We start from the raw sequence: 72,089 nt of genomic DNA, 5'->3' as shown, positions 1-72,089 counted from the left end.
TCATGTTACTTCTTTTTTTACTATTCCATTTATCCGTCTTCGTTGACGTTTATATTTTGTAAGTTTTTTTTGTGTGTTTCTTTTACCCCATTTTCGTGTTTTCTTGATGGTTGAGTATTATTTATATATGCAGAGTTAACAGATCTAAAATTGCACAGTTTTTGGTATTCAATATGCTGTGGCAGATAATAAATATCCACACTAAAATTGCGAGCCTTTTCCTCCTCCAAGATGTATTGATCCAAAATGATCATATAATCTAAATAAAGCACGGAAAGAACCCGGAGGAATTCAATACTTTCAGCTTTTAAGAACAAATTAGATTTTTTGAGTGGAAATAGTCGGAATATTAAACCAATTTTGAACTAGTTGTTACGTAGCCACGCCCGTACGCGGTATGCCTTGGTTAGCGAGTTCAAATCCGCCGTCACAACAAAAATTGATTAAATTAATAGTTGTGGTGGGTTGGTGAAGTGCATGGTATATGCATGAAGGCGGTATTAATCTTGGCCGTCGGTATGTCTGATGAAAAAAAACTCTATATAGTGAAATTTGTAGAAAGTTCTAGGTGTTTTCATTTTGAATATGGCGATTATTTACGACAACTTGACAGTTTTCTAGCAAAGTTCGCTTTTGAAATATTTGGGTTAATATTTTCAAATTAAATGATTTTTAAACCGTTTAAAAAAAATCGAAAAATTCCACAAATGTTTTTTGATTTAAATTTGGTAAAAAATTTTGTTTCAAGCTAATTATGACCAGGTGAAAACGATGCCATCGATTAAAATAGGCTCAGACACATAGGTTTCATGATATCAGTCCCATAGTTGTACAATTCCAAACCAGAAAAATTGGTTGCCGTTATTTTTTGAAACTCATAAGTCGCACATTCAAATGAGTACTATTTTTGTAATATTTGTAATATCTAGTCAATTTCGTACAAGTTTCCTGGAAATAAACTCTTGAAACAAATGATTTGAGCTAAGTCCTGAACCATTCGGTATCATATTTATAGAACGTGTTGGTGTATATGTATATGTATGTATCAGTATTTTGATGATGATGAGGTTGGTTTAACGCGGGTGACGGTGGAGGTGCTTCAAAAATGTAATTGCATGAAATTGTTTTGTATATGTAATTATTTTATGAAATTATGCTTCGTTTAATTTCTCCATTTTTATTATTTTCTCTCATTTTATACTAAAAAATATATGTTTTTTGTTAGTGTGGCTGTTGTGGTTTGTGGGTTGCTTGTTGATTTCATCTTTCATACGTAGCAAAATTTTATTATTTTGATTATTTTTATAAAATTGTATAATAGGGTAAAATTAGGGCAAAAAAATTTTCGACTGAATAGTATATTTTTGCTAAATTATGTGTTTAGGGTGCTGAATCTAAAAATTCATTTCTTTCTATCACGCCAGATCAATTAATTAGAGGAGTAAGAAGGAAACAAGCTCCTGAATTGGAAATAGATGATACTAGGTATGATACTAGCCCCTGATTTGTCCATTTATCATTTTTGTCTTTGAAATAAGTTTAATTCTTTGTCTTTGTAGCATTTTCTTCTACTTCTTGATGCCCAACGTTTTTGCTCAACTTTTGTTTATCGCATAGAGGTTCCCTATAGAGTCAGCATATCTCCTATTAGAAGTTCTTCCTATAATATGTTACTCAGCTGAAGGGGGTAAGAATTGAGAAGCAAATCATTAAGTGCTCATAATAATGGTGGGAGCGCAATGAAGGCATTAATAAACATATCTATTTGCAATAAAATTGAAAGAACCCTGCGTGTCCGCCTTAATTTATAAATTTTTTTGTTTAGTCAGTAGCGAATGAATGGTATTTTTTAAAAAACAGTCGATTATTTTCATTCCACTTTTTACCCTATACATGTGATAAAGACAAATTCAATTGTAATAATAATTATGAAAGATATGATTGTTCTGTATATATTTTGTAATAGTTATAACGCTTTTGTATTTTTCACTTCAATTTGTTGTTTTATAAAATGTATACATATATTCAACGTTGTTATTTTCTACAACCATTGTTTTCCGTTTTTTTTCTCTTTTGGTTTATTATAATATTGCATTAATAAACTTTTGTAAACAAGTAAGGGCAGTTATTTTAGAGCTCGTTTGGAATAAAATTCATATAAATAATGAAAATGCATTACCAAAAGTTACAAAGGCAATAGGGGACAATCGCCTCTGTCAATGACTCTGACCTACAATTATCGATAAACTTTAAGCGTATTTTCTTTCGAATAAATGCAATAATGAAATAATTTTAAGACGCATTTTTTCCGAAAAATAAAGTTTATCGAAAAAATGTTTTAATAAAATTGTTCGTTTTTTGATGATGATCAACTTTCTAATTTAAAGTGTATTTTATCTTCTAACGCTTAGGATATAAATTGGCTATTAATGAAACCCGAAGAACTAGGTCCAATCTGATGTCAGAACATGAGGTCCCCCATCAAACTCTAAATTATTATTTGAGTTATTTTTTGATTTGTTAACTACAAAACGAGCTATTAGTAGCCATTACATATTTTTTACTCTAGTAAAAGGTTTGTTTATATCAATATAAACTTTTGTATAAGTCTACAGTAATATTCTTCTATATATGTAGATTGTATAGGCTCTTATATATATCAAGAACATAAATGTAATGTAATATAAGAGAAAAAACAATTGATAAATGTGAATACGTTATACAGATTATTTTTCTATTCTTGAACAATTAAATTTTGTTTTCTATTTTCTTTTAATAATAAGAGCTATTTTTTGTTTCTATACATTACGGTTGATTTTTATATTTCTAGTATCCACGGATCTCTCTATACATATTTTTAACTTACCCTCTTCGCCTTAACTTTTATGATCTCCAAAAACAGAATAGAACGATCTTTATAGTTTACGGTTTCTTTAAACTACACTATTTGTGAATCAATAAGAGCAGCAAATTTCAATAATTGTTAATAGTTTTTACAACTCTTTAGGTTTATTTCTAAAAAAATTTGAAGTTTATTCTGCCATATGTATGTCTACTATTTGGGACAATAGGCATGTTAGTAACATATATATAATAATTATATATCATACTAGCTGGGAACTACCCGCTTTGCTGGGCAACATCCCCACTTGCACCCCTCCCTCCACATTTCCTTGCGTTGGATAACAGTTTTGTAATGTACACGTCATGCTCTTTTATTTGATACCCCACTTAGGTATATTTGTAAATATTCGATATTTCCTTCCCACTTTCTCGCTACACCTTTCTACCCTCCGAAGGTTAAAAAAATTTCTAAATTTAATTTAAAATTTAAATTCTGACCAAGTTTTGAACTATTAAAAGCCATAATTGAAAAATATGAATTTTTTATTCATGAACACACCCGCAACCCCCCTTGTGGGTGGAATTTCGTAAAATCCGTTCTTAGCTGACCTCTACTTGGCAAAAGGAATATTCCTGCCAAATTTCAAGTCTCTAGGTCTTATAGTTCCAGAGATATCGTGATGAGTGACTATCTATATCGATAGAAAGTCTCCTATATATTTATAGAAGATAGAAGATAGATGTATACATACACAAATTATACACACACAGTTGCAGATTTATAAATTGTTTTTTGTTTATCTTTTTAACAAGTTGGGCAAGAATTGTTTACTTAGTTCCAAATAATTCGCCATAAATTCAGGTATTCTTAAGTAGGTTTTGAACAAAATCTGTAATCGATTTTTGAAGATATGACTGTATCAGGTTTCTCAGTCAACTAGTGCATAAACCGATGCAAAAAGTTCCAACTTTGATAGCAAATAAATATCAATTTGTTATGTAGATTACAAGATAACGCCATTGTTTCCAATAGAAAATATATCGTACAATTTGGTATTTTCTTAAAATTATTTTTGAATTTACGATGACAAGTAAAAAGGATGGCTTCATGTGGAACCAAAATTATTTGGAGTGCTTTAAGAGTATAAGCTCTTTATAGTTATATGAATAATAAGTTGTATATTGAAGCAGTTTGAGTTAGTGAGCTGTTAAAATAATTCCACTTACCACATGCAGTTCTTACAAACTGAATTCATTCATTGAGGATCTGTTTTGTGCCTCTTTGTGTAGTAATTTAACAAAATTAATTTTGTATAAAAATTCGGCAAGTTTTGAAATAATTGGATGGAAATTTTGGATAAAATAATGATATCAAACAATTTTGTCGAAAACTCGAAATTTTTTATTTGCACATCTTCCTAACCAACTGAAATAACTAAAAAAATGTTCTAAGAAAATTTGTTTAATATTTCGAACTAATTTTTGATTATTGATTTCGGTCGAAAAAATTTTAACCACTGAAAGTTTCTTGGGTGGCTTGAAGGGCAGCCAAAATATTGTTACCAATGATATTTTGAAGATACAAAATATTCTTCTATCAAAGCCATCATAATTTGTAAGCATTAAATGAGTAGTAAGTGGTTATACTGACTGCTCTATTCGAAATATAAATGGAAGAAGTTCCGCTTACGATCAAAATTTGGCAGGCTTGGCTCTTTCATACAAAAGTCAAGCACGTGAATTAATTTTTTTTATTACACCTTTTAGTACTTAACAGAGTGGATACATGAAAAAAAAAAGAATAAAAAATCATTTTGGTAACGTTTTAAATCCGGTATGCGGAGCTCTAAAAATAGAACCGAAAAAAGTTACAAATTTAATAAAATATTTTGTTAAATAAAAATAATTGTTGTAAAAAGAAAAAAATAAAATGCCAAAAATAAATGAAGCACAAGAGAAAAAACAAAAAATTACAAAAATAAAAATATACCTATAAATAAATTTATAACTACAATGACAAAAAGATATGAAGAAAAAAAAAAGGTTTCGAGATAATTCCATGTATATACGATATTTATTATACATACACAGTTAGTAAATATTTATTCAGAAGACTGATTTAATCCCCCAAGCAGGATCAACTCCTGGTGCTTATATTCCAGGAAATTAAACCTGGACAATACATTCACTACCCGTAATATTATTTATTTTTTGTATGATGATATATATATACCAACCAACTTTATTTTATAATATGCAAAACCTTATAAATTTTTATCACAAAATAATATTAAATAAAGATAACAATATATATTGTATTATGTAAATATTATATCATATTATCCTTTTCTACGTTTTTTTTTATAAATATTATATAATTATTATTTTTGTACGGAATGAGGACCAAATAAAATTTTAACAATCTTGAAATTTGAAAGAATTCTACCTTGTGGCTTTTCTTGGAATCATGTGTGACAGAACAGTTTGATTTGAGAGCGCTATTGAATAGAATTTACATACGTCTCTTTTAAAAAGTTTTAAGATAATTTAGGTCGAAATAGTCATCCTAGTACTCATCAAAATATCTGATTCTTTTGTAAGCAACGCTTTTGTTAGCAAAAAATTGATTTGTATGCTAACTGGAGTTTTGTATTTTGGACTTATAATAGACTGTCAAGAAGCGTCCTGAGTTTTCATTGACTGCAAATGTAATAACTGTAACCTTTAAGAAGTCATAGTGATTATTTGTTAAGGTTAACGCAGACTTTATTTCTTCTTCGGTTAGAGTAAACATGGATACGGAAAGCTTATCTTTTCTTATCTCGATGGTACTGATATCATAAGCAAGATTTCAAAGGACCTCATTGAAAGCTCTATTTTTTTTAGTTCTGTTTGTGTTGCTGCGTGTTAAGAAGATAAATGTTTTATTTTTATTAATTTGGTAAAACTTTCTCAGAGTATTTAAAAGTAGAGGGTGGACAGCTTTAGGGGTGCTTGGCTACGCAAGAATGATTGTGATGCAAAATCATTAAAACTTGGAAGACTCGTGCAAAGAATTGGCATTAGTTCAGTTTAATTCAGTATAAAGACTGCCTCCAATAAACTACGGTAGTTTGCATTGTTTTTTCTAGAACATTTTTAGATATTATACATGCGCATACACCTAAGTGTCCATCCATACCATTTCAATCAATGGTGGTAACACCAAGATACACCAAGAGTGTAAGATAGACAAGTTAATCTTGTTTTTTCTTGATGCTCAATTGGAATTATTCACAGTGGTCGATTTTCTTGTACAAACTTTTCAAAACACATTTAATTAAGGTAGTACCTACACGAAAGTGATATTTCAAGAATTTCTCAAAACTCAGAATATAAAATATTTAATTCATAATACACATGCTGTTAAAATTAGAAGATGATTTACCATGCCATACATGAGATATTAGCAATTAAAAGTGGCGCAATTTGTACGTGTACATGGGAGAAGCATATAAAAATACACAAATTTACAAATATTATATTTATTTATCAATGAATGACGTTCACCATCTCTATGAAAAACTAATATAATGTAGAATACTATATTTAGAAAATATATAAAAAAAAATAAAAATTATTTACCATATAGTTTCGATAAAAAACTTAAATAAATAACTCGTTTTAGCGATGTTTTTTGTGGAGAGGATATAGAAACTAATGGTAAACGTATATATCATAGTGTGTGTCTGTATACGTATAGGAGATAAATTAGTGTGTAACTACAGTCTTGTGAAAATAATATATGGTATATGTATAATAGTCATAGCACAGTTAATGGATTGAATGATAGTATTAGTCCAAAACTTTTTGACTGGACTGTCGCGGAGGAACTACCTTAAACATGTTTCTATATTTGGAGGATAGCTGTTTGTCATCTATCGGTCAGTTACAGTATATTAAAAATTTTATTTGGTACACAAATTTTTACAAAAAATCTATTCTATTGTAAATTTAGAGTGAATAGAAAATATGATAATTCAAATGTTATAAACAGAGATGAATAATAAGTATAATATTTTTTATTTTGTGTATATATTTTCGTAAGTGGAGAGCTTAACTCCATGGGCGGTTTCGATTTTATAAACGTGATGAATTTGTTAAAAGGAGCGTAAGTTTTAATTTAATTCCAGCAAAATTGTTTACGTATTTTATATACATGTAGTATTTATTGCTATTGTTTCGTTAATAATAAAAACGTTATAAATAAAATTTTTATAAATATATTTTTCATTGATACGTTTAACAGGGAAATATTATTTGTTATATTTACTTCCTGGCGTAAAATCATTGATTTTGTTTATTATTTTATTCATTCATGATTTTGTTTAGTCCCACTTATTGATTTGATTTGGTTTTACATTAAACGTTTGAATCAAATTTTGAATTACAAAAAGAATATCTGGTCGAAAGATCTATTGATTTTGCACACTGGCATAACATTTGCGACCACATGCAGTCAGCATGTGTTTAACCTGATATATAGAAAAACTCTGGTCAAACTGACCTATCCTTTAAAAATAATTTCAATATTAAATAATCATTTTTATTCAAATCTCAGCAAACCTCGGTATATTTTTTTTCGATATTTATGAAAAATAATTTGAAAACGTTCGGTAAACTTCTTTAAATAGCCTCTTTTATTTTTATTAAATTTTAAGGATTTTTCAAAATTACCCAGGTTTGTTGCAAATATTTCTTTTATTCAGACGTTATAAAAGAAGTGTTACACGTGTTTTCACGTGTCTCAAATATCTACCCTTAATTATTTAACATATTTTCAATGAAAAGCTTTCAATAAGAATTACTAAAGCTCACAGTTAAAATATCAAAATTAAAATTTATACAAAAGCTGTAGTAGATATGACCTATAGATAACAGATCAATCACTAAATATCAAGTAAAATATCCTATTGATTATTTATTAACAAATTGTTTTGAAGTAAAATTCATTTTCTATAACTTTGATTACAATATTTGTAATTCCTAATACCAAAAAACATTTCTATTTTCTAATTCTTACTTCAAAATTCTAATGTTTTTGAATATTATATATCGTAAATTTCTTAATAAAACTTTTTGTTAGTGGTCTGATGAAGCATGCAGTTGTAGCTGGAAAATTACTTAGAATAAGACAATGCTGAGAGAGAAATTAAAAAAATTAACTAAGAAATCACTTTTTGTATTAAAATATCTCTGAAAATAAAGTATAAGATAATTTTTCACATACATCTAAGACTGTGATTCCGAAAGTGGTTCATATAAACTCCAAGTGGTCCACGATGACCTACAAGGAGTCCATGTGAGCGAAAATTAGAGTTCTGTGAGAGCAAACGGGGGCCACAATAATCGATCTCATTTTATCTATTATTTTGGTTTACAAAAACAGAAATTTTATACCTCACTACAGTTAGAAATGAGTTGAAACTCATATTTTGATGTGAAGTAATTTTCAAAAAAGTAATATTAGCTAACCAGTGGGTTCATACAGAATAGTAATACTGCACTTGCTCCATGAAAATTTTAGCATACATATTTTTATTATTATAATTGGTATCCAATTATTTTGGTATTGTCAACAGTATTACATATATATTTTCAAAGTTTCAAATCGATAATCGATTACATCAAATCGATAAATTAAAAGTAGAGATGAATAATTAAGAATTTAGGGGATTTAAAAATATGAAGTGTTCTTATAATATATGTACAATTGTATCTATATTAATGATACTTATTATTACACAAAGATGAATGTATAATATAAAATGACAATTTTTTGAAGGATTTTAGTGTCAAAATTAAAGTACACATATGAATAATAAATAATATGTATTTGTTATAAATTTATTAATGCTTGTAGTGTATGAAGTACCCACTTTAAAATGTTTTTTATACCCATAGATTGTATTTTTTATAGAGATGTATTTTACATATTATAATTATTTCATGCTATATAATTCACTTTGCAAGTTTAAAATTTTTGAAAAATTTGTTTATGTTCTACAAATTTTAAAATGAAATAATAAAACATTGCGTTTTGAAGAATACGTTTTGATACATTATTATATATTTTCCAATAAAATCCAGCTAAACTTTTTGATTGAATTGGACATGATCAAAATACACTTGATTGGGTTTCAATTAAACAAGGATGTAAATTTAATATAAATACTTTTATCACTTGTGATAAAATATTTATTTATCTTGATATGAAATCTTGCTATTTTGATTCCTTCAATATTCTCTGACCGATGTACTAGTAGAGTAAATATTATCTTAAAAAAATACATAATATTTTTTGAATGGCCAGTGTTATGAGAAATTGGGTTGAAATTCGAGTATATTAATGAAAATCTATGAGTGGGTAGGTTTTAGTCGATGTTGGTATTTTTAGATATTTAGATAATTTTAGATTTGGATGATACTAAATTAAATTTTTCTGAAACAAGTGACAACAAACAGTTGACTGAGTTAATTATTGAAATATCATGTAAAGATAGTGTTGATTATGGAATCGTTGGTTATTTTACGTCATCTAGAATAGCCTTTAGAATATTGCAAAAAAATTTTTTTGCCTTCGATATCTATAAAATACATTATATAAGGTAATTTTGACCCAATAAATCCAAAAATCGGTTTTATTTAATGATTGGATGCGTGGCTTTTGATATATATTCCAAAATTGGACACAAAGAGCGATTTGCTTAGAAACTATGCATCTAATCGTTACATAAATCCGATTTTTGTATTTTTTGGGTCAAAATTACCTTATATGTAGAGTTTTATCGAAATCGGAAACAAAAAATTTTTCCTGATTTTTTCGATTTTTTCTAAGGGGTACCCCCTTAAAAAAATTTCATAAAATCGAAAAAATTTTTTGCCTTCGATATTGATAAAATACATTATATAAGGTAATTTTGACCCAATAAATCCAAAAATCGGATTCATTTAATGATTGGATGCGTGGCTTTTGATATATATTCCAAAATTGGACACAATAACGGATTTGCTCAGAAACTATGCATCTAATCGTTACATAAATCCGATTTTTGTATTTTTTGGGTCAAAATTACCTTATATGTAGAGTTTTATCGAAATCGGAAACAAAAAATTTTTCCTGATTTTTTCGATTTTTTCTAAGGGGTACCCCTTAAAAAAATTTCAAAAAATCGAAACAATTTTTTTGCCTTCGATATTGATAAAATACATTATATAAGGTAATTTTGACCCAATAAATCCAAAAATCGGGTTCATTTAATGATTGGATGCGTGGCTTTTGATATATATTCCAAAATTGGACACAATAACGGATTTGCTCAGAAACTATGCATCTAATCGTTACATAAATCCGATTTTTGTATTTTTTGGGTCAAAATTACCTTATATGTAGAGTTTTATCGAAATCGGAAACAAAAAATTTTTCCTGATTTTTTCGATTTTTTCTAAGGGGTACCCCTTAAAAAAATTTCAAAAAATTGAAAAACCTTTTTTTGCTTTCGATATCTATAAAATATATTATATAAGGTAATTTTGACCCAATAAATCCAAAAATCGGGTTTATTTCATGATTGGATGCGTGGCTTTTGATATATATTCCAAAATTGGACACAATAACGGATTTGCTCAGAAACTATGCATCTAATCGTTACATAAATCCGATTTTTGTATTTTTTGGGTCAAAATTACCTTATATGTAGAGTTTTATCGAAATCGGAAACAAAAAATTTTTCCTGATTTTTTCGATTTTTTCTAAGGGGTACCCCTTAAAAAAATTTCAAAAAATCGAAACAATTTTTTTGCCTTCGATATTGATAAAATACATTATATAAGGTAATTTTGACCCAATAAATCCAAAAATCGGGTTCATTTAATGATTGGATGCGTGGCTTTTGATATATATTCCAAAATTGGACACAATAACGGATTTGCTCAGAAACTATGCATCTAATCGTTACATAAATCCGATTTTTGTATTTTTTGGGTCAAAATTACCTTATATGTAGAGTTTTATCGAAATCGGAAACAAAAAATTTTTCCTGATTTTTTCGATTTTTTCTAAGGGGTACCCCTTAAAAAAATTTCAAAAAATTGAAAAACCTTTTTTTGCTTTCGATATCTATAAAATATATTATATAAGGTAATTTTGACCCAATAAATCCAAAAATCGGGTTTATTTCATGATTGGATGCGTGGCTTTTGATATATATTCCAAAATTGGACACAATAACGGATTTGCTCAGAAACTATGCATCTAATCGTTACATAAATCCGATTTTTGTATTTTTTGGGTCAAAATTACCTTATATGTAGAGTTTTATCGAAATCGGAAACAAAAAATTTTTCCTGATTTTTTCGATTTTTTCTAAGGGGTACCCCTTAAAAAAATTTCAAAAAATTGAAAAACCTTTTTTTGCTTTCGATATCTATAAAATATATTATATAAGGTAATTTTGACCCAATAAATCCAAAAATCGGGTTTATTTCATGATTGGATGCGTGGCTTTTGAGATATATTCCAAAATTGGACACAAAGAGCGGTTTTCTCAGAAACTATGCATCTAATCGTTACATAAAATAATAATGGGGTTTAACCTCCGTGACGCATGCCTAATCACAGAGGCCACCCACATCATTATTTGTTAATCTTTATTTAATCAATTACAAACATATACAATTACATTTTTGATGTGGGTGGAGTCGGTTACTTCGTTCTTATCCAAGCGACGACAATGTGATCAAATCTGCACTCCCATTAATTATAAATTGTTCACACTGCCGCTGCCTGGTTTCGAACCCGCAACCTAAGTCTAAATAATCCTACGTTCTAAAACTAGCGCTTTAAACCGCACGGCCATTTAGACTCGTTACATAAACCCGATTTTTGAATTTTTTGGGTCAAAATTACCTTATATACAGATAGTTTTATCGAAATCGAAATTAAAAATTGCAAAAAATCGAGACCCAGTTGACTTATATTGCTCATTTACGAACTCTCTACTTTTTTCGTTTTTGAATTCGTATTGACAGACAGGCGGACAGACAATCGAAAATGGACTTATTAGATGATTCTATGAACAGAAAGTTTGGATATTAAAATTTTTACATATCAAAAGCATTTGTAAACGAAAATTCATTGAACAAACAACTGTTTTAGTTTCTTCATGTTTCTTCAAAGTGGTGTTTCTTAAAATTTGATTCTAGGATAATTGGGATTCGATGGCAAACTATTTCTATAACATCTTCTTTTCTATAAGTTGTTAAAAAATGGTTATTTTCACGAATGTTATATTTTGTCAACAGGCTTCCCTATCTTGTTTTTATTAATAAAAACATACATGAATTTCTCGAACATAATAGAAAACACGAAAACCATTATGTTTTTAGTTATAAATACATGTACAAGACCGATTCCGATGTCGTTATAGTGCTAAATATAGGAGTATGTGCGCTATGTCTAGTGCGATATAAGTAGTGTTTGATGCGTGTTCAACACCACCTCCAGCCTTCCTATATTATTATATATACATATAAGTTAATAACAATTCGGGTTGTGTTGCGATGACACGTGTCTGAGGAATGTAATACAATGTTTGATATGTTTGTCACCCATGTGATCATCAACATCATATCTGCCCACTCATCTATCTATATTGTTTATTCCTCATCAAGGATTTATGGGATGATTTTATCAAGTTGATAAAATTTCTGTACCCGATAATTCGGACCAGATCAGAATTGACAATACTGTATCAAAATCCATCGCTGATGAATCAAAACAGAATGACTTGGATGATACTTCGAAAGAGATTCCATCATAAAAAACGGAATATTAACGCCCATTTATCAACTCACAACTAAATCTAGAATTGGATAGAACTGTTGCGCTTTAAAAAGTTTTTATCTACGAATATAAATTTTGCGTGCAAAAAGATTTTGGTTTTACTGTTTATTTATTTTAATGTAATCATTGTGTTTTAGTTTTAAAACATATTCTACTAAAATCAGTGTTTCTTGGCGAAAAATTTATCTGCTCATACAATGCTAGGTTTGAACGCTCATGCAATGTGCACCAATAGGGGATCGGACAATTTTTTTTAACACTTCAAATGAATAATTCTCTCTTTACGAATAGAAATTCCTAATTAAACAAAGAGGAAGATACCCAATAATGACTTCATACGTGGGTATCGCTATAGAGATTACGTATAAAACTTTTACTAAAAGGAGATGGGCAACCTTTGAATACAATCTTTGATTGCTTATAACTTCTTCGTTTAATCAATTTTAATTTTACTTTAAAATCTTGTCATGGTATCAAGTCTAGTTTTACATTTTTATGGGTAATATGGAAAATTCGACATCAAGATTATCTCCTATTACAAACTAATTTCCATTACGGAAACATAACAATGAGAATTTCCTTAGTAACAATTTCATTATAGCATACATTGATCTATATTTGTCTATAAAATTATTTACATGGAATTTCCAAATACCAACTATCATCTCGTTTTTCACCACTTTACAGTTTATATATTAGATAAATACAGCTTTTTTGACAGCTTAAATTCTCAAAAAATTAAATAATGTGTCGGAAAAATGATGCCATAAAGGGAGACAAATTCCATTGTAATATCTATTTTAAAATATTGCTTTACAAGAAGTATAAATGCAAATAAATATCCAAGAGACATAAGTCTTATACTTTATGTTTTAGTCTTCTACGATTGTTGTAATCCCATGAAATACTAGGAAAAGAAAAGCATCTTTTACACACAAAAAAACCAAGAGTTTTTCATCATGAATTATGCCATAATAGATATGTAAAACTTATTTATACTACACGATGATTCATGTCTTCAAGAAGCTCTGCAGTCTGCACTAACTTTAATATTACTCGTCACATAAATAAATCACACATTATTATCAATTTTAATATATATACTTGACAAGATATATACACAAACACACATGAATTTAGCTATAATATGATGGATGTTGAACCTTAATATGAAAACAACCCTCTTGAATGTGAATATATGTGAATAATATAAACTCTTATCATAATCATGATCTCACGCCTGTTTGGCCTAAAGCACCAAACAATATTGTTCAATTTATTAACGATTAATATTATAAACGATTGTAACGTGTACAGTGTACTGTACATTGTTATTATTATTATTATTATTATTACAAACTGTACTACAATTTATTACTACTAATATAATATAATATCCCTTTTATTTGACTGGGATATACTCCAGACGCTAGCAAAGACTCTGGGGTCATGAAAAATTAAACCTGAGATTTAAATCATTTCCTATGTTTTTTGAACGGTTTAATCGATTTTTGATCGTTTCAGTCTCGCTTCCTTTGTCATTTCCTCCCTACCCCTTTTTATAGGTTGTAAAAAAATCTATAATCCGAGATGATCTAAGGAAGCGTCTGGATTCCTAAAATCGATTACATAGGTCAAAAAATATTATAATCTATATTTCGATTTAACCTCCTGTTGGACACGTTTTCTTATTGCTGCGGGTTTTCCTGATATATCTGCTATTCAAATAGCCCAAGAGAAAAATTTGTACGTTCCAAAACTAGAAGAATTAAAGTTTTACTTAATTACAAGACTGTCAAGGAGTGGTTTAGTTTTTCGGTCGTATCTAGTATGAAAATTACTTTATTATCAATATATTTCAACATTTAAGGTATCATTCATTATATTTGTTACAAAAACTCAAGTGTTTTTAGATAGATAGGTGCTTGAAAAAACAAAACAAAATGGCGGATTTTTGGAGCAAAATAGTTATACGTTTATAAAAAAAAATGAAACAACTTTATCGAGTATAGCACCAAATGGATACGAAATAAGTAATTATATAGCGAGTAGGTACCATAATAACTAAGAGCGAGTGGATTTAATCTAGAAAACACTAACAAAAGAAAGTTCTTTTATATCGCAAAGTAAGATAATGCACATGCTCACACATAAAATAATTATTTCCAAGAGCATTAGTTTCAGACATTTGATACAATAGTTTCCGACATTTGCCAAAAATAAAAAGATGGCAATTGCGATTGATGACTTTTTTGCATGATGGTTAAAATAATATAAATAAATAGCTAACGTGATAGTTATAAGTAACAGTGGAAAACAACTTCCGTCAGATTTTTTTTACTAACGTAAGAACGAAAATCGAATTTAAATCGATAGCCTCTTCATAAAAACACGTATAACCCACTGTATCATATATTATTTTATCACATACAATTTTCACATAATAACATGTTCTATACAAAATAAATAAAAAAAAAGTCATATATTCCAACGCAAAAATACAACCGGTAGGCTGGGAAGCTTTGTGGGGATACGAGATGAGAGAAAACAAAAGAGCTACAATAAAATTGTTTGTTGTTATATACACGTTTACTAAAATATAAAAATTGCAATATAATACGAAAAAATAAATATTAAAAAAAAAAAAAAAAATTGAAGTTGATGATAATGTCACATATATTATATGATTCTAGCAACATAGAAGTGTGGGAGAGTTGTAAATATAACATAATAAATATAGAAATAGACGTGAATAACAAACAGATTGTGTACCTAGAAAGTACACAGGGGAAATGTAAAAGTTATATCAAATGAATATATAACAACTCAAACATATATTTTACAATCAGAATAATCATACACGTACGGAGTGTTACATGAAATCAGAAAACAAAATCTTCGACAGCTTGAATCTCGCAAGGAAATACAAAAAAAAAACCGAGTTATATAGTTTTTCTTGTTCGATTGTTCGATTTATCGAGGCTCATGACATCGAGGTCCAAAATAATAAACATCGAATAAAATAGATTAAAAGATATTTCCACTATTTATCATCATACTTGAGAACAAGCGCTCACTCTTCCGATGTTTATTCAGGTAGGTAAAATTTCAATTGTCAAGTATTCCGCCACTTATTAAGTCAAAAACATCGCTTAAAAACAGGGTTTGTCCGATTATTTAAATAAAGAAACGACTTCAAAAGTAGGCATATTTATTGGTTTTATGGTAAAACGGTATATGGATGATATGTTTTCATAGATTTCTTGAAATTTTTTACTAAGTTTTTTTACCACTCCTCAACAGAGGCTGGTATTGACGTACCACTTCTTAAAATTTACTTTCGGGGGCAAATTGTGAGCAAAAGCCCATTTCAGCAAAATAAAGCGTATACTAAATCAAATTGACTTTAACACGACAGTAAATTAGTCGAATATTCTGATTGTGATATATAAATTTTTTGGCTGTGGAAAGTTTGACGTAATGTAACATGGCAGCATGTGTATGCTTATTTTTTACAGTTTCGCTATGAATATTTCAATGTATTATCAAAAAATGGAAACGAGTAGTTAAAATGTATTCAAATCAAAATGTTATCTCTCTTAACATTATAGTTAGTATACGATTAAGATTTAAGTTATATTCAATTAATGTAAAAACGAAGTTTCCACTCTCTGAAGTATATCTACAATAAGCATAAAATGATCATAAGGGAAAATTATTTGTTATACTAAAACATATCGATTCAATTTTCAGTGCGAATTTTTATATACATACGCCCCTTTGTGATAAATTCAACATATATACGGGTTGTAAGTTTTGAAACTGTATATAGAAAATAAGTTAGGGTCCATCCATTTCAATACATAATAGATGTAAATATATCTTTCAGCACATTTGTATCTTAAATACAGACGCAATAAATATTTCTCAATGATTAATTGCTCACTTCATTTAAAAGAATGAGATTTAGATTAAGAATGGAAAAACATTTTCATTAAATAATTGCCTCGGCTGGATATGCAGCAATCCATTCCGATAAACCCCTTTAAAAAGTATTTAACCACATTTTTAAAGGGGTTTTAATTGTTTATTATATTTAATATAAATGAATTCAATGTGAACTTTATCTGATTTGTATGTTCAGTAATCATAAATACATTCCGTATGTCACGTATACTGATGTTAAAATAGGTAGATTTTTTTGATGTTAGATGATACACTATTATCGTTAAATTGAAAAGTGGATTTCGTTGTAAATATTTGGAATATACACCTATATATGTGAATATATGTTTGTACGAATGTATATAGATAATATAGAAAATTGTTCAAATACGAAAATGCAGTATTTGAGTGAATAATATATACGTTGATAGCGTACATGAAAGTTGAAAATTTTTGTTATGACTGCTAGTCCTAAAAATATATTCAGACAACAAGGGCATTGATACGAAAAAATGCATTGCAGACAGTAAACATTGTTATACAAAAGCAATGAAACTATTTATTTATTAAAAATTTTTCAATAAATTCAATATTATTGTTCCTTCATCAAGACAGGAAGTTTTGCACATTTGTTTTTTATGATTTCTCGTTCATTTTCTTATGAATGTAACCCATTAAAATTTGCGTTTTCGACTTATTACTTTCGCAAATTATTTAAAAAAGATATCCCGCAATTTTGGATCTTTCTTCATTTTTTATAACAATTCAACTTGGAACCAAATACAAATAATTATCAAATAATTACCAAAATACAAATTTTCAAAATTTATTGTTTTTTTCGCGCTCTAAGTAGTATTTTCTTGTTATTCCAAAAAAGCAGTCAAGGGGCCACCCAAAAGGTCCACACGACTAGCTTCCCAGTGGAAAGGATAAAAAATATCATATGTTTTAATATTAATATTTTTTTTTTTCTTTTCCGTGGACCCCCCAGTGGTGGCTTTGCCCCCTGAACCCCCCATGAAGTTAAAACTATATAAATGATAAGTGATAATAGTGAAAATTATACAATTTTTTATTCGGTACAAAAATGGCTTGACCGATTTTGCTCAAAATCAGGTCTAAGTTACATAATTATGCATTGAATGTCAATATCATCAATGGATATGGTCCCATGTCAATATCATCATTTGTTCTCGAGATATGCGAGACGAAAATTGAATCCGAACATAACTACATACATACATACATGTGCACATACGGGCATCCTTTTAAAAACCATACTATTCGACTCTAAAGGCCTTGAAACGTGGAGATATGTCTAAATTTTCAATTTGCAAAATTGGACCCATTACAATAACTATCCCACTGGGAAGTTAATAAAGGGAAGAAGGCATAGTTTAAAATAAGATATCAAATTAGCTCAGAAAACGGTGGCCTATTTTTTTCGGTTATAGAATGAAATTACTGGAGGTACCTACGTCGAAGAAGTATCAAATTCCAGTTGTTGAATAGGGGGCGATCGTTTTAGAACTTTCTATTGGAATCTTGGATTCTATCATCTGATTAGATATTTTATGCTTGGGAAATTCATTACTTGACTGAATTGGCACCATCGATTTCAATATGTACATTATAAATGGAACCCAGACTGATCCAAAATATAACATGTCAATTTATATTGAATATGGAAGATATACGAATGCAATTGATATTATTAAATTTGATAGTTTAATGTAAATATGAATTCCAGTTTAAAATAACATCGAAATATTAAACTACGCTGAGGGTAATTTGTTTTGAAAATTAACAATAAAAAATAAAATTTTTTGTAAATTAACTCTAAAATAAATAATAATCACATATAAATCAAAAATTGACACGTTAAGTATTGTGCAAATAATAGGATTAATATTAATAGTGACGACGTCTCAAAGTCTTGAGGCTTAAAGACAATTACAAACTAAAAAAAAATGTTTTGGAAAACAGTAAAAAATACATTGAACGCCATATTCTGAAGTAGTTTTGAGATATTGATATGTAATATGTATTAAAGTTTACCTGACTTTGAATTAAAGCTTATTTATGTTATTTGGATATTATTTAAGCCTAAAGTTATTCGCTCCGTGCGTGAGTTTCGTTTCCATGGTAACGATACACTACTTTAATTATAGAATTGTATGGATGCATATATAATTGTATGGATTGCATTTAAGACTTACATTGAAAATTTAATATTATTGTCTCACAAATTTAAATAAATAATTATGATAATTTTTATTTGAAAAATAATATTTGTGCAATTTGATTTCTTATTTTCACAATTTTTAATGCATTAAGTTTAATAATTAATTCGTGTTTTACAATAATTTTAATTTGACATTTCTATAACATTAACATGTAAAGAACTGCAAATTAGTAATAACAGCCCCCTTTAACGCCAAAATTTTTCTCTGAAAGCGCTGGCATCGATTTTATTGTCCCTACCATGACTACGCACACAACGAATAACGAATAAAGAAAATGACTATTATACAAAATTGGTACAAGTACAGGTGTGACCAGTCAAAGACTTTATTCGCACCAAAAAATGTATTTATACCACTTCAGTATTAACACTACAGTCTTTTTTCGTTTAAGTGTGTTGAGCACTTCATCTGTTGAGTAAAATCATGATGGTACACTCTGTATTTACTTTATCATGTTATGTGAGAATCACTGGATATCATTGTCATATGTTTTTACTGCTTTATAAATAATTTATATTTTACGGTTTTACTAGTACATTCAAATATGCCGTTACATAGAAAAGGATTCACAGAGAGCATTCATTGCAAATGTACGATATATAGATATCTATAGGTATACTATCAATAAAAATATATATGAAAAAAGATACTGTTAAATTTAAATAAAAAATATTTTTTAAAAGACCAGCTTTTAATGTCCTAAAAAGTAGAGTATAATTTTGTAGGAGTCACTCATACATGAATACATTTAAAAACTTTGAGGTGCTCAATATAAAAATTGAGTTGCAAGATTCCACCCCGAACAAACATACATACATTGTTGATATTTTATATAGAACACCTCAAGCTTTTACAAATAATCATGTATGAGTGATTCCTTTAAAAAATTTGGTTTTTTAAGACAATAAAGTTTTCCCTTAAAAAGTATTTTTATTTTAAGTTTGAATTTAAGACTAAAAAAGGTATATAAATAATGGTGGAAGAGGCGAGAAAATTTGGACGTCACTTTACCATGTATTGTCATCCAAACTAAACGTGGATGGAAAATTTCAGCTTAATAGGTTGAGAATAACTTCATCAAAATATAAATAACTGCTAAATAAAAGCACTTATAACATTCGGACAAGAAATTTCGTGGCGGTTTTTTTTTATCAAAATGTAAACTTTTAAATGATTTTTAAAACTTTTATGCTTCAAAAACCTGTCGAATTACAATTGTATTTCCATCTTCCCTGTATACCTATAGTTAGCTTTACCCTTCCGAAGGACTCGCAAAGAAGGAATTTTTTTTATCAAATTGGATCGGAGAAAAAGAAGCTTAAAACGAATTTGGTACAGTAATTATCACAAATCGCATACATAACGTAGGTATTTCCTAATATTTTGGCTTGCATTATCATTTTTACCTGAATTTTTGCTACTTGCATTTCAATAAAAAATGTGGTAGATGATGCTATGATTTTGTTTTTGCGTTGTCTCCGAACCTTGTTGCACCTAAAATAATCGTCATCTGTACTTTTCTACTTTTGAATAATCGTCATCCGTAATTTTTCACTTCGAATGATTCTAGCCCATATAATATCTCTATTTCAATAAAAATTGCAAAATTTTTATCACGTTTACCGGATCGATCTGTGCAAAAGCCACGAAGTTCTGTCATATCTACCTTGCATTATGTTGGAATAATCTCATCTTCAGTCCTTTTTAAAGCGCCGATCAGCTGTCTCCAGGAACCCAGCAAGGACTGACTGTGGTTTAAAAGTCATTTCCCTACAGCTAACAACTACCTTTAATTAAGTTGTTTTAAATATATTGGCTTTGAGTGTTGCCTGACTATTCGTACCATTTTTGTACATTTATCGTTAGCTTGAAGCTTTCTAGCTAATGAGAAAGCTTTATTACTGAAAGAAGCTTGGGTACTGGTTGACAGAATTTCAGAGAGTTAAAGTTAAGAAGAAGTTTAATGCTAAGTGTGGTTACTAATATGTTTTTAAATTCTGCAAACGCCACCTTTAAATTTTAATGAGTACATTTCCCTTAAATTTTTATTCTTTTTGCTATAATTTTATTATAAACAAGGAAATATTAAAAAATAAAACTATAAAATTATTAATTACTAATAAGTGTTAAACATATTAACCGAACAATTAAAAAAAATTAATTATCTTGAAAAATAATTAAAAAAATTATCACATAAAAAATGACATAACTTTATTTTTGTAAAAGGATAAAATGAAAAAATATTATAAAAATTTATTCAACAAACTTAAGTGTATCTACAATTTAATTATTCTTACTAATTGATCGTAAGCCCATAATAAAGTAAAATTTCAATTCTTTTTGTATATTCTTTAAAGGATTGACAAAATTATGTATGGTTGTATAGAAAAATTAAAAAAAAAAGAAGAACGTTTAATCGTTTCTAGAATTATAGAAATCGAATTTTCCAATCTTCTTGTTTGGATTATCGAATTGAAAGGCTTTTTTGGCCTGCCGCTTATATTAAAATAAAGTTATCGACAAGAAAGTACGCAAGCACAAATGTCATGGCGATTGCAACATTTTAAGCGGTTCAAAAACGAAATGCAATTTTTTGTAACGCTTTTAATCCCTATTATTATTTTTTCAATATCTTTTAACATAAACGGTATAGTACCATCAAATTATATTTGAAATCATTATATTTTGTTAACGAAATTTAGGTTATAGCTCCTATTTATTTAGCTATTTAAGAATCCGATAAGTGCATAACAAAAGCGGTTAAATTTGAGAAAAATTAGTTATTATTTTCAATTATGATACTAATTTTATTATTATTAATTATAATAATAACAGGTACTAATTTTTCTAAATTTTACAACTTTTGTACCCGTACAAAAAAAAAGAATTGACACCTGCGTATGGGACTCGAATTTGTAAATAATCTACCGTAAGAGTAGTGCTTGTACCCAGAAAAATACATTTAAGTTGATACCACACAGTTCAGTTTTTGAAAAAGCTAAGTGTTAATTTTTATGCCCCTAAAAAACTTATTTCAACCCCCGCAATCGTAAGGAACTGTATTATGAATAGCATCTATAACCAAAATTTCGAAAAAAATTTTATGTTTATTTCGTTGGTTTGGGCAAATTTTTCTACAGTAGCAGGAAAAAACATCATCTTCAAAATACGAAAATCGAACAACTAAATTTGCCCAAGCTGAAGCTATATTTTTCTCTATTATCAAACTTAACTTTAACCGGTCATCCAAGTAGCAAACAATAAGAATCATAAAAATTGTATTTTATTATGAGCTCTCGATCTGTTATAATTAATGTCGTAGTAAAAGTCTCTAAAATAGATAAGATGAAAAAATTATCTTTTTTTGTTTGTTTGTTAAAAATCTATCTACTTGGAGGCTAAGCTTTCGAGCTAACAGTTAGCTAAATTAAATACAGTAACAGACTATACGTATATCTATCTATCTAGCTGTATTTATATACATAAGGGTGGTTCACCCCTGTGGCTATCTGTTAAGCACTTATTCGTGTCGGTCCGTGTGAATCTGAACAAGTGGATACAGGCAATATATATTAGATGATACAGTGTATATACACGGCACTGCACTATAATGTACAGACTATAGGTAGTTACATAGAGAATAGATGTATACTATTATAAATAGTAATTTTGTATCAATATACCGGAGTGGTTAATGTAAATTGGGAAAATTCACTTTTGATAAGCTGTAGACTATGGAATAAACTGTGATGATGAGCAAATTTCGGTGATGATTGCCAAAGTAAATCGGTTGTTGTCTTTGTATCTAATTATTTTGTCAGCTATTAGTCTCTAAATCTTTCAGAGGAGTTTGGGAGGAGTTTTAACAAGCAGAACACATATTTCTACCGAAATCCTCTGAAAGACTTCCAGAATTTACGTCCAGAATGATGCTCCTTTATGAAAATAATATGCTCTTTTCCTTGACAGCTCATCATTTTCTGTCTAACTTACCTTTTGATGATGTAATTTTCCGTTATTCTTCATTTTCATTTCTTAGCTAGCTGATTGATTTTGATAAATGCACCCTTATCAATACAATAGGATACATTCATTTAAGTTGGATCACATTCTAGTTAGATTCGTTGCATCATTTTAGTTTTTCTATTTACTGTCTCGGAATGTTACTATAGTTATTTTCCCTAGTAGTAATGGCAACTATTCCGTACCAAAAGAAATTAAAAATAGATTCATTTGTAATCAATTCGTGTTTGTAAGTGAAATAGACATACGAAAACATCGTGGTAAGTATTAAGAATGTTTGGTGGATTTAATGTTTGAAAATATACCAAATAAGCCAAGGGGCAATTTCATCTCATAAAGTGTTGGATTGTGGTGAGAGATAAGAGAGTTAAAGAGCCATTTTTTGTAATTTTATTCTTTTATCGATAAATTTTGGAAACGGAAAAGGAGTCGTAAGGATCGTATCAGATATCAGACTAAGAACAAGGTAAGAGAAAGATCAATGTCATAAAACTTACCATTTTATTAACTACTTTAGGGTAGTATTAAACAAAGTTTCATTGGAATAGGTATATATTTGTTACCCAGTTTCCAATAATTTCTATTATTTTGACGCTTTTAATCCATGCGCCAACGTATCAACTATCTTTTTTTCCATGCCTTTGCATAACGTTGGATTTTTCAAGTTCATTTTGGGAAAAATATTGGAAATCTTGCTTGACATTATTGTGAAACACACGGTATAAATCTAAATATTACACTATAGATATAAATTTTGTAAAATAATAAACAAAATCAGTGTCATTTGCTGCTTGAACGCCATCTAAGCACATTTATAAACACAACATTAAAGCAAACATTCAAATAAGTATTATATAATGTAATGTGTAAGTAAGGTATATAATAATATAATATTATATTGATGTAATCAGTGTTAGGAGGACGTGTGTGTATGATTCAGGCGTTCATCAACTAGTAAACCCTGTCGAATAACATTAGTTTTTTTTTTTTTTTAATTTGTAGTATTTAATTTTCTTTGAAAGTATGATCGGTACTAAATGTCCAAGCGAAACGTTCAAGTTCGTAATTTCTAAATCCTAAAATTTCCACTAACTTTCTCGCTAAGCTCCAAGTCATTTTATCTCCTTGTTAATTTTTCTCTCTTTGAGTCGAGTTAACAGGAGTTATATTAGAAGTGTGACTATAGAGAGCAATAGTACAGTTAGTTTGTGGACTTTTTGTCTCATGAATGGTTGATGTTCTCAAATATCTTGATGACTGATATTATTTTAGTAAACTTATTAGTTATGAAAATGGCGAAATAAAATCAAGAATGCTTTTAACAAAAGGCCTGCAGTCATGGTTTTATTTTGTATCAAGTTTCTATTTAAAAAGTACGTTATATTTATATATCAAATTTTAATTATGTTATATATCAAATAAATAAATAAATTAATTATTACGTTATAAAATTTGTCGCAAAACTGTCGTTCCGACTTTTGCTCTCATATAGACTGTGTAAAACATTTCGATACTCAAAATACTGTAAAGTTTAGGAAAATACAATGTAAGGCAAACAATTGGTTTTATGACGCTTTGTGTAACAGCATTTTAAATATAGGTACACTGAAAAACATAATGTTTGGTAACACATAATATTTAAACAGGGTTGAAAAAAGATTTTTAACAGAACGTTCTGATTTTGATTTTGAACAAAACTATTTGTTTTACAACGTTTTGTGTTTTGTCAGCAAATTGTTCCTTGAACAGTTTGTGACGATTAATGAAAATAAAAATTTTCTCTGACAGTGTATGTTGGGCTTAAGTGATGTGAGGCAGGGCTTACTACGATCAACTCTCCTACTAATATATGTTGTTATACACAACACAGCCAACATACGCTTCTCATATCAAGTATTTTAATTATATAAGTATATAAATATATACACATATAATACAATATATATTATATGTTTATATTATATTATTGTATTTTATATTTAACTTAAAGATTATTAAAAAACTTGAATCACATTGATATATATTTTATACAATAATCTGTTTTTGTAGTTATAGCTTCATTTGTGTGTATTTATACAAATATTTACTTTAAACTCATTATTATTATGAGAAAATCATTTATTTATTTCTATTTGTGTCTCGTTTTTATTTTTCAAATGTTTTCATGGTTTACTTATCGTCTTTGTAATTATTATATTTACTTTGTTTTTGTGTCAATGATAACCATTTTCCCACATACTTCAAACAAAGAAAATAGTTAAATCAGCCACCCCCCCCCTAACGTTAAGAACAATAAACTAACCAGCTCTGGTGAAATAATGTATTTGAATCTTCCAAAAAGTTATTTCAGTTATGAATAGAAAAGAATTAGAAAATACTTTGAAGAAAAAAAAAATTTTCTTCCCTGCGACCATCAACACGCATTGTGACTATACAATTTCATAGAAATGTAAATCTTGTTCTATGGTAATCTTATTCCACCTAAAATTATTGATGTAAGACAAAGATAGATGAAAAAGCTTTGTACATTTTTAAACCTAGACCAATATGTAAGATCATAATACAAATGGACAAAGCATAGATATTTTTGGTCTTGTATTTGTTCATCACTAGCTATACTGTGATCTAATCAAGAAACAATAAATTTGACTCTTCCGAAACAAATATCAATCATAATTAAATAAACTTAGTGTCTAAAATTTTCATAAAAACTTTATTTTAAGTTAATTTGCAGACATAGGGAAAGTGATATCGTCTAAAATTGATAAAATTTATGACTGTCTAGATATCCACTTTAAATTAGTTTTTTAGTAGTAGCAAGAATGAAATAACTTTCTACTGATTTAATACGTTACCGCTTATCTTTGTATTTGTAGGAAAACAACACATAAATAGTAGTGATGAAAAATATGCCGAACTATAGTACTTCTTCTCTGAAAAGGCCCAATTCTCCATGGTCATGATGTTCTATAAATAAATACAATTTATAGTTATAATGTAAGCTCGGAAGACTTCAAATTACAAATCTAAGGAATTGACAATGTAATATCTTTATATATGTTGGTCATAATATCAATCAATTGAATCTGTTTTGATTAAAAAAAATTCAGAGAGAGGATAAAAATGTTTATTTTTGTTGAATAAGCAATATGTACGTAAATGGCTACGTTAATATATTGAATTTGAGCAACAAAATAATAAAAATAATTAAAGTATCTACAGTTTAGATTAGTTAAATTTAGTTTCTTCTTGAGATGAAAGTATATATATAATTTTTAAAATACAGAGTGGTTTTAACATATGGTCAAATATATGAGCCCTATTTGGCTCATTATTATCGTTTACTCGAGCTCAATCTACGGAAAAGTCATTTAATTTTACGATTTTTATGCTACTATAAAAAAAAAAAACAATTCACCAAATAACAATCGCCTACTTCAAAGAATGCCTTAAGACAAAGCTGATTTTAATACCTACAAGCTTTGAGAAGGACGCAAAATATAAGTTCAAAACGGATTTAAATAGCCTAATTAGAAATATTCCAACACAAATTCTCAATACACAGACTTTTGTACGTTTATAGAGAAAGAAGATGCTTACAAAACATTTATCGTATTTTTGCAGAACAACTTGTACTTCAATCAATAATGGGTTTCGATTCTATAGATAACTTTTGTTAGCGGTAATGTAGTTTAATAAACACAAAAGGATCACATGCAAAGATAATTATAATAAAACTGTTTGGACCATTCGTGAATTAGGGTTTTATACAGAAGGCTTATAGACAAAGACTTTCGATATATTGATACATAAGTTTTTGTTACCAAATTATGGCATTCGTCTTACCAAATTAAAAATTTTGTAAGCTTTGCTATTTTTTTATACACTAAGCAAAAATAAAAACGCTACACTTTTTCTTTCGTTAAGAATACCCAGTATTGGCAGGCATTTAACTTTTTCATTCTTGTTTCTTTTGAACTCTATTAAGGATCATTTTAAGGGTAAATAAAATGAGCTTAAAGATCCGCTACTTCAACATACTCTAAGGCTCGAAGTATTGTCAAAAGAGTCCAATTGTCATGTCAACAATTTGAGTCTTAAAGTTTGTTAGAGTAACACGCCTTCAAGTTTACTGCTTTTCCCTTAAAAACAGGCATGGTAGAGCCCAAAAGAACAATGGTTAACAAAACTACTTGCCTGAAACTATTGTGTATTTATAACGAAACAAAACGTGACGCGTTTTTACTTTTGTTTAGTGCAGATCCCTTTCACAAAGTTTGTATTATTTAGTGGTGGAAACGCAATTAAATCAAACAAAATATCTATTCTTTCTATGTAATATAAATTTATTTGCACTTCCACCATATTAACAAAAAATTATTTTTTATTTGTTTTTTCTGGATGGTTCCTATGGTTTTCAACACCTCGTCAATGAATTCAGTTTCTGATATAAATTATGTATTAAACGTTTCTGGTTCTCTTTGATAAATCTCCCAAAAAGTAATCCTGCTAGCCCACAAGATCTCAGGGACTCGAAGCAGGTATCATATCCATGTCCTGGGTTCCCCGATTTTAAGACTTTGTTTATAGTAAGCCAACATTGGGCAAATTTTAGTGAATAGTTCTAGAATAAATCACGGCTTTTTATTAAAATTGAAATCCTACCAAGGTTTTTTTTTATATTTTTACAATTTTAAAGTGGAAACTGCGATTTATTAAAACTAAAATATTAAAACAATTTTCATGATATATTTATTATTATATCATAATTATTATAAATTAAGTTTATAAACAAAAGATTTAAATAATAAAATAATAAAAAAATTTCTTATCTAAATCCTTAAAAATAAACATTAAACTAATTGTTCCGAAAACATGGAATTATTATTTAGAAAATATTTACTTAGAAAATAAAATGTTAAAAAATATCTTTTTGATCAAACATAATAATTTTAATTAGAGTAAAATATTAAGTTTTTACATGAAATCGAAACAAGGTATTTTTTTCGTTGTCGCAGTTGTCAACGCCTTATTTTTTAGATGTTCTTAGGTACTCTAGTTTCAATTCCAAACGTCAAAAGTCAATAACTATTTATAAAGATTTGTAAATTAGAAAGACAAAACTATAGGGATCGTGCACTAACTGTAGAGGCAGCACTTTAGCCGAAGCTCGCGCGCTCTAGTGTGAAAAGTATGAACAAAATGGGCAAAAATTTAGTAATAATAAATGAAGTAAAATGAAAAAAAATGGAAAAAATAATTAAGTACGGTTTTTTGCCAATAAACAACAATCATAATATTCGTGGTCAGAATGATTTGAAAGGACAGATGTTATTTCAATCAGGACATGTTTTGAATGTTATAGAAAAAAGGCATTCAAATCATCCAGTTGTCATAACTGCAAATGTGGTTGCTCAAACGAAAGTATCCAAAGTTTATAATGTCAAACTAACAGTATGTATGAATTTATTTATTATTTTTACTATTTATTGATTTAATAAAATATTTTGTTAAATACATTAAGAAATTGATCTTAACAAGTTTATTAAATTTTCTTTTGTTTAGTTGGATGATGATCGTTGAGTAACTGTCAACTGGGTCTTGCTCCATTCTTATGTCACTTGTATTATTATTATTATTATTTTTATTATTATTATTGTTGTTTCCAGCTAAATTTTTGTTTTCTTGATTTTCATTTACATTGTCAATCATCACTAACTCCACATTATTATTTTTCTTTGACTGACGTTTTTTCAAACGTTCAAAACGTTGCAAAGATTGAATTGAATTTTTAGTATTTTTTTTTCCGGAAAAATGGAAGGAACATAGAATGGATGAAGTGGATGCTCAGATTTATTATTATTTATAAAGTGAGCACTACAAATTCTTGTACTTTTATTCGGCTTCCAGTCTTTCGGATTTTTACTGAAATTAAAAAAAAAAAATTGTAGGTTATATTTTTATTATTTAATTTTTATCTATTTCATGATTGCTAACTAATTTCTAAATATCAAGGAATTTTTTTTTTGTATGAACTTAAAATATATTTTTATTTATTGTAATAATTGTTAATTACTTACACATATTTTTCGACTGCATTTATCCATTTTAAACGCTTACTCTCCTTCCACGAAAAAATACTAGTATTTTTTGGAAAAGCTTAAAATTTCACCGGCAAATTTATGAACAACCTTTTATACAACACGACTTTATTGATGAAGACATTGTAAATTATTAAAAAATTTATCTCAATAAAAAACAAATCAATCGAAAATCACATGTTACTGAGGAATAGTATTATTATTATTGCCCAAAAGGTTCACCTTTTAGTTACTAGTTGGCGTGACATTCTAGATGCACGGTCCCTATACATAGTTAAAGAATCTGAAAACTTATCGAATTATTATTGTTTTCTAACGATGTTTCCAAAAATTAGAACAAAATAAAAGACTAAGCCTGGCGTAAATAAGGCAAACATGGTTCGAATCGAATAACAAATGAGGTTAGTTTTAAGTTGTTATATGGTTAAAGAAATAATGAATTATTACTTTCCAAGATTTTATCAAATATGTGAAGCTTGTATTTCTATTACTAATATCTTGAATCAAAAATTATACAAAAAGATTACTTCGACTTAAAAAATAAAAGTCTACACAGAACCATAAAAGCTTTGAAAAAATTGAAATATCATAAAAAATACTAATTTTTCCAACTTCATTATTGTACAGGCGTTGAATCCATTTCAAACAACATCCAGTTAACTCATTTAGAACCAGAATGACTAGAATGCTGAGAAAAACGATACTTACTTTTACCAAGTGAAAGTCGAAAGTGTTGACAAAACTTCCATCTTCATAATTGACAAACTTTGATAACTTGTTCGATGAAGTTTGATAGCTATGGGTAGCTGAGTAAGAAAAGCGTCTAAGTAGGCACTACTTTTATCTATTTGGTATCGTTCAGGGAAAGCAGAAAAAAAATTATGTCAATGTTTGTATTTGCTGTTTATGTTGAAAAGAAATGACTAAAAAAATTAATTGAATAATAAGGAGCCAATTATGTACAATTTTTTCAACTTAATTATTTGGAATTCTACATCATATTCTTATATTTAGACGAAAATATCAGTTGCAAAAAAGTTTTTTGTAACTATTTTTTCGTGGCTCTCGTAGTCTCTGGTGAAACAACCAAATTTGATGGACCAATCAACGCTATACTACGCTTATTCCGAAATTTAACATTGAAACGAATAAAAAGAAACGTATAGGTGAGTTTTATTTAAAATATTTTCTACTTTTATAGCATTGAGATTACTATTACGATTATTATTTCATGTTTTCTTTCTCTCATATAAAACGGATTGAATACTTTTTAAAAATTATTTCTTAAATTAAAATGCCATTTATCGCAAAATAAAGTCTAGATAATTAAAAATTGCAGTAGAATGAGCTAGACACCGGGTCTCCCTAGCCACCTTTCTCTTACTTTTTTTGGCATAACAGGGAATATCGATGGTTTTTTCTCATTTCTTAACAAAATATGAAAATACCGTAAAAGTCATTATAAAAAGTGAAATTATAATTTAAATCGACCTAGAAATAAACATGATATAAGCATTTAAACGACTAATTATAGAGATATTAGAGGGATTGGATATAGTACTTGACGTTAAATACTATGCTTGCCTTTAAATACCAAATATTTTGTTAATATTCGAAAAACAATTTTTTCCAGCTGTTTATTACACTAACGAGCTTTTATTAAAGCGAAAAAAAAACATAATCGATTTGCCTGTTCGGTTTACAGATTAAATTGTAATTATTATAGTTAATTTTTCAATGGGTTTCATCTAATAACTATATAATATGTTATACAAATGTAAATTAAACACAAAAGTTACCAAAAATACCAAAAAATACAAACTTATCATATGTGTTTCAATATTTGTGTATCTATTTTCCCTGTTTTATGTGTATTTAATGTGGTAATTAGTACTAATGTTTACATATTCAATTTACACCTGTTTTTGTATTGTTTATACAAAATGTATACACTATATATATATATATTATATTTATCATAATATATTTTAACACAAATATTTCGGCCAGCTATGTACACAAAACTTCATTCATAGGTATAGGTATAGGTATATATGTATAATATTAATTAGTATAACATAAATACAGTGTATCGCACAATATGAGCAGTTGTCTAGAAAATGTCTAGAAAATTTCCTCACGATGCTAAATTTGTATCGTGTTCGTGTACAACACAAAAATGTAATACTTACTATATCATTGTAGGTAGTATTACAGTAATATTATACAAAATACTATTCTACATTTTCATTTTTTCAAATATGTATAACAAATAAATCTTATCAAATCCTGTTATCAAATCAAGCCCAATTTGACGCATCGATTTTGAAAGTCTTTGTAAGAAATATTGCGGTAAGAAAGAAAACATCTCAAAACGTCGATCTCTTTAGAAATTCGTACAGACTTACCGATCGTCAGGTTTTACCATTTTATTCTTCGCGAGCGACAAAGTTCTTCTTAACTCTAACGATCGAAGAGATGAACACAACTGGGGTAATGCAAAGTAGATATGATCAGAATACATTCGAAGGCGTGCAACATTCTTGCCAAGGCCTTGGGGCACTATCAAGGAAATAGGGATCTACACGGCTTAGCTTAGCTACTTTTTAGAATGTCACTTAGAACGAATTACAATGAAGAGATCTCGCATGAAAGGAAGGGGAGGTAATAAACGAAAATTTATCTCCTCTAACAGCGCCCAACACTTGCTTTTTAAACAATGATTTACTTCTATTCAGTCATTTGATTTGACAATTCCCTGTTAGCCACAAATAATGCCTTTTTTCAGAATTTACAAAAAATTCCACCTTCGTATAAAAATATCCAGAAACTCGGCTTCTGTCCTTTTTGCGACTGGTAGTTTTGAGAATATGACTATCGAAACTAAAATTTTTTAAACTTTTATTAACTTTAACCGAAATAGCTTGGCACTAATAATGTTTGGGATGGTTTTTTTTCTCATGTAACAGAATCACAAATATATTTCACGTCATTTTTATTATCATAAAAAAAGGACATTCTGTATTTCGTTTACCTATTTTAACTTCTATTATTTAACTATTTGCCATTTAGTTACATGTCATAATATTGGTTAAACAATTTTGTTGAAGACTGAGTATATTTTAAGCATGTTAAGGTCCATATGGAAACGTTTTTCTGTTCTGTATACCGACAAAACTTGATAATAATATTTATATCTAATAAATTAATATTTTTTTATTATCATTTTAAATGTTTACTAAATTTGTAAATAAAGAATTTATTATTTTGTTAAAAATTTCCTCCAAAATTTTTATAGTTGTTTGAAGAACAAAACTTCGTCTAAATAGTCTTCATCTCATTTAAACAACAGGCATTTGCTATAATAAAAATGTATTTTAATGTTACAGTAACCAAATTCGTAAATTATTTTCAGAAAATTTGAAATATTTTAAATTTTGAACAAAAGTCAACTTCCACAAAGCTCCAAAGCTCTTTGTTTTTGAGATATTTTATTAACAAAAAATATTGATGTTTGTGTATATTAATTGTATGGAAACTTAAAGGCAGCTTTCTTTGTAGTTAGTTTACATATTATATACATACTTACTACTATTTTCATATGATGTACTCTTATTGTATATTAGATCATATATGAATGAAGAATGGCAAAAGAGTGAACAAATGCGAACGAAAAATTTAAAAGAAACATGGCTATCGTCCATTCCCTTCATGTACTGTTAGCCGAAAACATAATCTATCTAAATAGAAAGATGGATTTATAGCGGTTTAATGGTAGCGGTTTGAGGAATGTTTTAAATTCAGCTAGTTTTTGAATGTTTTCTATGGTTCTGGAGGACTAAAAACTTAGTTTGTTCAAAACGAAATGAGACTGTCCGAGGAAGAGTGTAAATTTCTAAGTATTTATGTGCGCATACACGCATATAAAGCTACACTCTCTCTTATTCGGCTTCATTTCGTTTTGAACGATCTATAGCTCTGAGTGAAGAAAATATGGCACACATTTTTCTCAATTTCAAATCAAAGCCTCAAAAACTAAGAATTTTAGATTAAAGGCCTTTCATACTTTTGGTCTACTCATTCAAGAACTAACATTTCCTAAATTAGAAAATTTGTATGCTGAATGTAAAATTGTCGACGATACTCTAAGTGTTTGTTAAAAATATTTCTAATCAACCCTATATAGACAAATTTTTAGTATCAAGATGAATATCTGTGTACCTTTTTGGTAATTGCCCGCTTGTAATACATTGAATACAATAAATATTCATTTTTAATAATTCGCCGATCAAAAACTAACGCTCTTACTTACTCGGTCTGTATGAAATTTTTGATTTAGCAAAAACTGTTCACTCTCTGCCGAGACCTTGTTTTAAAATTATGCAGTGGTCTTAAGCCTCGATGAATATATAAGTTTATGGTGCCATTTAATTGATAGTGATATTATAAAATAAGTTTTGTGTGTAAAAAAACGTTAGACAAAAAGAAAATCAACGAAAAACACGAAAATCTAAAATTTGACTTTCCGTAATGGTGAATGTACTATCTTGCTACATCTAAATTTATTTATCTCTTTTCCACAGTTAACTTGGAATAATAAAGCGTATTTTTTAAGTTTATTAAAACTCTATTTTTTCTAATATCTGACACCTCTTGTCGAAAATGGCACTGTTTCGATATCTTGAAAGTTGTCTGAGTTTAGTGGAAAACAATTGCGTAATATTACGTAATTGAATTCTTTATAATGGATTTCCACAACGTAAAGTTTTCTACAATAAATTACAAATAAAACAATTGTTTCTTTTCATAATTTTTTTTATTAATTTGCATTATTTTGATTTTTCATAATTTTTGTAAACTATATTATTATCTATATTTTCTTGTTGTAAAGGTTACATATAGAAAATACAATTACATTTATAATTATTATAATAATACTTTATACAATTGATTTTATAATACATAGGTTGTTATATAAGATGGCTATCTGTTGTTAAGTTTTTAATTGGAAATAAAACACTTTTTTATTAAATAAAATCAGAAATCCCTATTGAAGAATGAAAGGTTCTATGCAAATTGTGGATCAAACATATCGTCCAATCACGATTTCTATTACAATTCTTCAGTTGAAAGATAAACCAAGTATCGGCTATGACATTTAAACGAAGTTGCTTTGATACATAAATCGTTTCATTTTCAATAAAGAATTTCTTTTGACTTTGATAAAAATTATATTTTATTTCCAATTAAAAAACTTAATAATTTAGATTGTCCACCCTATAATTGGCTAAAACTACGATTTAGTTTTTATTTTAGTTTCTTTTATTTTAGAAAATTTATACAGTTTTGTTTGCATTTAAATTTATATACTATATGGACTAGATATTACACAAAAATCAATTAAAATAAAATCCTTCATGAAATTGCAAAAACTTTATAATTTTTTAAAAAGTAAATTGGTTTTAATTTTGTAAAAATTTATTATAATCAATATCATAAAATTAATTTTTGACTTCTTAAAATGAAACAAATATTTTAGTTTTCGTAAAAATTTGATTGTTTCTGAAGTATGCCTTAACTGTTCTTGTTTGTTTCGGAAACACAATTCTTGCTACCACATAATTATAATTTTGTCGTTATTTTTCTGATATAAAATCAGGAAATAAATAATACAAACTAATTTCATAAACGGTATAGAAAATTACATCTTTTTGAATCCCGAACCACGAATCCATAGCTCATCAGTATTAAATTATTTAATCAAAATAATTTTTTTTCGAAAATCTCAAAAATTTGTTTCGTTGAAATGTTTTGTAAAATTTTGATATTTATATCGTTGATACATTTAGATGGATAAGTTTGCCAAAATTAACTAAATTATTTATTTATACAAGATTGTGCTCAATTACAAGAAATTTGAATTTCAAGCATTATATGAAAAATAATATTAAAATGTTGTAAAAATCAAAACTAATTTTACGAAAACCGTCGCGTCGACTCTTGGTATTTGTTTCATTATTTTAGACCATACATTCAAAAGTTTCAGACGGCGCAATCTTACCATGCATTGTCATCCAAACTAAATGTGCATGCAAAATTGAAGCTCAATTTGTTGAAGATATCTAATTCAAAATTGAGTTCAAAGAATCCACCGCAACATCCTTATACATTCATTGCAAGTTTTAAATAAAAGCTTTTAATTAATTAAATTCATTTTATTTAAAAAATTTGTTTGCACCGAATTCACAGAAATAGTATTTTTACATTTCGTATGATTTTTAAAATTGTATAAAACGATTATCACTTAATTTGTTAAACATCTATCTACAAATCTGTTATATTTACAAAAAAATATTTACAAATTTTTATACAAAACTTTTTAGCGTTTTTATAGGTGTATGCAAGACTGATTATTAACTGAGTTCGAAAAATATCTCTCAAGTATTTTCATACAAAAGTCTTAATCGGAATGCTTATGGGTTTTAAAAGCTCTGATAAAATTTTTGTGGAAGATGGGACCATAACAGATGAATTTTTACATAAATAATTTTAAAAAGTTTTTCCTTGCGCTTCCACAATTAAAATTATTAGCATAGGTAATATTTTTATGGTTATTAAAAAAAGTATAAAAATTAAATTATGAATTACTATCCCACAAATAGAGTTTTTTGCTGTTTACAAAAAAAATTATCAGTTTTTTTCTGAAGACTAACATAATATTCTTGTAGTCTTTTCTTGTACAAGTTCTATTATTTTAATTGTGTTATTTCAATTAAAAGCTGATCAACTGGATGCTCAGATTACATACACCCATTTTTAGCAAGAACTACGATTTTTTTAAATGTATGTATTCAAATGTTTAATTAAAATGTTTTGTACTAAAATTCCAACATGAGACTTACAAGATTTCCAAGTTTATAAAAAAAAAGTCCAAATTTTTTTAAGAACAAAATTCATTTGGCCAACGTATAATTTTGTAGTATATTAAGTCAACTCTCTCGCCGGCTAAAAATATAAGACAAAAAGTAAAAATATATAAAATTCGAATATGAAATGAATTATTTTAAAATTAATTATTCTTTAGTGGTGTTAAATGCTTGTTATTGAAAATAATTTCGTACCCCTGATGCAAAAAAGTAACTATTTTTGAAATTGATATTTCAACAATTTTGGTTTTAGTGACAAAAATAGCAAATATTTTTTAGCAGAAGGTGTTTTTTATTGAGAGACTCAGAAAATAAAAGATTATTCTTCAAAATGATATAAAGAAATAAAATTTTTAAAACTTTAATTATGTTGGAGAAAATATATGAATATTTTCTTCTATTTAAAAAATTTTTACAAATTGCATTCGACAATAATTCCCTGATTAATTAAAAATATTCATGGCTTGCTAGAGGAAAATTACTCCAAAAATAAGGGTTTTGAAAATGTTTCTAATGTTATTTTTATTTTTTGGAATCTCAATAAAAAACATTTTATCCCTACTGGGCGGAAAGTGACACCTTTCGTAAGTAGTTAAAGCAATATTACTGCAAATTTTGGTTGGTAGATTTACATATTAACATAATCAATTTTCGGATATTTATATGTTAGTTTTGATCAGATCATCTTAATTTTAAAAAAAAGTCTACATTATACCTATTATTAATTATAAAAAATCTTTTCATCTTGTCCATTCATCTGAACCGGATAATGGTGAAAATGCTGAACTTGGATTATGTATACCACCAATTTTACCCGCCGAATTAAGATTTCCCGTCGTGGATGATGATGTATTCTCATCGTTGACTGAAGACGGTGTTGTATCAACTTTTATTTTAACTAATTGTAATGGTTTTTGTGGCAAAACATTTTCACCAATGATTGATTCAATTGAAAAACCAGTTTTCATTTTTTTTCGACCACTTACACCTGAATTTAATAATTGTTCAGTGTCAGCACTCAAAGATTGTTGAGATGTTTGTGCTGATACTGGAACCGGTTTACATATTGACGCAGCCTGCGACGCCGCTGATGATGATTGTGGTAAAATTCCTAGGCCTAATCGTGATAAATCCATGGGTGGTATTAACGGAATATTTGCTGGTAAATAAGCAGAATATGCAGATGGTAAATGTTGTAAACTTGGATGGGGGAAAAATCCATGTTGATAACTTTCTTGACTTAAAAACGATGCTACCATGGCTGAAGCATGATGATCACGTAACATCATATTCGGTGATGGACGTTTATAACGTTTTCGCCGGCGTAAAAATGACCCATTATCAAACATATCCTCAGCTAATGGATCCAATGTCCAATAATTTCCCTTACCTGGATTCCCTGGTTCTCGTGGTATTTTTATAAAACAATCATTTAATGATAAATTATGCCGTATTGAATTTTGCCATGCCGGGAATTTTTCACGATAATATGGGAATCGGGTCATAATAAATTCACAAATTCCACTTAGGGTTAATTTTTTATGCGGTGATTGTAATATTGCCATTGTGATTAGTGCAATATATGAATAAGGAGGTTTAATTAACTGATGATTGTTACCATTTGATGATTTTGATGATTTCGTGGGTGTTGGTGTATCTGATGAATTTGGTGAATAAGGTGGAGGTGACGGTGAATTATTATTATACATATCATGTTGATTTGTTGATTGATTTGATGTATGATTATTAATATCAATAATTCCACCACGTAAATCTAACGGTGATTCTGAACGTCCAACTAATAATCCACCTCCGGATGTTTGATGATGATTTGTTGGTAAAAACCCACGATTCACAGTTAATAGCATATCTTCATGTGTTAAATGATGATGTAAATCGTTTGCATTTAGATTTAATCGTACATCATCAACCATTGCTAAACACATTTGTCTATTTTTTTTACTTCACTAAATTCACAATTCACTATTTTCCACTCACACTATTTTATATGTTCGTTATTCATTTGTTATTTTTTTTAATATTTAACTTTTGTTCAAAAAAATTGATTTAATTTTTAACAAAACAAAAGAGCGATCAAAAAATAAATTTAATAAACAAAAGAATCTCGATTTTTTTTTACATTAGTTAAATCACAATTAATTAAAAAATAAAATTTAAAACACTGAGTTAAAGTTAGTTGTGTTTATTTGTTGTTGGTTTGTTCTTTGTTTAAAAAGTAGATAGTAGGTAGGTAGTTAGGGAAAGTGTTTTTCGACTTGTTTAATATATAAAGTACAATGTTATAATAATATTTTTAGAAAACAAGTTTCATCAACGGATTTTCGATTGTATAAAAAAAGGTTTTTCCGTTATTTAGTTAGCGCGCGCATTTATTTGTATTTCTTTTCTTTTCATAGTTCCACACAAAATATCACCACTGCACATATACATTCATACTACCATATATATTGGTTGTTATGCTTGATAAATTTCGAGTTAGTGGCGGTGGCGCGTGTTACGAGATAGAATCAAATGAAGAAAGTACAACAATGTGTATTTGTGTATATATGTTTTTGTTGTGATGTTATTGTGACCGACCGCATTAGCATTAGAGAGGCATGCTGGACCACAACATATTCCTATAATCGTAGAGAGCGCCCCCTTAACAAAATACTCATCCCTTACAATACGGAGGGGTTGAATAATATTTATCTATGTATTGTAGGCGGTCGTTATCGTAGTTTAGTATCCGCCCTAAATCAGCACCACCGTGTAAACCTACCACCGTGTATAAACCTTACAGTTTTTGAGTCTCAATGCTTTGCAAGGTTTTCATCTATCTATGTGTGTATGTATGTGTTTTTCTATGTTCGTTTGAGTTCAAACCTTTTCTGCTATCATAAATAATATCTTTTCTCTTTTGTCATTCTTATATAAATAGGATAATAGATGTCTGTTATTAAAATTACTACTACTTGTTATTTTAGCGACTGAAAATATTATTTTTGTTAACGCCTTTTTAACATACTTTATATATATCTAGATAAATATGTATATGTATATAATATATTTTTTTTTAAATAAATTTTAATTTTTTTTTTTATTCATTCCTTTCTGGGATAGTTTATTTATTTATTTTGTGTTTTAATTTTGATTTTTTAATTTTTTTTTTTTTTTGGTGGAGGGTCTGTGAAGCTTTTATTTATTCTTTAAAGTCTTTACACGTTATAACGTTCGTTATAAGTACTAGACTATGTTTTATTTATTATTTTATGAAATTTTTCCTTGTACAAAATAATTATTCACGCCTTCATTAATAAATTAAAGAAATACATATTCTTTATTGCTTGATTGCGTTGAAATTATTTAATAAAGAAGACGTTACTTGAATTATTTAACTATCACACTGAGGAAAAAAAGATTATTTATTATATAATGTCATTGAAAAGATTCTTATGTTCTCATTCGCAATTAAAAGCTGCGGTTTTAAAATTCAAAACTAGCGCAATTTTACATCTAGCTTCGCTAGTTTTAAAGAAAATGAATACTGCAAACACTTCTAAATTACTATCAACTCCCCAATCTACTCAAATTTTCATTTAATCTTTCTTAATCAGTTAAATTTAAGAAGATTGCTGAATTGGATAATGTACTACATTAGGTACATAGGCTTTCCCCATATTGAATACTAGGAAATGTTTTCTTTATCTAACTATTACTATTAGAAATTAATGTATCATGTTCAAATAGAAATTATTACGATACCGGTGTTAACATATATGAATATAAATCTAATAAACATTCCTAAAAACACAAGGAACTTTCCGATGTTTCATATTTATTGAAATTTTTTACTGTCTTCCATTAGAATGAGAATTAAAATAGAACAATATCTATTTATCTACCTTTATTCTTAGTATGATAACTAAAAAACTTTTCGGGAGCGTGGAATACCCTCAAAAACCATCCTTAAAAATAAAAACCTGAATAACTGAACTTAACTTCGTATCTATACACATAACTCGGCTAATGTTTTTTTATTCCTTTTTTTTTTGTCATTTCTTGCAAAATATACTTACATATTTTTTTCATTGTAATTTGAATTTTTTTGGGCACAAGTACTAGTATTTACAAGAAAAACGAAGATAAATTTTCCTATTATTGGGTTGTTGCTTGTGTATATCGTCATTTTCAGCATCTTTGGTTAGAGCATTTTTTTCATTTCACACCTGTTGAGATATTTTCTTTTTCTCTAGAGTTCAACTCCCCGAGAAAATTTTGACATAGTAAATTTTGTAATAAGTGTGAGATTTTCCATATTATTCATATTTTGTCCATAGTTAAATGTTTTTACCATCCGTTTTAACTTTTCAAAAATATTTATTTAAAAAACCAGGCGATTAAAATATTAAAGTTGTATCATTTCAACAAATATTTGTAAATTTTCAGATAAATTTTAATGCCTGTGCGGTTTTGCAATTATATATAGAAAATTTTGAAAAAATGGAAAAACATAGACACCTTTAAGCTCGTTTTAAAATTTAATTTTAGCTTTTCAAGTACAACATCTTGTAAGAAATGAATAATTTATTGTATTATTTCATACAATTTTTAATTAAACTTGACAGATTTAATTTAAACGATATTAATTTTATGCAACTTTACAGTTTAAAGTTCGTTTATAAACTTTTTTAAACATTAAAAGTATGAACCTATTCTCAATTCTAACAATTCTAACAATAATATGAGTCCGTCGGTATTTCTATTTAAAGAATAGTATTAAATGAATATTTTTTTTATATTAATGTAGAAAATTTTTCGAAATATTGATCAATGAAGAATATTTTACTTTTATTTACCGAAAGAAAATATGTATATTACATATATAAGGAGAAAATCGTTGTTAACAGATTATTTTACCCATTTTAGACACATTCTGCGTTCTAACAATTATGAAAATAACGAGTAGCAAGGGCTATTAAATTTAACTAAATCAATACATTATTTTTCCTTCGCTTTGTTTTTCCGTCGGCGGTATTCATTTTAATTTTATTTATATACTTGTTTCTTAAAATATTACAATCATGATATTATCCAGATTATATTAAAATGAGTTAAATTTGGATTCACATGTGAATATAAATTTATACACGTTAATTTTTTGGGAGAATAATCTTTAGTGCAACAGGTAGTATGTAAATAGCTATGCTTTACGCTTTGGAATCAATGGAAAATTATTCGTCATTTCATTATACGATCTTATATTCCAGAATTGTATTCGGTATTCCAAACTACCTAGACTATCATTATGTTTGAAAAAACGGAATAAATTTGGTGTATAGACGTAATGAAATCTTCGAATAATATTTAAAGATTTCTTATTTAAATATTTCTATCCATAGAGAAAGACAGCCAACTCAATCGACTAGAATTTTCTCAGTTTAGAATGTGAAAATTGGTTTAGATTTAGATAATAATTAGATTTTTCTTTTATAAGTTTTGACATTACATATTTACATTTCTTTTTCTTCATTCGTAAAGTTTTCTAGTTGTTATTATTAAAAACAATAAAATTGTACGAGTAAGAGAAAATTAATTTTCTTTTTCAAAAGAGACATATTATCAATTTTACTACATTATACAATAGTGGCTATTTCACACATTTATTTTACATGAAAGTGATTTTTCATTTTACATATTTTCAGGCATTATATCCATATTATCTTTGCGTTTGATTATTACTATAAGCTTACCGAGAATAATAACAATACAATTCATAACAGACACTATATTCAAAACAAAGATAATATTTAATATATCTTTTAATGCTATAATATATCTCTTCTTCAGTAGTATTTAGTGAATAAAATAAATTAAACACTAATTGTACTTCCCGTCACCTCCACCACATTCCAATCGGCTATCAGAACTGTATGGACAAATTCCAAAAATTATCTAGTAAAAATAATAGTGACTAGCCATGAAATATTTTTAATGAATGATTCATTTAAAGTTTTATTCTTGAAATATACTTGATCTGCGAACTTCAGATCTAAAAATTTTAATGAAAATCGTTTTCTAAGGCGCCAGTGAATCATCTAATAGGGACAACTACATGTGTGTTGATCATTTCAGATAAAGAATTTCTATTTCATGTTCCGGAACGTGAACTTGGTTTTTGAAAATCTTTAGAAATACGCAAAATATGAACATTTATAGATTCTACATTCATAAAGCTATAACAAAATTCATTATAAAAGTTGAGAATAAGATAAAAATAATTTCAACCCTAAATCTACCCTGCTCTTACATCCCTTATAGGGATGTAGACACTTGGTTTTCTTCTATTTCCTTACCATTGCTTATATGTTTACTTTCTTTTAAAAAGTTATTTTTTAATTTGTTTTCATTCATTCCAAGTGAAAATTATCAAAAACTTTCAAAATATGGTCGTTTTTGAGAAGCCTCCATAAGAGCCAATGTATTTTATATCGATTGTCAATGATTTTTTTCTTAAAAACTTGCTTGGATATCTATGCAGAAATTTTAAACACATATTCCTTGAGTAAAAGTACACCTATAAAAAAAATATTGAGCCTTTAAATCAAACATTGTTGTCATTCTCATAGATCCTTAAATCTCAAAAGTTTGCATATGTAAACAGTAATCTTTTTTGCACAAAAAATAAACCCAAGATAAATGAACAGTTTTCTAATTATATCAGTCATCAACCCAATTATTATCGCATTAAAGATATATGTTCATATATGTATCGAAAAGATGTTTTTATCTTTGCGTCGGATTACAACTACAAGCATATTAAGTGTATAACAACAAGGCAATCCATAACAGACACTACTCAAAGCAGATTGTTATTACATTTTAACCTCTTAATCAAAATATCTGGATATCTTTTGTATACCTCTTCTTCAGTAGTATCTAGTGAATAAAATAAATTATACACTAATTGTACTTACTACCTACTATCTACGTATATACATGTTAAATAAAATATATACTGTGTGCTATATTAAATAATAATAATATATACTTTGATGAATAACAAGCATAACACAACCAATAGTAACTAAGTATTTTATCCCCACTATGTAACAATGTTGTGATAAGCCATTGGCCTGGAATAGGGCGGGTTTTATTGTATACTATGTTATGTAAATAATATTCACAACAAAATATACACACAAAGAGGAAACACTGACTAACGAACGTATAACGAATGTATAACGTACTCGTATTATACATGTGTGAGAAGAAGCAAAGAGATTATACAGAGAGAGATTCAGCAGAGAAAATAGACACACGCAGATTCATAAACATAGTAGTATGATTGTGTTGGATATAGTAAAGATATGAGAGAATACAGCATCCAAGCATGCAGCAAGAGTATAGTAGGTGTAGTAGCAGTGTACTGCTAAACATTGCTAGAAGCAGTACTGCAATATGTATGTATGCTTAAATGAAACGGATATCAATAATAAAGCCTTAATTATACACTGAACCAACTACTGGGACTGATCCCAAACTTGCAACTGATTGATTTGTTAGAGGACTAGCCGTTACAGTCTCAAGACTCTGAAGCTTTGGTCTTTGGAAGCAAACCAACTATGAATATACAAGTATTTTGAAAGTAATAGGTTAGTTTCTAACACAATCAACAAGCTATTTGTTCCCTGAGAATAATTTTAATAAGGAAATATAATTCAATCGTATTGAAAAATATGTCCATTTTCTCGGATGGGTTATGAATGGAAGCAGGTGTACAGTCAACAGTGTTGTTCAACCATAAGCTCAAATCTTATTAAGAATGGTTACAGTCCCAAAATCCTTTCAATAGGAAATAAAGTAATAATTTCAATAAACGAAAGTAACAAACCGATGAGAATTGTCACAATTTGTTCTAAAGTCACCATCTTACTATCGTTGAATATAAACTTATCTAAATGGTGGAAGCGCAATTAAATTATGTAGCATTACAAGTCTTAATATGTAATATCATTTATTTGCGCTTCCACCATTTTTTAACTATATTTTGGACAGATCTTTATTTTTAGGGAGAAAATGTTATGTCTGTTTTTCTGAAATTTGATCTAATTTCCTAGCATTTCTCACAAGGGCTTTCCAGTAACAATACAACCTTTAAAGCTAGGTGATTTAGAAAGGAAGTATATAAATAGACTTCATTAATTTTGCTTTAGGTTTCTCTGCAAGGTATACACTTAATCTTCGAAACTTCTATTGATAGTAGTACATTTTTTGTGTGTTTTAGTTGAATTTTCGTTTGTTCTCTTATTCGCAGTTTGGCAGATAAACATTTATTTTGAAATATAATTTTACCCCGTTAAATATCTCAAGTTCAGTCCATTCTTAATATTCAGGCAATGCACTGAATGTTTCAAAAAGTTTTTTGAGGCTCCATGGAGCTTTTGGTTTCTTGCGATTGTCAGATTGAGGTGTATTTTTGGTACTTAATGTAGAATAGTTATTTGACCCTTTTACAACGCCTTTATAAACTAGACTTTACATAGAACTGTCTTGGTAAATGTTATATATATGTACATGATGATACGATACGAACTGTGTGATGATATACACCAGAGAAACATCATACCATTCATACCAACCTCGAAATAAGTTTACCTTCTCTCTGGGTAGAATAGGTAGATAGACAGAACATACATAGAACCATAAAGCTTTAGCTTTGCTTTGCTTACCTTACCTTTATATATTGTGTATTGTATAGTAAAGTATATATGTTTATTTGGTTCTATATATATGTATGTTTAGAATGTGATATTACTATACAGGGTGTCCCGTTTAATTTGAGACTTGAGACTCGAAACAAGCTATTATTGTTAGTCTAACCTTTATGTTCAGCGACGGATCTCAAATTTTTGAGGTTCTGGACCAAAATTGCTTCGGACCTGCCTAATGACTCACCTTATTACCGTTTAATCAAAAAACTGTTTTATATAGTGATAAAGGTGCACGTGATAGGAAAAATTAGACAATAAAATATATAATTTATATAATACTAGCTGACCCTGCCACGTGTTGCTGTGACTCAGCTGTAATTGAAAAATAGCGCAGTCTATTGAATACTTACACAAAATAAAAAGAAGATTGTTTGAGAGAAATTGTATTACTCTCACCGCCATCATTGCTCTACAAAAATTGAAAAGCTAACTATGTTATTCCCCGATATGGCCCACAAACATTGGAATTCTGAAACTCTGTAGAGGTCATGAGACAGAGTTTATACGGTGCACTTTTGAAAATCGAAGAACCTACATTATTTTAAAACTTCTAAAACCTAGAGTCGAAATTAAATAGTTATAGTAGTAATTTTCAGTAAATTCCTGTCGAAACAATTTATATTTCCAAAAAAATGTTCGTGTTTGTTAAGTACGAAGTTAATTTAAACTGGTCTTCTATGTCTCTTACCTTTATCGAAAACGTGTTGAGCTTTAACTGACCGTGAAGTTCAAACTCCAATCCTAAGTGTCTATGAATGTATTTGAGTGCTTCATTCTTACAAACAAATTTGCTTAAAAATTTTTCTGAATCTGACTTAACTTGGAAGAATGAGCTCATTAAACGGTCACTAAGAACTTCTGGGATATACTGTATATTAAATATATTATTTATATCATCACAATCTGGATTCACACACAACACAACGTAGATAAATGTTGGCAAAATAATGATGAATACAACACAATATTCTTTGGAAAATAACTTTGGTTTTCATATACAACTAGAATGTGATTTTATTTTATTATTTAAATTATAATAATATTGTGGTTTTCATTTTGTATTTGGTTTTGTTGAATTTTCTAAATTTTTTTATATTATTTTTATTACAAATACTTTCTGTATTTTTTTATTTATTTTATTATAAATATTTTTTTGTTATTTTAAATTTAATGATTAAAGAATTTAGTCGTTGTAAGTGTCGATCCCAAAATCCAAATGTTTATTTTTATTACCAATTAGAGAATTTTTTGGTAACAAATAGACAGTATCGATTTTTTAATCGATTTTCGAGTTTTTTCACGTTTTTCGTGTTTGTCATTGAAGAAATGCCATTAGCAACACACAATACGCAAATTTTTCATTGTACTCTTTGAGGATAAAAATTTGAAGTTTTTGAAAATTTAATCCTTTCAAATTCTTCAGAAGTATTATTACCTTCCCCTTGATGTAATACTTTGAATTTCTTCCCCATTGGAAATGGGAGAAATTCGGGAAATTTGCTTAAAACTTTTAACTATCATTACAGATTTTGAATATCTTTGCATGACGGATGTACATCTTTGCCGTAGCATAAAAGCTTTTCTACTTGCTACTTTTGTGGCCTTTTTCTTAGTGGGGGGGGGATTTTTCCCAGTCCTAGTCCAATAACTATCACTATGGTATTTATTTCCAAAAACTAGTAAAAAACCTTAAAAAATACACAAAAGTTTGTACCATTTGAATCAAAAAAATTATCAAAATTTGTATTTTATATTTTTGTTCAACCTTTACATGGGCGAGGGACTAAACACTGCGCATTTTCAGTGTTTATAAACCTTATTTATCTTGATCTAGCTATTTCTCTCTCTTCTAGTTTCGAAATCACATAAATCCGTTTAGAAAACTTGTCCAAAAAAATAGTTTCTTTTGCTTTGTTGTATTCTAATATTGATCTCCTATTTTTCTAACAAAGAACTTAAGCAATGGTTCGGTAAACTACGTCAGTAAAGCCGAAAGCTATCGAGGAACTACCTAAGTTAGGTTAGGTTATATTGGCTATTCACGAACGACACACTTAGGCTGTATAGCACATTGTAATACCATATATGTGTTTTACCACCTTTCCGCTGATAATTTCATTTATCAGCTCCTCAATTTCAGAGGCTGAGTGCTCCTCCTTCTTGCATATACGATACACTACACCAGCTCATCACAACTATTAATTAAATTAATTTTGTTGCGACGGAGGGAATCGAACCCGTTACCCTAAGCATAAAGCGGGCGGAATTGGTTACGCTTTAACCAACTGAGCTAATAGGGCGGCGAGAGGAGCTACCTAGTTTCATATTATTTGTTTTCCAACTGTTTTCGAGCAATTATATTACTGTATCAATTTAATTGAAACACCCAACATTTCACAAATATAGGATAACATTTTCTATATGTAAATTTTCACTAAAAACCTCTCAATAAATTCAAATCATATACATAAACAGGTATTAGTTAAATATATATGATTACATTTATACCACAATACAATTTAAATAACAATGATAACACCCCATTTTGTTGTGAATTACATACATTTATATTGAATAAATTGTTTTAATGACGCTCTACTTACTAGTACATTGTATTGTAATACAAATATTGTTTGATCATACATACAAATAAAGGGCTTTATTACATATATATAATTTTGGGTATAGATAGATACTATCATTTGGGGCTAAGGACTGTACCTTGATGACTATTTCTCTACTATTATCCTGTAGTTTCTTGAAAGACATTTTTGTTCAGAAAATATATGATATGCTCTATTATATTTGTATAATTTAAAATGTAGCCCCTTTTTAAGTAAAAAAAAATTAAAATGACACCATCAAGAAAACAATATTCAATGTACATTAGATCTTATACCATGATGATTTACAGGAAAAAAAAAGATTGAAAATATACTAGAATAACCCCCCACCCACAGCAGTTGAGAACTGGAAGAACAGAACTGACAGCAGGAGGTTCAAAATTTTCAGCATGTGAAGAATAACTTGATTACCAGGACGAATGTCTACCCTTAAACGAACGCCCAATTCCTGAAACTGTTTTTTTAACCTCAGTCACATTTTATACTTTTCTTACATAAAATTTACTGAATAAGGTTAAAACAAGTGAAAACAAACAATTGGCTCAGTTAATGCCAGTGCTTGCATTATTTTTTTTATAAATTAAAAGAGTTTAAAAAACTAACACAATTATGATTCGGCTTTCTCATTGAAGCTACCTGCAAATCCTATCTTTTATAGTTTTGCAGAAAATAGACTCCAAAGTTTTGTCCTATCACTAACGGTTTACAAGAGATCTTCACTTTAGGCCGTATCCAAGATACAACACTCTCAAATAAAATAAAGGCCTTTATTCCCATTTAATATTGGGTATAGATATTATACAGATAAATATATAAAATTTTGTATGTATAAAATAATAATATATTATAACCCAGGGGTATTTAAATCCGATCCAAACAAATGTATATTCAAGTTTGGGGAAATTGGAAACATGATTGACTTACCAACTTTTAATGCGTATAACATTTATTGTATATCTATTCAGTATTTATATTGAACATTGTAAAAATCGTTGTGTACTTTTCCTGTCTAGTAACTATAGAGATTTTCCGGATATTTTGTCTCTCTTTAGAAAACCGCCTAAAGGCGGAAATATACCGGTAGATATCACCAACCATTATTTGAAATATAACCTACCTTCTTTATCTATTCCCAACTCTTATCACTGGAAAGTTCATTTTCTTAAGTAACCGATTTTGAGGACAAAATAGATTGAGGTTTTCTGAAGTTGTTATTATTTTCAGAAACTCCAAAGTTAGTAGGTATGATACTGACTCACAAGAAGAACTCAAAATCACAAGAAAAGTCGAATACCTGCTTGGCCTTTGAAACATTTTCGTTTCTGCTCCTCCTAGCTCGTTTTCGCTTTTCATCTTGTGTTTCCCAAATAAGTTCTCACAAAGTTATCAGTTATCGTTAATTTATTGGAATTTGATGAACTGGCAATTTCCAATACTGCGAGTTCTAAAATTTCCGATTAGAGAAGTTTTTAATATTATCTAGTTTTAGTGTATAAAAATCTATAAGTAGCAGGAGAAAACGTCTGCAGTATTTTAACGTCTGTTTTCGTCTACAGACCTGTGTTAACTCTAGTTTTCAGATTTTTTAAACTTAAATAATTTTGAAAAATATAAGTAGCAAATATTGTAGACATATTTATAGTATATATGTGCACATAAATGTAATAAAGTTTCTGTTCGAATAGTATACCTATGTATATAGAATTTTTTAAGAGGATAATATATGATTTGTTTTAATGGTAATTTAACAGTAACTTTATCGCATATACATCAAATGATAAAGTTGCAGCCGTTTATTACAGTTAGTTACTTAATGCTGAATTTGCTATAATATTATATGTAAAACATTATTATTAGCGCTTATAAACTATATAAAATTATTGATATAGAGTGTATACAAAATCAATTACCTTCATTTGACATACAGATCAGTACAGGAAGCAATTTAGCTTAAAATCCGGACAAATAAGTTCTATCAATTACACAGATCTGCAACTAAAAAAATCTACAGGATTTTGTAACTACTTTTTATGGATTTTTACCCACTGAAAGTGTATTACAAATTAAAAAATTTCTACCAAGTCCGGTTTTCTGGCAAAAAATGAAGTCTTTAAAATTGTCAGTTGATTATATATCCCAATAAATTAACAATACCTGAGTATTTTGAAATAACCCATGCGGGAAACAGCAAATGTAAAGCGAAAACGTGCTCGGAGGAGGATCAAAAAAAATAAAAAATGTTTCAAATGCAAAAATGGTTTACTTGTTGCCAAAGACAAATGTTGGAAAGGTTGGAAAATCAAAATTTTATTTATCAGACTTAGCCGAGGTTTGGGTAGGAACTTACCAACTAAGGCTTGGCTTTATCTATTAGTTAAGTTGGGAAAGCGCTTCAAATAAAGTCTTAATTGATCAAACTTTGTCGTGACTTAAGTGAATACTGGACAAAAACTGGGAAACATAGATTTACTATTATTATTAATTGAAGTTTGGTTGCAGGTTGGTAAATCCAAACCCCATTGAGCAAGGGCTGGTTAATCTACGTTAAATTTATTATACTTGTCCGAGGTATTAAAAAGAACCAGAAAAAGAACTGATTTCGAAAAAATAGGGCAGTAACCCAACTTCGATTAAATAGTCAAGTTTAACATTTCCTACTTAGCCTTTCCTAATAATCTTTTATTAATATTTTCCAATCATCCCATATAAAACATTATATCACACCATATTTTGCATGTGTATTATTTTCATTACTATCAGTACTTACCACCTCCTAACTACTTACCACATTTTAAATACCGGCAAATGAGTATAACAGCAGCTTTTCGTTTTGCATATTTTACAAACAAGCCAACTACTATATACTTACTACTAGTCTTCTACTATAACTCTGGTATTATAATATACGAAGGTATTAACTCCACACTTCAACTTCTCCAGAGCTTATAATACATTATTTATGTTTGAATGGTGTTGGGGGTGGTGCACTTGTGGTGGTCTATATCTGTTCTTACTCATACATTGACTCCTTTACTATATATATATAACACACTTCTTCTTGTACAGTTGTTTATGACACCTACCAAAAATATTTTCATATATATTCCTTATATTATTTATCATATGTGGCGGTTCAATATTGAAATTTCATTTTGAAATTATTTTACATTTGAACGCCAAGAATATTCATGATCACGCTTTTTAATAATAATTATCTTGAAGCTTTGACATTTTATGAAAGAGTAAATGAATTCAATATGTGGGGCTGTTTAAAACATCTTAGGAATGAAGAAAACTCTATGGAAATTTGTGTATATATTTATTCTTTCCAATTTGTACATATCTCAATGTGATTAACCATCCGATGAAAGGAAAAAGAAATTTAAAAATTTTCATTTACTTTTGTATTGTTTGTTATTCATAATTTGTGACTTAAACTATGGTATAATAACTAATCACGAACTTTCAATTTAAAGCCATTTATTGAACTATTCCTTTTCAGAAACCATTTAAAACAATTTAATATGCAATGAAAACAAAATATTTGCATATAAACCTTACGCATTCGGTCTACATAAACCGATAAATAAAATAACGTTTTTGACCTTTCACCCAAAATAATATTAAAAAATATTTCATTATTAAAAGAAAGCTTCCTTTATAAGCTTAGAATATATTGACAAACCATATTATGAACCTATGAACATATTAACGCCACTGTGTCAGATTTAAACAAAAGAAAATAATTTTTGTACATTTTTTAAAACGATTCTAAAAAAAGACTTTCATGTGACTTCCATTTTCAATAAAGGATATTATTTTAATTAAAGAACTCACGAGTAAGCGTCTTCTTCAAAAGAGTTTAATGCAATATTTGCTCATTAATATTTTTTTGCCATTTATCTTAAACCAAGAAAATTTTTTATAATAAAGATAATATAATAAGTAGTTATAATCTTACAATCGCTTACAATCGCTTGATACAATGGTCAGTGAAGAGGCACTGTTGGCCTTGAAAATAGTGCCTTGATAATTTTTAAAGTTGTAAATTCATGATATTTTTGTGACTGTTTGGCAATTAATTCTGTTCTCTTAGAACAGTGTTCCCCAAAACCGATGGTGTCGCCCCCTTGTGGGTGTCAAAGGCCTACAGGAGGGTGGAAAGACAAATTTTCAATTTAATGTGGGCAATAGACTAGACTGTGTTCTAAAATTTTGAGTTTTTCGAATAAAGATAAATAAGTACTTCTGTATTCTATAAAATGTTTTAACTTCAAATGTTTGTTTTACAAAACTATAACTTTTCACATGGTTAATTGTATCTGATACACTTGCGAGTGTCGAGAACTTGTAGGTATGCATTATCTGAGGTTTTTCTCTTGTAACTCTCTCAAAAATGACAGTTTTCTTGAAACGTGAAAGACACCGTCAATTTAAAAATTATAAATTAGTAAAATAATGGTCATTTCAAGATCAATCCGGATAAAATGATTCAGTTAACTATAGGTGACGTAAACCCGCATCAGTATTGTAGGTTACACAGTTCGTTTGGATATAATATTTGACTGGTTAACGTGAAAGGCAATTTTTACAATCTTTGGAATACTAAAAACGGAATAGTTCATGGAAGTAGGATATTATGATATATCTGTAGACTTGATACGAACACACATACAATTTTACAATATGAATATATATCAACAACAACAACAAAAACATGGATATAAAAATAGAATAGAACGGGGCAAAATGTAAAGAGAGCCTCTTATAATTTTAAGTACTACCAGCACCTTTCTAACTGCCTGTACTTTTTTTTTCTACCGACTAAAGAGAAGTCTTTAATAGTCCATTTAACAGTTCTATTACACTACATCATACATACACATATGACGTATATATGTAATACTACCTACACTGTATTTGAATATTTAAGTACCTACTGCTAACTTATTATATGTGTGGTATATACTTTATATTGAAGGAACTTATTTATAACTAACTATATACGTATATAGCTACTCAAATATATACAAATATTTTATACACTTTAAAAAATATTTTTGTTTTTTGTGAAAAAATTATGATTCCGTTTGTAAATATACGCTAAGCAAGAAATTAAACGCAAAATTTGGTTTCGTTGAATATACATAATACTTGGAAGTATGCAACTTTGTTATTCTTGCTCTTTTTGATCTTTACCAAGGCTCATTTGGAAAGCGATAGTCTCTTGTTAATCCTTGTTGTCAAGGAAATTGGAAATTCAAGATTATTTGTAAAAGGAAGTCCTGTTATTCCAAGCGTATCACGCCACTTTTAAGAATTGTACTCAAGAAAAACAAATTCGAGGGAACGTCTCTGAGTTCAGTTCTATAAGAGTCCATTGCAAAATATAATCTAATTCGTAATAAGGGGTCTCAAAAAACTTACTGTACAGCTAATGAGTATTGATTTAGGATAAGCTATAAAGCAAATTTAGAGAAATACTGTGGAATGAGCTCTACAACTAAGATATCCTGCTCTGAGGTCCACAAGAATCAGCAATATAAGTCCCCTGAGTAACGATTTAGGAGGCATTCAAAAAGAAATTTGGGAAAAAATCACAGAACTCAATTTTATAGCCAGGACACTGTGATCCCTAGATTCATTGTGAAATATATTCGCTATCTCATTCTCAATTAGTGATCTCCAAAACTCCCATGTAACGATTTTGATTAAATTTTAATGTAAATTTACACAAATTTACTTAGGCTAAGGTAATATTTTGCGCACAATATTCGTAATCGCCGATTCAAAAATCCTCTAATAATAATTTTGAATATATTTTAGAGTAAATTTATAAATTATAAATTATATTATTGACAATTATTGAATCGCTGTCAACAATTTTGTAGTTGTCTTATCAATCGAATACAAAAACGCCATCTCAATCCGTCTTACTGCAGAATTTTCAGAAGTTTCATTAATTGATCAGAGCTTTTATTGTAGAAGTCTTTCAAATAAAATTACTATTATTATTATTATTATTTTGTGAAAAGCTAAAACTGTCGCTGATATCTTGACAACAAAAACCGTACGGTTTCTATGAAAGGGCATTTAAAGAGCATTAAAAGTTTTTAGAAAATAGGAGCGACACGTTTTTTCTTAAATTTCTTTGTGACTTTTTTTTGTCTGCAATAGTTTTCAGTTTTTACTGCATCTTTTTTTTAAAATTTAATGACGAAAATTGTAACTAAAAATTGAAGTAAAAAAATTGGAATATTTCTAGCAAGGTGAAAACTATGAGTAAATATAAATTGCAAGTTCAGAAGAAAGTTGAGATGAGCAGCAATTACCTTAATTATAAAATTTTTCTTATAATAAATAAACCTCCGTTTTCTCAAACTTGAAAATTAAATTTTAAAGAACAATTTCTTTGTAGAGTGGTAAACCAAATCACTTATAAAATTTTCTCAGTTTTCTGTTAGTGTATACACTTTTATACATAAAAACACCTTATGTAGAATACAAATAATATATACAAAAGCCACCCACCCACAAAAACACACACCTTTTGTTGTAATAAAACACATAACATATTATGCTAATACGACACCTCCGATTGTTCTATTTAACAGAAACAATACCTACCTACTAGGTATAATATTTATAAGGTGAGGGGTGGTATAATAAATGGGGTAGTATGGTTTGGTTTGGTTTCTTGTATCAGCAGCATTTAGAAAACATAAAATACAACACAAAAAAAGATCAAAAGAATACAAGATTTTCATCTTTGTGTTAAATGTTTTAATATACACCAATGCAATGTGTGTATACGTATATCATTTTATTATTATATTCACAGAATGAGCAAAAAATATACGATAGCGTGATATACTTAATATACCTACATCGCATTCTAGCACAAACATCACGCTCAGATTTAAGCATTCACCTCCTGTATGAAGTTTATAAAAATTCCTCCCTCATTATGTGTTTTTTTGTCTGCGTTTGTAAGCTTAAAGTTGCCCTGCACCTAAAATTTACTTCCGCAACCCTTTTATTTTTAGAACTCTTTCTACACATTGATGGCTTTTGTCAGTATGTAAAAACTTCTAAGATCGTTGAAATTTGATAAACCCACTATAAAAGAATTCAAAACTTTTAAACGACTGAACTGATTTTCATGTAACTTACAGTTTTTTAATGTCAACATCATGCCCTTTGATTTGGTACCGGATTTGTATTTAATTGAAAATATTCGATCTTCCACCCCTCCCCATAATAAGAAATATCCAAAATTCATCCGTCTTAAAATTGACTCTGGAAAACATTGTCAGCTATCGTTGTATTATAAAAATACATCAATTTCCAAAATATTATTTCTGGTTATTAATTGCTTAGATAAAATTTGATTAATTGATGGATATAGATTTAAACGGGTATGGTTTTCCCCTGAACCCGGACCCTTGACCCTGTTGTTTGGTGATACCAAACAATTTGAATGATAAGATCTGGAAACAATTCATTTTAGTAGACATTGTAAAAAAAATACTTATTATTATACATAAAGATATTCCACATATATATATTATAATATAATGTTGGTATGTTTGCTACACTTAACTATTATTATTACTTTTTGTACATAAAAATATTATACCTACAAAGAAACAAGTGGTGTAAACTTTTTTTTATTTGAAAAGAGTGTTGGAAAAGTTAATACTGAATAAGTGAACACCACAATACATGAGAATATAATATGCATATATACTACTATTGCAAACGAGTGGTAATTTTTAAAACTGTATATAGATGAAATTAGCAACTTTTAATATAAAATAGCTGACATTTTTTGGGTCTGTTGCTGGGAAATAATACATTTTATAATTGGGTAAATAACTAATAGTCCGCGAGACAGAATCTTTCTTGTTAAATGATCAATAAATACTTAAAACTTCGTGAGCGGCTTCCTTTTGGCTAGTCTTCTGTAAATCACGCAACTAAGGTTTAAAAAATGAGATAAGTGATATCAAATTTTCCACATTACCCAAAAAATTGATAAAGTAGACAAAATTGGAAAGTTTCTTGCAAAACAGAGTTTTATATGTAATCTCTTTGGCGATACTAAACAATGACGTCACATATAAAGTATTTCAGTTTTTATTTAATTAGGAGTTTTAAATGTTCATATTTAACGCTCTTCTAAAGATTTTCAAAAACCAACTTCACTTTTCTGCCCGAGAGTCAGAATTCTTCACAGGAAGTGCTTTAAAAATTTGTTTGTGATCAGTTCATTTCTCTCTTAATGTATTGCATACAGACATTGCTCTGCCATTCGTATAGTCTTCTTCAAAAATTCTTAAAGTGAATATACAGTTTAAAAAAATACAATCTGTACTATTCTGTACATATACAATATGCAGAATATGACTGAATATATGTTTATAATATGTACAGAGAGAGGATTTATTTAAATACAGATCAAATATTTTTAAGTATTACAAATACTTTAAATTTTTCATGCACTCCTTTTTTGTATAATAAAACAAATAAAAAAATAGCTGAGGAAAAAGTGGTAAAAATATTATAAAGATTGCATTAGACTGAAAAAAATCAACATCCCTTTGATTAATCTAAATTTTTGACCTTTTTATTAAATAAATTGTTTTGAGATCCATTTATAAACTTCATAAAGATCATTTTAACTTTTTCCATAAAATCATCAAAAGGATATCGAATATTGCACAAATAGTACCTACTTTAAGTCACCCTCTTTGTTAAACTATAGATATCATAAGATTTGCCGCAATTAAACTTGATAAAAGAATATAAAAGTTAAAAGTTTGAGCATTGATTACTCGCTTCGTGAAGTTATCTTTTTACCTTGATGATTTTTATCCACAAAATGTAAATGAAAATAAGATTTTAGGTTGGAATTATTCCTTTATTCCTACAAGTTTGGCTGTATGTAAAACTTAAAATTAGACGGTAGAGACCATACAATTTTCTTTCGATTAGTTTTTTATTCATTTTCCCTTCGCTTCCACCACAATTATTCATAATCTATTTTTCAACTAAAGATATAATATATGAGACAGTTTTGTAATTAAGTATTTTCATATAATTTCAAAGTTTTAAATTGATCGATCAGAAAAGATCCGATCATAAAATTTGCTTGATTTAATTACAGTATTATATGAAAAAGTGCATTGATATTAAGTCCTTCTTTGACTGATCCGACTGACCCGACTGCTAAGGAGTGGCTATGTTTCTCGCACATGCATCTATACGTACATATGTGTGCTTGTTTGCTTGTAAAGTTTTTTCTTACCTCGTACTGTCCAAACAGCTCGATGGGTTTCGACAATTAAGGTATCGTTATATTCTTCTTAAAAACTGAAGTGTCCTTAGATCAAAAATTTGACAAAAAGAAACAAGTCCAGTAGTTTACATTGCGACTTTTACAGTCGGAGCCCATTAAACTACTGGACTTGTTTCTTTCTTTTCAGATTTTATTTAATACAGTAGGGTATTTGATTTTTTTAAATTACTTGTTTTATTATGTGCTTACGTTGCTAAAACGCACCTGTTTGCCTTCTACTCGGGAAAAGGGTATGTTGCTAGAATTTTATATTTTATTACATCCAAGTCTTATAAATATCATATTATCCAATAATATTAATTTACGATTGCCCAATATCAAAATGAAAAGGTTAAATTGCACGTGTTATTTTTTGACAGACATAAATCTCTAATAATATTTGTATTAATATATTTTCAACTTAAAATTTGAACCTGCTTTTTCGACAAACATAAATCTCGTAATATTTTTATGAATATATTTTCAACTTAAACCATAACTAAATGTGCACATATGTAGAAGTGGGTTATTCACATGCTGTGCGTGAGCATCTATTTAATCCACTTTCAAAATATAATAGAAAAAAACTTCGAAATCCCCTTCATGAATAATATTGTACGATTCTACAATGGTAAGGATAATATATATAAAGTTTTAATGACATTTAATTTTATTATTTGCACACAGTTTTTATACCTACTACATATACAGAACGAGGAGATATTATTAAATCAACGATTAACTGCACTTTGGTTTTTTTTTTTGGCTTGATAGAAAGTTATTGTTTTTCTCCAAAAACCGATACATGCAAAATAAGAGGTTTTTTTTGTTCATAACATTTTTAGTTTAAATTGATAACATTCCTCGAAAGAACATTTATAGCCTATTCTTAATCACGATTACTATGAATAATAATGATTAAAGGAACTTTTTTTCCACACAATTTGGATAAACCTAAAACGAAACTATATAAAAAATTTTTATAAGCAAGAAATTAGATTGAATCTCTTGAGAATGAACGCAAGTTCGAAAAATTATATTAACAAGATGTTATTTCGAATAAGGCAAAACTTTAAGTACTATTACATTTGTATTTCTCGAATAGAGCTAAAAATGACATCTAGGCCATGGATCGCAGGTTGATGAACAAATATTAGGTGCTCAAACCATGGGCCACTGGAGAGATTTTTCTAAGACGTTTTTAATAAGAATAACTGGCAAAAATATTTATATTTATATATTATATTTATCTTGAATCACTCAAGTGCCCAAATATTTCCATGTTTCATTTCAAAATCTTGCCCCCATTTTAATCATACTCCCATTCATAACCGTTGTGCCTAGCTTTTCCTATACCTGAAACCTATAATTCACCAAGCATCATAGTAGGTATTAATTTAGTGAACATGTTAGATTCTTATCAAAATTGTCACATATTTAAAAATAGGAAACGAATTTTCCAATGCTATCCACGAGAACACTGGCAAATTTGTCCTTAATTTAGTCACCTGCACTGATTTATTTGACAATTATCTCCGAAAAAGAAACGAGCGAGGAAGGCACCCTGATGGAAAAGAAGAAACGAATGCACTATACAATAAAGATTTGGGAGTTTTTCTATGTTTCATCTTTATGTTATTAACAATCCAAAAACCTCGAATCTGATTTTTCGATTGATAATATTTTAAGAATGAATTGAAAGTATAGATTTGAAATGTAATTATTGTAATCGTTTTAGAATAAATATAATAATTTATACATAATCAGAAAGCTATCGATTTGCGCACTTGATTCATATCCATTACGAGTTTTCTTTCGTACACAACTCTTACAATACGAGTAGATATTATTAAATCAACGATTAACTGCACTTTGGTTTTTATTTTATTTTTTTATAACAAAACCCTTAACATATTAAAATTAGATATACATGTTTGATAAAAAGTCTGAAGGGTGTTTTTTATTGTGTATGTCAGTCACTTAGTTGGAGGTATATGCGTAAAAAATGTGTGTCTATACAGCTTTCAATTTATTATTAAGACAAATTAAATAATTATATTATTATATAATTAAATTATTATGTGTAATTTTCTATTTAAATTGAGAGAAATTAATTTTTTATACACTCAGGTGCAAAATAAACGGACGATCAGCGATTATTGTGTAGGATACCTACCAACACATAATTTCATTTTTGTTGATGCAATTCAGAAAACAAATATAAATTAAAGAATAAATAAAAATAGAGTTAATTGATTAAATAATAATTAAAGTTGTATTACCCGTGTAATGCATGAAAATATATTTGTACACCTAGGTAGCAAAACGTAGTTTCACACTATCCTAAATAGTCCAAATTGTATACGAAAGAATTAGAAGAGAGAGCTTTACATCGCCTTTTGACTGCCATTTGTACTAGTTTTCTAAAATTTTGAAAATTAAGTATTTTCTAGAAAACTTTTCTTTCGTATTTAAAAAACAAAAAAAATTTATAAGGGTCACCAGTTGAAGGTATCTATAAATTTTCATCTTTCTATCATTTATATTTTTAGAGAAAATGCACACCAGAGCTTTGCCCTAGTTTGCCCACTCACGACAAAACAATGATATTTTCTTTAAGCAAAAATTGTTTTCTTTTTTATAAGAAACAATTTTACGTTTAAACTTTTGTTCTATCTCTAACGGTTTAACATAAAAAATCAAAATTTTACATTTCTTAAAACCATGTAAATTTTTCAAGCATCATATCTCTAAAACTATTAGACATACGGAGCTGTGGGTTGGCTTCAATTGTTTCAAATTGTATATACGTTCAAAGTCAATAGCTAATGGTTCTGGAATTAAAAATAGAAAAAAGTTGTGCAGTTTTTCACGTATTACGTTGGTAACACAACTTTTTTTTTATTGCAAAACGTAGTTTCACACTCCCCAAAGGAGTCCAAATAATATACCAAAAAAGCAGTTTTTTAAGTAGAAGGAACCAGAGTAATCACTCTATTATGATTCTGATTACTTTTGGTGCTAGGCTTTTGGAATGAAATAAGTATAGGTACTCAAAGGCAAAGTAATATATAAGTTTTTGGGTGGACCTAAACTACCCAAAGGCAGGATTTGAATCGCACACAGGCAAGATTGTAATTTCAATTTCTACATGCGTAACTCTTCTTGGACATTGCTCGGACTTCTTGAGATTTTGCAGGTTTTCCGGATATCTTTAGTGCAAGCCCGTAAGCTACATTTATTCATTACTTTACGACGTTATTATTTATTGTTTAAGTCTAAGTGACATCTATTGTATAATTTTAAAAAACTAGTCAACAGTAGTCAGTTATTCGTTCTGTAAATAAGCAAAGTTCCAAACCTTATGTTTAAGGTTTTATAACTAAAATAGAGAGGGAAGCACTATCAATTGTGTAGTCACATTTAATAGCGCTATTATTTTAACTCGTAAAATACATAATACACATTCCATTAATATTCATAATCGAGTTTCGGAGTAACGGGTAGAAACTTTTTCGGGATAGTCCTATTAAGAGAAAATTGGAAACTATTTCTGTCCATCCATAGGTAACCATACCAGTTACTTCTCGACCCAAGAAGCCAGTAAGTTTAATGGATATCTTGCAAATATTCTTGTGTAAAGCTCTTTTAAAACATATTATAGTATTTTTATTCAAAGATCTAATTCGACTATGATCTTTCCATAGTAGTTTGGATTTTTTAGCGTTTGGTTTTATAGGTCATATAAAATGTTCTCTTCATCTTGGGTTTGGCTCCCGCACGAGCCTAAAATTTTGTATAGGTAATCAAATGTTACTCAGTGTTTTATTGAGGCAAATCATCATCGTTTGTTTATTTTTTTGGCGTCTCTACAGTCTTATAGTCTCCGGTTTTTTTTTTATAATGTTTCTATCCATCATATGATATGGTCGCTTCCTCGTGGTTTTTATTTGTTGTGATCAAGTAACAACTAAAACAAATAACATATTTTTGAAAGTAATATAATAAAAAAGTTCTTATTTTCGAAAATAATATATTCGAGGTCGAATTTCGGATAGCGAATAGAATTTAACACTGAAGCTTGCCCAATTGCCACAAAATTTTTATTGTGCAAACTTACTTAGTTGACGATTTCGACAATTTGATGCCTAACAAAAGAATTCTTTCTCGCTCATTGTCCACAGTAGAAACGAGAAAAATCTTATCCACGACCTCACGACCGCAGGTAAATAAATATACTCGTGACTCGTGAGTCAACGGAAGTTCATATTTTATTCTAAAACCACAATTTTTATCATACATCCGATTTAAAAAAAAAATAACAATAAAATAATCATCATTGTTTCATTGTTTCAATTTCATATCATTGTTTCAACTTTTACACCAATAACAACTCGACGGTCTTCAATATGATCATATTATTTTTTATTGTGCGTAATACATTACGTTTAACAATATTAATAATTATATCAAATTCTAAAACACTTTTCTATGTTCTAAACAAACAGGAGGTAAAATGTCAATTACAATTATTTATTGATTGTACGAAACCGGAAAAATGGTGCATATCGAAAAAAGGGGAACTAAATTAAATAAAATTATTTTTAATTAATAACAAAATAAAATACAACATTAAGTTTTATATTTAATCATTTTCTCATTTTAATAAGTATTTGTAATAAATCGGTACAGACTTTGTTTTTTGAATAGGTACTCCTTTTGTTGCGCGGTGGTAAATAAAATCGGGATGCAAATTTTTATTCTCCCCCGATACCCTGAATTCCTCTGATGAGAGATGTTACCTAGCTGTTTACAAAATCCTAAGACATTTCTTTCTTATAATCTTTTCAATAAAATCGATATTCAAAAAGTTACTTGCGATTGAAGCGAGCACGAAACCCAGAATGATGCTCCTTAGTAAATACCACCTATTTGTTAATGAAAAACGTACTATAATTTACCCTCTTCAATATGAAATAACTTTTTGTCCGTCTATGTCCGGAAAAATGGCAACGGGAAAAATATTCGAATTTTCACAAACAAATAGCTTCCAGCGTTGATCTCGAAAATTTTGGCACACATGTTTGCATATGTAGCAGCAATATGAACCGTATATGAGTGTATATTTTAATTATTAATAATGACTTTATACAATTATTTCATGCTTTAGTCTAATTTTTTTCGGTGCAAAATGATCATGGACCTTCTGCCGGATTACTGATCCTTGGTTACTCGGTATTCCATTCCAGCGATAAAAACGTGAACTGCGGAAAATATGATTTATTTGCAAACAAATTTTGTAATATATGAAAAACTTTCAGTTTACTTGTCAAATTTTTTGCAAATAAATTCAAATGTAATCCTTTCTAAGATGGTCAATGAATTACCCAACACCCTGTTTAGGTAATAAACATTACCAAGAAGTAATAAAGTAAAAATAAATTTTTATCAACAATTGACTAAACAAGTTGATTAAGTTTGATTATAAATCATGAATTGAGATCAATTTTTAAATAAATATTACACCATCAATTACCTACATGACCTTACCTACTTGTTATTTAATTTTACTTTTCTATACATTCCGACAAACATATTTAGTTATGATCTATAAAAAACCACTTTTTTTCCAAATGAAATTGTTGATGTTTAGTTTTAGTTAAATGCATTTATTTATATTTTGCCAACATATGTCAAACAAACTTAAAGTTAATTAACAAAATAAAAAATCCTTTTTCAACCATATCAACCAACAGTTTTTTCAACTTCACATACGTTTTCAAACAATTATCAAAATAAAAAAAAGGATGTATATATTTTTAATGATAAACACATATGGATGCATAATGATGTACTTTTCGTTAAATATACAGAATGTTAGGAGTCCGAATAAAAGTTGAGGAAGAACTTTTAATTTTGAAGAGGTCATTTTGTATTTGTTAATTTTGGGGAGCAAATAATCAATCGTCAATGACAATGGGAAATCCGTATAGAGCCAAATATATTTTGTTTCTGTGAGTGTTTTCGTTTATTTTCCAAAAGGACCACCCAAAAATTGCTGATAATGAGCAACAACCCAAGTGTCTCAAGTGGCTCCCCACTTAATTTTCGTGCGATTAAGTTCTCTTAAAATATTTTCTTAATGAAAAGTTACAGTATTTTCTACAACAAGTTTGGTGAGATCTAAAAATATTTCAATTTTTGAGCCATTCAATCTAAAACAATTATGTAAACAACTTTTGCTTCATACCAATTGCAATTTACTTTTCTCAAATTAAATTTTTTTCTTAACTGGCCTATTAAATTGAACCTGACTGACATTGTTGTAATCTAATTTTTGAAATTAGATTAGAATTCTTTGTTGATTTTTTTGTCTTTTTGGTTTGTGTTAAATTGTAATTTGAATTCAATTTAAATGTTGCTAGATAAAATTTACATTATAAATTACGGTACAAAGTATTTTTAGACACACATTTTTGTTACATTCTGTATGATACAATAAAAAAATAGAGCATGTATTCCCACAATATTAAAAATCATGTAATATTATATATTTATTTAATATTTAGCATAACTGTACTTGGTACTCTCTTTATTATCTTTTGAATATGAAAAAAATTTGTTTTTTTTTTCAAAAAAAAATATTTAAATCAAAGACGAATTACTTTGTGGCATTAATAACAAAGAGTCGTTAATTATCTAAATGAAATGTAATGAATGCAGATAATGATTCATATGGAGTCAGTCATATTCACGTAGCTCAATTATTCATATTCTTTAAATTATGGACTATTTCGCGTAATTTTGATTTAAGTTAGGATTACATAATATTTTGCTTAATTATCAACGGGGGCGTCATGGGTTGCCACTGACACCGGCATGTACATTGTAAAATAACGATTAGGTGCTACTTGGGCAATGTAACCTGTGACCTTCCTGCAACGCAGAGTAAGTGGTAATTCTTAGAAGATATAAATGAGTTTGCGGTAATATCCTGTCCGAATGTGGACTTGTATGCTACGGAATCTAATTTCAATTTCTAAATAAAATCAAAGTAGCTAAGCTACTCCTTATAACTTCGGCTATCTGCCAGTGAGAGTTCCGTCAAAATCAGCCCAGTCGTTTCCGACACTGTCCTAAACCTAAGTCACTTATAATATCAAATATCTTCCAGTGAAATTCCTGTCAAAATTCGTTCAGCTGTTTCAGATTATACCCGTTAGTAACAGGCAGACAAAAAATTTAGAAATTGGTTTTTTGGTATGAGTACCTTGTAACATTCATATATCTTTTGACATTAGAAACAGATACTTACAATTTTATTTATTTGTATTTGCTTAAACTGCTAAAAATTTTGTGGCCATCAGAACGATTCTAATAACCTTTTAGTGGTAGTTTAAAAAATTTTCACAGAAAGCCATTTTCATATCTTATGGCATAGGGTCTTCTTAGGGTGTTTATACATATATTTTTAATAATACATGTATTATTATCTGCAATATTTATAAAATGATTTTGATAGTAGGTATAGGTACCTCTACGACCTTGAATATTTGCTTATAATCAAAAAGATAAATTAACTCAAGGTAATAAGGTAATACAGCTGAAATTTATACAGAAAAAATTCAGAGTAAGTCAGTGCATTATACTGATTTATCTCCAAATGTGTGTATTGAGATTCTATTTCAAGTTTCCCATAGTAAAGAAATTCTACCGAAAATGAATCTTCAATAATAACCAGATTTTAATCAGAATTTTAAGTGCACCGCTTTTAAAGTTTTAAAAGAATCAAATAAACCTATCAAAGAAAACCTATATAAAGCATACGAGTGTATAAATAATGTAGTAAGAACATCCACAGCACTTCTGTATACAGATTAGAAGTATATAGAGGAAATGTGGCAGATTTACACATTTCGTATATAATTCTTGTTTTGAAACTCAACATATGAGCTCTTTGGAGGATGATTTAGTCAGCCAGGAATTGGGTAATTATTCTAACCATCAATATTTCTAACAGGTACAAAGTATTGCGCCCTGTAAACATGGGATTTTTATATTTTGTAGCTTAAAACTTTCTGACCAATTTTTCAAATAGTGGTAACTCTCGTGGACTTGAAGTTTTTAGATACCTACAGGGAGTTTAAAGTCAAAATTCGCGGTAATATACCTATGGGTAACTGTTTGACTTACTCTTGCTAGATGGATTCTGATTTTGTATTCGACGATATCGCTCCAAATCCTTATATATCCTTTTTAATTTAATTTTTTTCTGTACATGCTTTAAGAATTGTGGATTTTATGTTTATACAAATCCGTTTATCATTAATGGCAAAATATTAAAACTTTTCTCATTATGGAAAAAAACCAGAAGTATTTATTTTCCAAACGAGCTTCTATTATCTGTTCCCAAAATGGAGAACATTCGTTCAACATTACGTTCGGACTCCTTATATCTATACTTCGTGGATATTATATTAAATGCAGGGTATAAAAACATTATCTCTACGTATTTTGTTATGTTATAAGATAGGCGGCACTTAGGTATACAAAATATTCTACCCAAAAATTTGTATTTTATTACACCAGATAAAATATTTTATTACAACCTTTCATCTTTAATGGTTATTATATTTTTCATTACATAACATTAAAATTACCAAGTAAAACATTTGATAAACTACTGTTAAAACACAACGTTTGAGTACCACTCATATGAAATACATCAGTAGTAGTTGTACAATGAACTAAGTAGTGGGGTGATCAACAAAACACAACACTTGCTGCTCTGAATGTGATGATGTTGACTAACCTAGAATAATATTTATTTATTTTATTTTATATTTATCATTATTATCAATGTATTTACATGTTCAACATATTCATTAGCTCAACAATCGAATACATAACTATACACAATTGTTATTTAATTTAACTGTTCTTATTTAGGATAGAATCGCAACCAAATAGTTCCTCATGTCAATGTCATAACATAAATATAATTAATCTCAGGTGCTAAAATATTATTTACCGGCTAATTAGCATATAATTAAGTGATAGTTTTTAAAAAATTTATCAAAAATGAATGAGAGACGTTTAACAATTAAAGTGATTATAGATTTTATTGTTTTAATGTTAGGTAAGAAATTTTTGTGTTTATTTTTATTTTTGTCATTTATAAGGAATTCAGGTGTAAGTTTTATTAAATACCAATTTTTAGAAAGTGTAACATTTAAAATTTTTTAAGTTAGGTGCATTCGTGTAAAAATCAATAACACGGAAGATTGCTTTCTTTTATAATTGAAGCGCGCTGAATATAAACATCATTTTTCTTATGCATAGGAAGGAATTTTCAATTTGTTTAAATATTTTTGAAATCATTTTACAGGTATTTAAGTAAATATGTTTATTTGCTTTTCTAAAACTATTTTTAAAGAAATGGTAATTAACATTTAAAAAGAATTATTGAAAAAAGTTAGAATAACAAATTTTTTCCTTGAATAATAATTAGTGTCTAAATAATTGCTATCTTTACAATGTAATATTATACCTATCTATTTGTTATCTATCTTATTGTTTACTGTTTACTATATTAGGTTTACAGTTTGTATTTTCAAACACTGAACATGAGATTTTGTTTATTTAACTATTTTAAAATGCAGAGTTAAATAAAGCGGCAACATTTATAATTCATTTGGTTTTGGAAAAATGCTTCTGTGTTTCGAGACTCCTAATAAGTATCAAATTATATCTTTCGATAATCTTTCTGAGAACCATACACATATTTCTGAAAATCGAATCTCGGACCTCTTCATCTGGATACCTTCCCAGACCAATAAGCCACAATATTTTCTGAGGATATATCGAATTTTTGCATATCCTTATGCCTCCACAATCTTTATCTTATGGAGGTATATGTTGCAATAAATCTTGAAATATTTAGAATAGAAATAGGCCCATTTACCATTTTGTCATTACAAGTTAAGCCACAAATTTTGAACATCTTGAAATTTGTATTTTTAGAAATAGCAAATGGTAAATGATATCAATAATATATTTTGCAAGGTTATTACCCCTTTACCCTTCAGCATCTTGACTACATTAACTGCATTCTTCACTTATCCCTGCAAGAGTTTTAGATTAGTATGTATTGGCCCAATAATGTGAGATCGGATCAAATTTGCCTGTGTTATCGAAAAATCGAATTTTTTAACTTTATGACGTCATCAGAATCCAAAAAATTTAATTTTTCACTATCACATCCAAATTTTATTGAATTTTGATAAACCAGGTACGTAATCCTAATAAATTTGGGTCATACTTTTCAAATTTGTAATCAAAATTAACCTAGCCCTAATAGGTTTCAAGAATGTAGGTCCTGATCCCGGAATTAAGCACATAAGTGATAACTAACGAAAAACTGGCATCACAGCTGAATAGAATGAATCAAAATTAGTGGGTTTCAAAAGAAATTCCAATAAGATCGGATCAAATTTGCCTGTGTTATCGAAAAATAAATTTTTTTAACTTTATGACGTCATCAGAATCCAAAAAATTTAATTTTGGTCTATTACATCCAAATATTATTGAATTTTGATAAACTAAGTATGTAATTCCACTAAACTTGGGTCATACTTTTCAAATTTGTGATCAAAATTAACATAGCTCTAATAAGTTTCAAGAATGTAGAGACCCGATCCCTATTTTATAATTTTTACACGCTGGATTAATGTAAGCTTGCATGAATACCAAAATTTCGTTTACACTATCAATTTATTAATTTTATCGAATTTTTTTCCAAGAATATAACTGTTAATGCTAATCAATTTTTCTTACAATATATATTTTATTATTAATAAACTTAAAATCGTTATCAAAAATTATTACTAAACAAATAGTAATCTGCATGAGGTAATACTATTTGCTTGAGAATACGGTACGTATCGGTACGGTAATATTATAATAATTATAATTTTTTTAATATCATTTTGTATTTAATAATAAATGTTTATTTTTATTATCTTAAGTTTGATAATTTTATATGAATGGATTTTTGGGTAAAGAAGCTTAAAAAGCGTGACCATACTCAATAAGCAAATTTTTTGTTTTCGTAACCTTAACTTCGCATTTGAAACTTATCTAAGAACACTCTCCATTTAATTACCTTTTTCTTTCGAGCCATCACCAAACTGAACCGATTTTGAGGATCATCGCCTATTTATTACTTGTTCCGGGTAAGGAACATTAAACTCACACTTGAAACATAGCTAAGAACACTCCCCATTAAATTACCTTTCCAACAAAACAAAAAAATCAAAATCGGTTCCTCCGTTTAGGTGCTACGATGCCACTGATAGGCACACAGACAGAGAGATATACATATCGGTCAAACTTATAACACCCATATAAGGATGAACACCCTTTTTTTTGGTTCCGGGGTTAATAAATTATTGGTGAACCATTGATTTCTTATCTTATTGATACGGAATTCTAAAAAAGTGAATTCATTGAACTATTTAAGTTATATAAATTTTTATTCTATTTTTAGTGTAGTTTTTTTTTTATAGAAATCTAAAAATTGATTGCCAAAACATCGTTCATTATTTATTTCTAATTCTTAAAAATGTTTTATCTTGAACATACAATACGATTTTAGATTTCCAAAAATTATATGCCACACCTTCTGATGTCTTTATTTTAATCACTTGTTTGAATGTTTACTGAAGATAAGGTTTTTGTGATTAGTAATTACTTTTAATTTTGACTGCAACATAGTGTAGTTTATAGATGTATTGCTTATAATATTTAGAATTGGCGTAGAACCTATACCAAAATATTACGCCAGATATAATCCCCCGAAGGAGTGTGGTAACCCGAACTATTAGGACTCTATTTTTCATAATAATCATGGGAGATTGATATAAGTAATTCCTGTTTTCATTTATTTCTTATAGATTAAATCTCGAAATAAAAACTATACGAACTTTTATGCATTTTTCCTCGTATGTTAAAAGTTCCAAGGCTAAAAGGATTCTTTTAAATAAATATAAAAGATTAGGTGTTAAAACTTATTATTAATCGGCTTTTTATGATCACAAAATGTATCCAACCTCCTTGTACAGTTAATAAATAGTATGGATGCATATAGATAGTTTTTTATTATAGTGGTGTCAAAATAGCATTTTTGCGCTGTTTTTGTGAGTGGTCGACGAATCGGATAATTTAAAAAAAAACCTTATAAATATGCCTTGTTGAAAATCTATGTACCTAGAGAGTACGCGGTTTTTTAAAATTCAAAATATCGCATTGATTATGGCAAACTGATAAGGCGAAAATGCAATCTGTAACGCTAATAAACAACGAACTGGACTGAAATCAAAGCTAAGAGATTTTCGAGATAGGTAATCATGCTTCTGACATGAAAATTCTAAATGGCGTATCCAATATTACTATTCATGGTCGCCACATTACTAAAAAACTGGAAAAGTCAGTGAAATGTCACGCAATGTTTACAAAAAGACAAAAAGTCAGGAATTTTTATTATTTTCGTAACATAATAAAAAAAAATAATTTGTATCTGTTCAAATTATTTCTTATATTTTCTTTATAATATTTTTGTTTCTAATTTCGCTATAAATAATTTCATTTAAGTAGTTTGATAAGGGAATTCTTTAATTATTTAATTGGAAAATCTGCACTAGTCGGGAATTTTTTCGAGATTTCGTAATTAAATAATTTGAATGCTTTAAATACATGATAGTAAGGAATTGTTGAAAAATTCTTTTTTAAATTAACTTATAACCATTTTATCTATGAAGTTGGGCCTATTAGATTAACCATTTCAAGTTTTCGAAAACTTCTGCAGATAAATTTTTGTTAATTTTCGTTATTAAAATCCTTTGGAAATAACGATTTTCCATTATAAGTCTGCCATATTGGATCTGACATTTGGAATTTTGAAATAGATTTTTGAATAATAGAATTTTGAAGTCGATTCATCAACGTTTCACAAAATTGTTAGATTTCAAATATTCCCATCTATTTTGACGCGACTATTTAATACCATTAATATCAGTGTGGTTCCTTTTCTTCAACCAACCCACTACCATTAACATATGTTTTATTGTTTGTTTGTATGTCTTTGTCCTTGATGTCTAAGGGAAACCGCTTTTTACAACAAATAATAATATTTTTCCTTTCAATATTTATCTTTCAAATATTCTTTAAAAATTTTAAAAAAATTCTTTATTATTTAAAATTTAACAAAGTGCGATTGATTCTTTAATGGTATTATACCACTAGGCCTTTTATTATTTTTTTAGTACGAAATTTATTTTATGGGTGGGTGGACATAAATTGTATAAAATTGGTTCAGATTAAAAAAGACGTCTTCATTATTTAGAAACGATATATTGTATCAAAATTTGATAATTAGGTACCTGAGAAATATTTTTTTTGTTTAGGTTTTACTTTTCAGGTCTATGCCTACAGCTCTTTGGGATTGAAACATAAAGTTTCGATTCCCTAAATAATTGAAGAAATATAGGCTAGGTTATATTGGCTGTCCACGAACGATACACTTAGGCTATAGAGCCCATTGCAATACCATATATGTGTTTTACCGCTTTTTCCGCTCATAATTTCATTTACCAGCTCCTCAATCATTACGAGAGGCTGCAGGCACCTCCTTCATGTATAAACCTTGCACTACACCAGGTGGAATCGAACTTGCTGCCCTAGGCATACCGCAAACATTCGAATAAAAAGAACAAAAAGGCCGTAACTATAATGAACATTTTCTCATGGGCATTGAGCATTTGCTCACTTTACTTAACACTTAATAAGAACTTCATAGAACTCCATTACCTATAATAATTTTCTGTGTTTGAATAAATATCGAAAAACGATTTGAGGCATGCTGAGATTTTCCTAGAAAAATATTTATAACTGGAATTGTACTCTTAAATGAACGGGAAAAATCTAGATAAGACCTTTTGCCTATTAGGTAACTTGGAATACATTCGTAAGCATGAGTGTAGCTTATTACAAAAATTTTTACAATTCTTTAAATACCTACCCTAAAATGTTTGATTATAGGCTGTCACCTCTAGCCGACGTGGCGGTGCTATCATTTTTATTTATAAGAAAATCATCATGAATCAATCATTGCAGTACAAATTATAATTTATTTGTCATGTGGGTAGAATGCATGAAAAATAATTACCAAGCAGCAAAAGAATCTGATTTAGCGCATATTAAATTTACACATAAAAAATTAATTTATAGTTTCAATTGTTTACAGTGGAGTCGATATAATTGTATGTTTCTCTTTATTTATAATCTCCGATTATTTATAACCTACGTACTGTGTGTCTTTCAAAAACGAACAAAATTTAAATCAGTTCATCTGCTTAAGATCCATAATGCCACAGAGTCGGGAGTTTTAAAATTTTTTAAATTTTTTAATTTCTCTTTCAGATTGTGCATTTCAGATTTCATTACATAAGTGGAGGGATGCTCTCGACAATTGCTAATTTTGCTAAATATGTCATTTCAAATTATTTATGGTAATAGGAAAATTTACAATTATCCACGCCATTAGAACAAACTAAATGAGATGAAGATGGGAAAATATTTGCTCGCTTTCGTTTTTTCAAAAAATCTAAAAAAAGGTGCTTAGATCCTTTTCAAATAGATTATCTTTTTTGTTCCGCCTTTTCATTTCTACATTTGGAAGAACATAAATGTAGAGAAAACTATATAAACTTGGTGAAAATCGATATATACCTACAATTTTTTTTTTTAATTTTTTTATTTTCCAAACAAGATTTTGATGAAACAATTTTTGGTTGCCTGTCGATATGATTTTTGTGAACCTACTATGCTTTGAAAAAAATTTTCAATCTATTGGGATCAAGGCAAAGTTTTTAGACACATATTTGCTTTTTTTTAAAGTGAAAGTTTGAACAAAATTTACTATGCTTTAAAAACTATCTTCACACGTTGCAAGATAGCAACTATTTTTGCAATAAATGAAGAAATCTAGGCAAGGAAAAGAAAATTCATTAAACACTTCCCAACAGAAATACAAATACAATACATTTAAGAAAAAATAGAATATCCATTTGTACCTATATATAGAGGTAGTATGGCGTTTACAGCAGGCTTTTTACAGGGTAAAAAATAAAGTTATGTTAGTCGCATATGCAAGTATGAATAACAAATACCATCATAAAAGTAACAAAAAGTGACATTTTTTATTAGTTTTTATATTATTTAAACTGATTAATCTTTTAACCTTAAGCAGTTAAAGCATTCTAATTGTTATTTATAAGTAATTTAATGAATAGTAAAGTTACGTTTAATTATGTTAACGATACTAA

General features: G+C 28.3%; 2 protein-coding genes across 3 annotated transcripts in view; one reads left to right on the top strand and one right to left on the bottom strand.

The window, feature by feature from the left end:
• Positions 1–36,708: 36,708 nt before the first annotated feature.
• LOC123301079 (forkhead box protein D1-like) lies at positions 36,709–37,914 on the bottom strand. Its single transcript, XM_044883807.1, has one exon. The coding sequence runs from the start codon at positions 37,912–37,914 to the stop codon at positions 36,709–36,711; it is 1,206 nt and encodes a 401-aa protein (XP_044739742.1).
• A 27,572-nt stretch (positions 37,915–65,486) lies between these two features.
• Positions 65,487–72,089, top strand: part of LOC123301503 (putative phosphatidate phosphatase) — an 11,874-nt gene continuing 5,271 nt past the window's right edge. The window contains exon 1 of one of the 2 annotated variants that reach the window (XM_044884266.1): positions 65,487–65,845. In XM_044884266.1, the coding sequence (XP_044740201.1) occupies positions 65,788–65,845 (58 nt within the window). In that variant the 5' untranslated portion in view covers positions 65,487–65,787. The remainder of the gene's footprint in view (positions 65,846–72,089) is intronic. The other variant, XM_044884267.1, reaches the window with a different exon arrangement.

The sequence above is a fragment of the Chrysoperla carnea genome, chromosome 5 (assembly GCF_905475395.1).
Source record: "Chrysoperla carnea chromosome 5, inChrCarn1.1, whole genome shotgun sequence".
Lineage (NCBI taxonomy): Eukaryota > Metazoa > Arthropoda > Insecta > Neuroptera > Chrysopidae > Chrysoperla > Chrysoperla carnea.
This window is presented reverse-complemented; position numbering and strand designations above follow the sequence as displayed.

Excerpts from the sequence above, each read along its gene's own strand:
- LOC123301079 (XM_044883807.1), bottom strand. The coding sequence starts at position 37,914 with ATGTGTTTAGCAATGGTTGATGATGTACGATTAAATCTAAATGCAAAC.